At 37.4% G+C, this 60,948-nt stretch overlaps 2 protein-coding genes and 1 pseudogene across 2 annotated transcripts; 2 read left to right on the forward strand and 1 right to left on the reverse strand.

The window, feature by feature from the left end:
- The first annotated feature begins 15,090 nt into the window (after positions 1-15,090).
- Positions 15,091-15,189, forward strand: LOC145593306 (small nucleolar RNA R71; annotated as a pseudogene).
- Positions 15,190-36,752: 21,563 nt separating this feature from the next.
- On the forward strand, positions 36,753-43,266 carry LOC145592348 (ALA-interacting subunit 3-like). The gene is made up of 8 exons (XM_081648794.1): positions 36,753-37,233; positions 39,739-39,797; positions 39,895-39,969; positions 41,142-41,252; positions 41,418-41,488; positions 42,103-42,400; positions 42,531-42,820; positions 43,018-43,266. The coding sequence occupies exons 1-8, from the start codon at positions 37,152-37,154 to the stop codon at positions 43,070-43,072; spliced, it is 1,041 nt and encodes a 346-aa protein (XP_081504920.1). The 5' UTR covers positions 36,753-37,151; the 3' UTR covers positions 43,073-43,266.
- On the reverse strand, positions 43,171-54,502 carry LOC145592347 (uncharacterized). Its single transcript, XM_081648793.1, has 8 exons — positions 54,317-54,502; positions 50,392-50,617; positions 50,173-50,307; positions 49,774-49,993; positions 49,423-49,609; positions 48,490-48,674; positions 44,819-44,956; positions 43,171-43,422 (listed from the first exon to the last, which is right to left on the reverse strand). The coding sequence occupies exons 1-8, from the start codon at positions 54,429-54,431 to the stop codon at positions 43,294-43,296; spliced, it is 1,335 nt and encodes a 444-aa protein (XP_081504919.1). The 5' UTR covers positions 54,432-54,502; the 3' UTR covers positions 43,171-43,293.
- Between the last annotated feature and the right edge of the window lie 6,446 nt (positions 54,503-60,948).

Below are 60,948 nucleotides of genomic sequence, written 5' to 3' on the forward strand. Positions count from 1 at the left end.
TATTTGCATTATTTTGGTCATGTCTTGAAGATGTAGGTTTTGGAAGACGAAGCCATGAAGTTGCAAAAGAAGACCCTTGAAGACTCAAGGGGTCATGCTAGTTTCCAAATGCATCATTTATTTATGTTTTCGATATATATTTATGATTATATATATGAATAATATGTTAGATGCATGTTTAGGATTTCGAATGTTCATTCCTGGTCTCCTATGCTTCTGATATTGATCTCTGTGTTGTTCGGTTTATGATGATGCTGCTGTATTTCTGCTGATTTCTCTGCCCGGTTATTGGTTTGTTGTTTGTTTCGCTAATCGTTGTCCGCTGAGTTTCTCTGTGTCTTTATTATGATGATTCCTGATGATGACTATCTGATTTCTTCTCTCCTGTTACTATTTTAGTCTGATGATTCTGACCCTTGCTGCTACTATTACTTACTTTTTCTTTATTTTCCTACATTTAGTTTTCTATTTTCTTCTTTTCTTTTGTATTGAAGTTACTAACAATTTTATTTGTATATAGTTTTTTTGTTATTTCTCACCTTGCTCTATTGCTTATGCTTTGGATTTCGACGATTCATTAAGGTGCCCTTTCGCCTTGGTTAATGTGCAATAGCTTTGGCGCCCGGTGAGATCTTTCTACTTCTTTTCTTTTTCTTTTCTTGGTTGCTTAGTCTAGGATTAGTTCTAGGAGAAGTTGAATGATTCGAGGTTGTTTGCTTTTTAACACCCTAGTGTGTTTGGGAACATTGGCGTTGTGGCCAAATGTTCACTTGTTTGTTGATTGGGACTTATGTGTTTTAGCATTACTTCCTTATTGCTTTCTACTTCTCCTATACTTTTCTATTTTTCATTTCATCTTCCTTTTCTTCTTTTTCTTTTTCTTTTTCTTTTTCTTTTGTTTTCATCTTCCTTCATGTTTTCCTTTTCTCTTTTTCTTATTCTTTTCTTTTCTTTTTATCTCTTTCCTTTTTCAAAAAAAAAAAAAAAAAAAAAACAACCATAACTTGTTTTTGTGGATATGAATAAAATGTTTTTGAGGCATTGCTTTTCTTTCTTGAGGAGGGTGCTTTGGGTTATACCATTGATGATCTCAAAGGTTTAAGCCCTACTTTATGTACACATCACATAACTCTTGAGGAGGGTGCTTTAACTTCTATTGAGAGGCAACGAAAGCTACACCCCCAAATGGGAGAGGTAGTGAAAAAGGAGATCACCAAACTTTTGGATACGGGAATCATATTCCCCATTTCTAGTTCTAGGTGGGTTTCTCCCGTTCACGTTGTCCCAAAGAAGGGAGGTATGACCGTCGTTGAGAATGAGAAAGGTGAGCTCATTCCGACAAGGACGGTCACAGGATGGAGGATGTGTATAGACTATAGACGTCTAAACACATCAACAAAGAAAGATCATTTCCCCCTTCCTTTTATTGATCAAATGCTTGAAAGACTAATAAGGTACAAGTTCTATTGTTTTCTTGATGGTTATTCGGGATTTTTCCAAATCCCTATCCACCCGGATGACCAAGAGAAAACAACCTTCACTTGTCCATATGGTACATTTGCTTATAGGAGAATGCCATTCGGCCTTTGCAATGCTACCGCGACATTTCAAAGATGCATGATGAGTATATTTAGAGATATGTTGGAAGAGGAGATAGAGGTTTTTATGGACGACTTCTCCGTAGGAGGTGTTTCATTTGAGGCATGCCTTGAAAACCTTGAAAAATTTCTTGCAAGGTGTGAGAAGGTGAACTTGGTCTTGAATTGGGTAAAATGTCACTTCATGGTGGAGGAAGGCATAGTCCTTGGCCATAAGATCTCTCATAAGGGGATAGAGGTGGATAAAGCTAAAATTGAAGTCATTGAAAAGCTTCCACCTCCGGTGAACGTAAAGGGAGTGAGATCTTTCTTAGGGCATGCCGGGTTTTATAGAAGATTCATCAAGGATTTCTCGCTCATTGCAAAGCCTCTTAATGATCTTCTTCAAAAAGATGCCGACTTTGTGTTTGATGATAAGTGTTTGGAGGCATTCAATAAGTTGAATAAAGCTCTAATCTCTACTCCTATTCTTCAAGCTCCAAGATGGGATTTACCATTTGAGTTGATGTGTGATGCAAGTGATTCGGCAATAGGAGGTGTCTTGGGTCAAAGAGTGGACAAGAAACTTCATGTGATCTATTATATGTCCAAGACTCTAAATGGAGCTCAACGGAATTACACTACAACGGAGAAGGAATTTTTGGCTATAGTTCATGCTTTTGAGAAGTTCCGTTGTTATCTATTGGGTTCCAAAACCATTGTCTTCACGGATCATGTGGCTCTCAAGTATCTTTTTGCCAAGAAAGAGTCCAAGCCAAGGTTGATTTGGTGGGTTCTTGAGCTCCAAACCTTTGACATTGAGATTAGGAATAAAAGAGGAGCGGAAAATGTTGTGGCGGATCATCTTTCTCGTTTAGAAGATTTTCAAACTCGAGATGATGGTACTCCAATTGAGGATAGAATGCTTGATGATTTCTTGTATGCTATTGAAGCAAAGGAACTCCCATGGTTTGCCGATTTAGTGAACTTTATCGCATGTGGGGATTTTCCTCCTTCCTTTTCTAAGAATCAAAGAAAAAAGCTCAAGAGAGAGGCAAGGCATTATGTGTGGGATGATCCCATCTTATACAAGCGTAGGGTTGATGGTTTACTTAGACATTGTGTGCCAAACGAAGAATTGCCTAGTGTCTTGAAAATGTGCCATTCGGATCCAAGCGGGGGCCATATGGGTGTCTCTAAGACCGCCACTAAGGTCCTTCAATGCGGATTATGGTGGCCACATCTCTTTAAGGATTCATGGGGCTTTGTGACAAGAGGAAAATGCATGTCGTTTCCTACCCTTTCCCCTAGCCAAACTAAATTTGTAAACACCTAACCAACCTTATGTGAATATAGGGTAAGTTAAGGGTCGGTCCCAAGGGAATGCAATGATGAAAACTAAAGTCTAAGTCAAGCTACCTCGAAGTCGAAAATGAGATATTGGTTGGTACTAAAATGAACTAGATCAAATTCAACAAATAATCAAAGGTCTAAACACTAGGGATATGGGTTCCACATGCAAAATCAATGATAATGCTAGATTAAAGCTCAATCAATTAATTCAAGTATTGCAATGGACAAACAATAGTAGCAATTAAGAGAGTTCAAATACTATCTCCTATAGGCCAATCTAGTGGTCACTATGAAAGGCAAACCAAGAAGAATCATAAGCAAACTCAATCAATTAGAGCAACCTTTAAATCAATTGGTCATGTCATTAAGAGTTGCAATGCAATCTAGATTAATCTTATAGGGTGATCAATCCTAATCTAATCAATCTCATGCAAAACTATGTCAACCAATTTAATTGCAACAAATCAACCAATCAAAGAGCATCAACTAGCATTTCCATTAATCAAACATGCTTCCCCCTTTCCCTAGCAACTAATCTACTCACTAATCATGGTGAAATTGAAGAACAAATAACTAGAAATTGCATTGATCATCATTCTATATCAAAATCTAATAGAAATCAAAGTATCCAATATTATCAAACTCAAATCCAAGAAAAACAAACATCAAGCAAAAGAATCAAATAACAAGTAAGTAAAAGATGAAAGAAAGAAGAGAATCTCACTAAAAATTGATGATTGAAAATGAAGAAATCCAAACTTGATTGATCAAATGTTGAGTTACAAATCCAAAACCAAGAACTTCTCTCTAACTTCTCTCTAACTTCTCTCTCTAAAACTAAGCTAATGAAAATCATCAAAAAGTTGGATTCAAAAAGGAAAAACAATTCTATTTATAAGCTAAGAAGAAAACGGCAGCTCCCGCGGTCTCTCCCGATAGACCCGCGCCCGCGGAAAAATGGGTACGGAACCCTCCGCGGGCTGTCTGGGCAGCACCCGCGCCCGCGGCTTCAGGGGCCCGCGCCCGCGGGGAGATGACCCGCGCCCGCGGCAAGATCCCCTGCTCCCAAAGGCTGATCAGGGGGCCGCGGTCTCTCTGAGTGGAGAGACCTCTCCATTTTGCCCGCGCCCGCGGGAAGCCCTCGGGGCAACCGCGGGGAGTTCCTGCCAACTTTTGGCAGTTTTGAGCATCATAGGCCCGCGCCCGCGGCTTGATGACCCGCGCCCGCGGCCTGGAGGAATGCCTTAGAGACCTCTCCGAGGGCTCTCCAAGGCCTCTCTAAGCCCTCTCTAGCCCAATGCTTCTTCCTTGCTTGATCATTGAGGTCCCGAATTGTATCCTTTGCCAAGGTGAATCTCGCAATACCTACACAAGTAAACAAAGGAAGGAAATAAAAGGGAAAAAGAGCAAAATAAAGGAAAACACGATAAAAACACGAGAAACATAAAGAAAAGAGGAAAAAGGAGAAACTAAAGGAAAAAGGACCAAAACTAAGAGAAGAAAGCAACAAAAAGGGAAAGAAATAACCTAAAAGACTACCCTATGAGTGCCATAAATGACACTCATCAAATTCCCCCAAGCTAGACTTTTGCTCGTCCCGAGCAAAACAAAGGCCAAGAAGGAATAAGAAGGGACAAATAAAAAGAAAAAGAGGGGTAAGAATTTACACTAGGACTCACTGTCGTAGGAATCACGGTTGTTTTTAGCTACAACAAGCCATTTTGAACCCCTAGATCGCTCAAGAGGACGAGTGATGCTCTCGTAAGGGTTTCCTAAGAGTTTACCCATAACTCTCCACCAAACCCCCAAGAGGCAAACCAAGGAAAAAGCAGAAAGAGGAAAAAGGAAACAAAATCTTTACGAAACGGACTTTACAAAGAGACTATAGTACAAATGAATAACACCCTTTCTAAAGTGAATTATGGTATGCACGTTAAAAGATACCTAAGGTTGATTGAAACATAAATATGCTAAGCATAGGAACTAGTTATCACACTCCACCTTCATCCCAAACAATCTTACCGCGTTCCCCCTACTAATCTCATATCTCCCCTTAGTGAGCATCTCATAGATTCCGCGAAGGAACCGGAAAAAGATCAAAGTTTTGGGCTACTCGACATCTTGATTTCGCATCCCCTTTCCTTAGTCCACAACCTATGATTCCCTCCACCGATGAAAGACTCAACTCCTAGGTCCAAAGGTCTTTCCCCAAGGTTGTAACGTAGGGCAAGAAGGGTTAAGGTAGGCTAAAAATTTAAAAATTTGGTGGTTATCCTAAAATGTGAAGCAAAGACCGGCCAAATCTCAACACCAAACTTAAATAATCACCAAACAAAAATGAATTAACACCCCCAAGCTTATTCAACGCTGTACTCTACAAAAATAAGACCAAAAAGCATGAAGGAATAACGCTTTCCCCCCCCAAGCTAAAGGAAGCATTGTCCTCAATGCTTAGAAGGAGGAAAGAATTCAACAAAATATTTTTTTTTGAAATTTTACTTTTTTCAATTTTTTTTTCTTTTTTTTTACTTAAACTTGCAATGTCCTTGCCTTTTGCTAAATTCGGACGGCTTTTTCTATAATGCAATTTATTAGTCCATGCCTTTTATGAATTAGGACGGCTTTTACACGAACACTTGCCATTATTCACAAAGATACAATCTTGCACTTGTGGAAACCCAACATCCAACTTTGCCACCACAAACTCCAACAAATATGATCAATTTGCTTCACAAAAACAAGGAAAGAACAAAAATGAAACAAAAGGCCAAAGATCTAAAGATGTGGCTTGAAAAGAAGGGATAAGGCTCAAATGGTTGCAAGAAGGCAAATGTAAACCCAAAAACAAATATGAAGCAAACTAACCTAAAAATGAAAAATACCACCCCGAAAAAGGTGCCTTTGTCCTTCCTAGGTAGTTCGGTCGCGGTCTTAGGAATCATATGCTAAGATTCTAGATTAGGTTTGCGAAAATCAAGGATCCATGCCGCTCATGCAAGAATGTGATGAAAGCTTGAACAAATAAACACCTCACATGGTTGTAGCAAAAACTCACTAAGGTTGTCAAATCGAAGATAGGGAGCAACTACCAAACATGCCACAAACAAGTAGAATCCGGCTTCATGATCCCTCTAGTTCTAGACATCTACCTTAGCATGCTTTATCCTAGAATCAACCAGACGTAATCTCAAACCGTGCTTACCATAATTACCTAGGAAGACTATTATTCAAGGGCAAAAATCCATTGCATACAAGTTCGACTTTCAAAAAGAGAAATAGTAAAAAGGAAAGCCTCAAAAAGATATGCACACCAACAAGAACAAGAGATAAGAAAAGAAAGGAAAAGATGGAAAACTAAGACAAAGATAAGAAAAGGGAAAGAGGAAAAGGCAAAGATGCAATCATAACACATTTATCCCAATCGACATACAAGTGGTCTAATGGCCACATCGCCAAAGACCCCAAACACACTAGGTGTTAAATTCATACATCCTCGAACCGTTCAACTTCCCCTAAGTCTAATCTTAATCTAAGCAACCAAGAAAATAAAAAAAAGGTGAAGATAAAAAGAAGTAAAAAAAGAAAGGCCTCACCAAGCATCCGTGCTAGACTAAAGTACCCAAAGAGTTCGCAGAAGCTTCTCCAAAGGGCTCCGCAATCCAAAGCATGAGCTACAAACAAGGTGAGTAAAAGAAAAGAAAGCTATATATATACAAAGTGAAATTGTGAGTAACTTCCAAACAAAAGCAAACAATAAAGAAAACGAAAACACTAACTATATACAAAAACCTAGAAGAACCCATCATCATCAAAAAAATTTATAGAAGATCCCAAAAACATCATCCAAAGAAATAATCAACAACAAGCAACACAACAACGAGACCAATAGCCAAAATCCACCAAAAACCTTATCAAAAACTTCCCACCGAGCCAAAGGTGCCGTCCCCATGCTAACACATCCTTTTGACCCTCCCCCCTCACAAAATGAAAGCATCGACCCCGATGCCGACAACCATGCAAAAATAGGGAAAAGAGGAGAACAAAAGGGAGACAAATATGCAAATAAAAAGACTAAAGGCCACTTGGGCCGGCACCATCATCACCCCCAAAACCATCACCCCCATCCCAACCTCCGGTGAAACCGGGAGGAAAACCGTAATAACCCTTAAATAGGTCTTGTTGGGATGGGGTCAATTGGTCAAAGGGCGGTTGTTGAACGAGGGGCTCGGGGTGACGGGGGTCAACATAATAATAAGCGGGGTCACCCCTATAATCACTCCCCCCCGGGGCCCTATAGTCATAAGGCGGGAAGTTGCGCCTTGGCACATCGGGGGTCTCAACCCCTTGCCAATAAGGGTACGTAGGGAGGCCATCACCACCCCGAGAAGGTACCGGCCCTTGTTGGGGCGGCACATAGGGGTAGTTGACCGGGGGTGCGACCTCCCCCCTACGTACACTAGCATCATATAAGGCACTAGTTTGATAAGAAAGAGTTTGGTGGTCGGAATACATACCATGCATGGAAAGTCTCATGCGGTCCATTTGCGCCCACATAGCCGCCATATCTTGCTCAATGTCATATGGCGGGTGTTGTTGTTGTTCTTGTTGTTGTTGTTGTTGTTGTTGTCTTCTTCTTCTTCCTTGGTGTTGTTGTTGTTGAAATGGTTGTTGTTGTTGTTCCTCTCGTTCTTCTCCTCGTCCTTCCTCCTCCTCCTCATTCACATCCTCTAACCCGACTCCCTCAACAAAATTAACATCTTCCTCCATCCCATCCTCATCAACCCTACCATTGTCCCTAGGGACCATCCATACATTCCTAGCCTCGCGAAAAATGGAGGTAGCGATCGGGTTAGGTAGAAGGCAGTGGTGGGTATTCCTTACTAGCCAAGAGTAGGTACCGGCTCTCTTAGTACTAGTAATGAAGCGGAGGGTGTTAACTTGCCTCAAATTGATCCAAATGTCCTCACTCCCTCCAACCGGAGTGCAAGACTCCAAGAACCGCTCTTGGTTGAAATATCTCACCAACCGGGTCACCATGCCCCCACAATGAACCTCCCCCGTCTTCACCCCATGCATTATCTCCTTGCACCCTTCCATGAAAATGTACCCAAAGTTAATCCTAGAACCCAATTCCGGCTTAGTAGCCATCCACAAAACCATTATCTCCTCCCGAGATAACTTACCCAAATCTTGCTTACTATAAACCGAGTACCCAAGAATTCTATGGAGGATCCTAAGGGCCGGATGAATGATCTCACTAGCAAGGGAAGTTTTAGAGTCGAAATGTTTTTTGTGGGCTATGGTTCTCCACCAAGCAACCTCATTGTACTCACTTTGGGCATGGGAAATAAGGGGTTCGAAAATATCACCATCTGGGTTGAAACCTAGGGCCACATTAAACTCGGCTAGGTTCATGGTGTGTTTAATGTTGAAGAGTTGGAAGGAGATGATGTAGTCGGTGTCCCCAACCCTATTGAACTCAAAGGTGGAGAAAAACTCGATCGAGGGTTCCAAGTAAGTACGGGGGTTAAACTTCAAGAATTCACCGAAGCTTAGGTTATTGAGAAGCACCTCAAGATCATTATATATCCCTAGCTTGGCCATATCGTCACGAAAATAGTGGCGGGTGGGTCTAAACCTACGGTCCTTCATTTTGTTATAAATGGGCAATTGCTTAGACCGGTTCCACAATTTTAGAGGATGTAGAGGAGGAGGGGCGTCATCTTGGTTAGTAGAGTGTGTTTGGGGGTTAGGGTTAGAGGATTGGCCTTGAGAAGATTGGCCGGGAGATTGGGTTGAGCGGTTCTTGCTACTCTTTGATCGCCTCAACAAATTCATTTTGTTTTTTTAGCACACAAGTTCACAAACACCTCCCTCAATCAAACAACAAACACCTCAAACACTCACAATCCTCCTTCAAATCCAACCAAACCCCCAAAAACTACAAGGTACCTGTTTCAATCAACACAACAACCAAAATTCCAACAACAAATACCAATATTAACAATCATCCATCAAATATATGCAAGATTTTTCTAGAGAAATCAATCATCACTCAAAAATACCAAATTTCACAAAAATACTCATGAAACACAAAAATCATGCTCGAAATCAAGATAAACCAACCAATGTAAAGAAATCAATTGAAATTGATAAGAATAATACAAAGGTTAGAAGTATACCAAGATTGGAGACTCAAAACAAGCCAAAAGCACCACACACTACCGAAATTTGCCGAAAAACCACGAGAAACTTGAGTAGAAGTGATGAAAATGGAGAAATAAGGGAGATTTTGTGAAAATTTGATGGAAAAATTGAAGAAAGGAGTAAGGATTTGATGATTTGGGGTTAGGGTTTGAGTGTATGTAGAGAGAGAAAGGAGGAAATTAGAGAGGAGATGAGAAAATAAGAGAGGAGAGAGAGGGAGAGGGGATTCCGGGTAATGTAAACCCAGTTATCCGCGCCCGCTCCCGATAAAGCCGCGGTCTCGGGAACTCTCCCGCACCCGCGGAGAGACCGCGGGACAACCGCAGGGAGTTCCTGCCCGATTTTGTGAATTTCTTACCTGATGGGTGCCGCGCCCTCTCCAAAACAGCCGCGCCCTCTCCAAAACTTCCCGCGCCCGCGGAGAGACCGCGGGGCAACCGCGGGAAGTTCCTGATCCAATTTCTTCATTTTGGCTGATTTAAAGGTCGCGCCCTCTCCAATTCTTCCGAGACCTCTCCAAACTCCCCCGCGCCCGCGGAGAGACCGCGGGTCAACCGCGGGGAGTTCCTGATTGCAATTTCTTGTTAAAGCTGGAGAGGCCCCCGAGGTCTCTCCAAGCCCTCGGAGAGCCCTCTCCCCTGCACTCCAAACTCTTCATAGAACCCCTTCTTTCCAATAAGGGATAACAATGGGCAACCTACAAAACAAACACAAAATCAACACTAAATAAAATCAAAACTAAACAAGGAAAATGAAAAGGAGGGAAAAGAAGATGAAAATCCGGGTTGCCTCCCGTAAGCGCTTTTGGTTAACGTCGTTAGCTCGACGTGCATCACCCCACTTAAGGTGGTTGGAAAAGAATCATATGGTGGACAAGACCAACAAACACTTTGTCAAAGTACTTCTTGAGCCGATGACCATTAACTTTAAATGTCGATGAGGAATCCAAAGGAGAAATTTCCACGGCACCATTACCAAAAACATCCTTTACCAAGAACGGACCACTCCATCTTGACATGAGTTTTCCGGGGAACAACTTCATTCTAGAATTATAGAGGAGGACTTTGTCACCTACACCAAACTCCTTTTTCTCAATCAACTTGTCATGAACCTCCTTGGATCGAGTTTTGTAAGTGCTAGCACAATCGTAAGCATCAAGTCGAAGTTCCTCTAATTCATGAAGGTCTAACCACCTCTTCTCTCCCGCACTTGCTAAGTCAAAATTTATCTTCTTGATGGCCCACATGGCACGATGTTCAAGCTCAACCGGAAGATGGCATGATTTGCCATAGACAAGGCGATATGGAGTGGTACCGATGGGTGTCTTGAAAGCCGTCCTATAAGCCCATAGAGCATCATCCAATTTGTCCGCCCAATCCTTTCTATTACGAGCAACCGTCTTTTCAAGAATAAGCTTGAGTTGACGATTTGAAACCTCAACTTGGCCACTCGTTTGAGGATGATAGGGAAGCCCAAATCGTTGATGCACACCATGTTTCCTCAACATCTTTTGAAAGGCATTATGGACAAAATGGGATCCATTATCACTTATCACCGCCTTTGGGACACCAAACCTTGGAAAGATGATCTTCTTGAATAACTTCAATACAACCTTGTGATCATTTGTTGGAGAGGCGATGGCCTCAACCCACTTAGAAACATAGTCCACTGCTACAAGAATATATTGATTCCCATATGAGGAGGGAAATGGTCCCATGAAGTCAATTCCCCACACATCGAACACCTCCAATTCAAGGATAGGTTGTTGAGGCATCTCATTCCGCTTGGAAATGTTCCCAACTCGTTGACATTGGTCACATGACTTAACAAAGCCCCATGAATCCTTGAAGAGATGTGGCCACCAAAAACCACTTTGAAGGACTTTAGTAGCGGTCTTGGAAACACCCATGTGTCCACCACTAGGGTCCGAGTGGCACATTTTTAAAACACTAGGCACCTCTTCATTTGGAACACAACGCCTAAGTAAACCATCAACCCCACGTTTGTATAAGATAGGTTCATCCCACAAATAGTGCCTTGCCTCTCTTTTGATCTTCTTCTTTTGGTTCTTGGAGAAAGAGGGTGGAAACTCCCCACATGCTAGAAAATTGACCAAATCGGCATACCATGGGAGTTCCTTCACCTCTATGGCATATAAGAAATCATCAAGCATTTTATCTTCTATTGGTAAACCATCATCATGAATTTGATCCCCTTCAAGGCGAGAAAGATGGTCCGCCACTACATTCTCCGCACCCTTCTTGTCCCTAATCTCAATCTCAAAAGCTTGCAATTCAAGTACCCATCGAATCAACCTTGGCTTGGACTCTTTTTTAGCAAAGAGATACTTGAGGGCCGCATGATCCGTGAAGACTATGGTCTTGGAACCCAACAAGTAACACCGGAATTTTTCAAAAGAGTTCACAATTGCCAAAAATTCCTTTTCCGTTGTTGTGTAGTTCTTTTGAGCCCCATTGAGAGTCTTGGACATATAGTAAATGACATGAAGTTTCTTGTCTACCCGTTGTCCCAAAACACCTCCAATTGCCCAATCACTCGCATCACACATCAACTCAAAAGGAATATCCCACCTTGGGCCTTGAACAATAGGGGTAGAGATTAGGGCCTTCTTCAATGTATCAAATGCCTTCAAGCATTTGTCATCAAAATTGAACTCAACATCTTTTTGAAGAAGAGCATTTAGGGGCTTAGCAATGAGTGAGAAATCCTTAATGAATCTCCTATAAAAACCCACATGACCAAGGAACGATCTCACTCCCTTGACATTTATCGGAGGTGGAAGTTTTTCTATCACATCAATCTTTGCCTTATCCACCTCAATGCCCTTATTTGAAATCTTGTGCCCAAGCACTATCCCTTCCTCCACCATGAAGTGGCACTTCTCCCAATTAAGCACCAAGTTAACCTTTTCACATCTCTCTAGGCATCTCTCAAGATTTTTGAGGCAATCCTCAAATGAAACACCTCCCACAGAAAAATCATCCATGAAAACTTCCATTTCCTCTTCAAGCATGTCCCCAAAAATGCTCATCATACACCTTTGAAAGGTCGCCGGAGCATTACACAATCCAAAGGGCATTCTTCTATATGCAAAAGTACCATAGGGGCATGTGAAGGTTGTCTTTTCTTGATCTTCGGGATGAATGGGAATTTGAAAGAATCCCGAATATCCATCAAGGAAGCAATAGAATTTGTGCCTAGTCAACCTTTCAAGCATTTGGTCAATAAAAGGGAGAGGGAAGTGATCCTTTTTGGTTGATGTGTTTAGACGTCTATAGTCTATACACATCCTCCAACCGGTGACCGTTCTAGTTGGAATGAGCTCACCTTTCTCATTCTCAACTACGGTCATACCCCCCTTTTTAGGAACGACATGCACGGGGGAAACCCACCTTGAGCTTGAGATGGGGAATATGATTCCCGCATTCAAAAGCTTGGTGATGTCTTTCTTAACTACTTCTCCCATTTGGGGATGTAGTTTCCGTTGTCGTTCAATAGAAGGAAGGGCGCCTTCCTCAAGCGTTATGTGGTGTTGGCACAAAGCGGGGCTTATACCTTTAAGGTCATCAATTGTGTACCCCAAAGCACTTTGGTGTTTTCTCAAAACACCACATAACGCTTGAGCTTGGCTCTTGCTCAAGGATGCACTAACTATCACGGGGTAAGTAGAATGAGGGCCCAAGAATTCATACCTAAGGTGTGATGGTAGAGGTTTGAGCTCTACCATAGGCACACCATTACCTTCTTGTGATGTGGTTGCTTGCAAAGCTTCATTGCTTGAGATTCTAAAGCATGTTTGCTCATCCATATCCTCCACACTTCCATCAAGTAATTCCTCAAAGAAATTCATCTCCTTGCATGAAGCACCTACCTTGTCTTTGTTCAACAATACATTCTCAAGAGCATCGTTAGAAGTGAGCAAGTGCTCATGCATGGAAGACACAACAATATCAAGTGAATCAATCATCATACAATTTTCCAAAGAAGAACATGGATATTTCATGCTTTCATTCAAATCAAATTCAATAACCTCTTCTCCCACCTTAAGGGAGATCTTAGCATTTCTCACATCAATCATGGCTCCCGAGGTAGCAAGGAAGGGTCTACCTAAAATGATCGGAATGGTGGAATCCCCATCCATTTCAAGAACAACAAAATCCACCGGAAACACAAACTTCCCCACCCTCAAAGGGACATCTTCTACTTTACCTTTTGGAAATTTGATAGACCTATCCGCTAATTGCAAGGTAATGTTAGAAGGTAGAAGTTCCCCTAACTCAAGTCTTTGATAAACCGAATATGGCATTAGGCTCACACTAGCTCCCAAGTCACATAAGGCATTATCAATTTGCATTGTGTTGATTGCACAAGGGATGGAGAAGTTTCCGGGGTCCTTCAACTTGGGTGGCATTTTGTTCATGATGATAGCACTACAATTTTCGGTCAAATTGATGGTCTCCACAACCTCACAAGTTCTTCTCCCACTCAAAATGTCCTTGAGGAATTTGGCATAGTTTGGCATTTGGTTGATCACATCGGTAAAAGGTAGAGAAAGGTGGAGTTGTTTTAGCATTTCAATAAATCTCCCAAATTGTTCATCCAATTTGTGTCTCATGAATTTTTGTGGGTAGGGGAGTTTGGGTCTCACAATCTCTTCACCTCTCTAGGTGTCTCAACAACTACCTCATCCAATGATGCCTTTTTTTCCTCATCCTCAACCAAAATCTCCCTAGGAATCTCCTTATCTACACCATTCCTAGGCAATGCCTCCTCAAGAACCTTTCCACTCCTAGTAACAATAGCATTCACGGGTTTCTTGGGGTCAAGGCCTTGGGAAGGTAAAGAAGAAGGGCTTGCATGATCTTTCAAGGCATTAGCAAGTTGAGAGATTTGGTTTTCAAGCATTTTATTGTGGGTCATCATTTCATTGAATTTTTTATCGCTCACGGCCATGTATGTGTTCAACAACTTGGTTTGATTCTCAATTATCTCCTCCAAATTAGTCCTAGGTGAAGAAGGTTGAGAATAGGAACTTTCACCTTGAGTTTTTGGAACAAACCCGGGTGGGGGACCTCTTTGAGAATTATTTTGAAAATTACCCCGTCCTTGATTGTTCCAACTACTCCTATTTTGATTTTGGCCATAATTTTGATTATGGTTTCCACCACCTTGATTATGGTTACCACTACCTTGGTTATGATTTCCATAACATTGGTTTTGGGTACCATAATTTTGGCCCTGATTACCATAATATTGGCCTTGATTTTGGCCACTATAACCTTGACCATTATAGCTACCACGAGAACCTTGGTTCCCTTGGTTTCTATAACCACCGCCTTGGTTATAGTTGTCAAAATTGCCTTGGCCTTGGAAGTTCCTATTCCATTGACCCCTTTGATTATCAAACCGTTGACCATTATTATTTGACACATAATTCACATGTTCACTCTCATGGTTATCAAACTCATCAACACATTCATTAGAACAAACACTAGAGTCATGATCATACGATCCACATGCATCACAAAACAAGCAACCCAAAGGCATATTATGCGAAGAGGGAGGGGGTTGAGAGTTAGAAGGAGTACCTCTCCCCTTAAATTGGGAGGGAAGATTAGAAGCTTGAGAAGAGGAAGAAGTGCTCTCCAACTTAGCCTTGATTGCGGTGACCTCCTTCCCTAAATTTGTCATTTGAGAGGAAAGGTTGTTGATTGCATTGAGATGGTCCACCGAATACAATGAAGATTGTTTGCTTGAAGAGTCCCTCTCTCCATCTTGCCAATCCCTATAATAAGTCACCACATCCTCAATGATGTCCACAACTTCTTCTTCGGTTTTGTTCATGATAGGGCCCCCGGCCCCTCCATCAAGGCATGACTTGCCTTGGGGACTTAAACCGCCATAGAAGATTTGGATCACTTGGTATGTGGGGATTCCGTGATGAGGGCACTCCCTTTGATACTCTTTGAATCTCTCCCATGCTTTGTAAAGGCTTTCACTCGGCCTTTGCTTGAACCCTTGAATCAAGGCTCTTGCCTCCGCCGTCTTCTTTTGGGGGTAGAAGCGGGACAAGAAAGCCTTTGTGACATCGTCCCAAGTTCTCAAGGAGTTGGGCTTCACTTCCTTGTCTAGCCACTCCAAGGATCTTCCGATTAGAGAGAAAGGGAACAACTTGAGGCGGATGAATTCTTGAGAAACCCCATTGACTTTAATGGTATTGCAATATTTTTCAAATTCTTTCAAATGGTTCAATGGGCTCTCATTCTTAGCCCCACTATATTGCCTTCTCTCGATCAAGGTGATCATTGCCGGACGGATTTCGAAGTCATTTGCCGGGGTAGTGGGAGGAGCTATTCCACTTTCAAATCTATATGCCCCGGGCACTCCAAGCTCCTTCAGGGCTAATCTAGGATGTTCACCCATTCCTTGTTCTTCTTGAATTTCTTCCTCACTTGAAGAGCTATAAGCCAAAGATCTAATATCCACTCTTCTTCTTGAAATAGTCCTTTCTATTTCCGGATCAAGGGGAACAAGGGGACGATCACGGGTTCTGTGCATGCAAAAACTCAAACAAAAATATTAGTAGCACGGCTACAAGTGTAGCCTAAAGAAACAAAATCTTTTTGTTTTTTTTTATAAAATGAAGTAGACTCAACAACAAAAGCTAAGCACCAATAGCACTCCCCGGCAACGGCGCCATTTTGACAAGAGGAAAATGCATGTCGTTTCCTACCCTTTCCCCTAGCCAAACTAAATTTGTAAACACCTAACCAACCTTATGTGAATATAGGGTAAGTTAAGGGTCGGTCCCAAGGGAATGCAATGATGAAAACTAAAGTCTAAGTCAAGCTACCTCGGAGTCGAAAATGAGATATTGGTTGGTACTAAAATGAACTAGATCAAATTCAACAAATAATCAAAGGTCTAAACACTAGGGATATGGGTTCCACATGCAAAATCAATGATAATGCTAGATTAAAGCTCAATCAATTAATTCAAGTATTGCAATGGACAAACAATAGTAGCAATTAAGAGAGTTCAAATACTATCTCCTATAGGCCAATCTAGTGGTCACTATGAAAGGCAAACCAAGAAGAATCATAAGCAAACTCAATCAATTAGAGCAACCTTTAAATCAATTGGTCATGTCATTAAGAGTTGCAATGCAATCTAGATTAATCTTATAGGGTGATCAATCCTAATCTAATCAATCTCATGCAAAACTATGTCAACCAATTTAATTGCAACAAATCAACCAATCAAAGAGCATCAACTAGCATTTCCATTAATCAAACATGCTTCCCCCTTTCCCTAGCAACTAATCTACTCACTAATAATGGTGAAATTGAAGAACAAATAACTAGAAATTGCATTGATCATCATTCTATATCAAAATTTAATAGAAATCAAAGTATCCAATATTATCAAACTCAAATCCAAGAAAAACAAACATCAAGCAAAAGAATCAAATAACAAGTAAGTAAAAGATGAAAGAAAGAAGAGAATCTCACTAAAAATTGATGATTGAAAATGAAGAAATCCAAACTTGATTGATCAAATGTTGAGTTACAAATCCAAAACCAAGAACTTCTCTCTAACTTCTCTCTAACTTCTCTCTCTAAAACTAAGCTAATGAAAATCATCAAAAAGTTGGATTCAAAAAGGAAAAACAATTCTATTTATAAGCTAAGAAGAAAACGGCAGCTCCCGCGGTCTCTCCCGATAGACCCGCGCCCGCGGAAAAATGGGTACGGAACCCTCCGCGGGCTGTCTGGGCAGCACCCGCGCCCGCGGCTTCAGGGGCCCGCGCCCGCGGGGAGATGACCCGCGCCCGTGGCAAGATCCCCTGCTCCCAAAGGCTGATCAGGGGGCCGCGGTCTCTCTGAGTGGAGAGACCTCTCCATTTTGCCCGCGCCCGCGGGAAGCCCTCGGGGCAACCGCGGGGAATTCCTGCCAACTTTTGGCAGTTTTGAGCATCATAGGCCCGCGCCCGCGGCTTGATGACCCGCGCCCGCGGCCTGGAAGAATGCCTTAGAGACCTCTTTGAGGGCTCTCCAAGGCCTCTCTAAGCCCTCTCTAGCCCAATGCTTCTTCCTTGCTTGATCATTGAGGTCCCGAATTGTATCCTTTGCCAAGGTGAATCTCGCAATACCTACACAAGTAAACAAAGGAAGGAAATAAAAGGGAAAAAGAGCAAAATAAAGGAAAACACGATAAAAACACGAGAAACATAAAGAAAAGAGGAAAAAGGAGAAACTAAAGGAAAAAGGACCAAAACTAAGAGAAGAAAGCAACAAAAAGGGAAAGAAATAACCTAAAAGACTACCCTATGAGTGCCATAAATGACACTCATCACTTTGTCAAGACATGTGACCGATGTCAAAGAGGTGGGAACATCTCCAAGAGAAATGAAATGCCTCAACAACCCATACTTGAGTTGGAAGTGTTTGATGTGTGGGGTATTGATTTTATGGGACCATTCCCCTCATCTTTCGGAAATCAATATATTCTTGTGGCGGTCGATTACATGTCTAAGTGGGTTGAGGCCATTGCCTCCCCAACTAATGACCACAAGATGATTATGAAGTTGTTTAAGAAGATAATCTTTCCAAGATTTGAGGTTCCCAAGGCGGTGATAAGCAACAACGGTTCTCATTTTATTCACCATGCCTTTCAAAAGATGTTGAGAAAGCATGGGGTCCATCAAAGATTCGGCCTCCCATATCATCCTCAATCGAGCGGTCAAGTGGAAGTCTCTAATCGTCAAATCAAACTTATTCTTGAAAAGACGGTTGCGAGAAATCGAAAGGATTGGTCAGATAAGTTGGATGATGCTCTTTGGGCCTATCGAACAGCTTTTAAGACCCCCATAGGTACCACTCCATACCGCCTAGTCTACGGCAAGTCATGCCATCTCCCGGTTGAAATTGAACACCGTGCTTTGTGGGCAATCAAGAAGATAAACTTTGACTTGGCAAGTGCGGGGGAGAAAAGGTGGTTAGATCTTCATGAGTTAGAGGAGCTTCGGTTTGATGCTTATGATTGTGCTAGTGTGTATAAAGCTCGTTCCAAGGAAACACATGACAAGCTTATTGAGAAGAAAGATTTTTGTGTTGGCGATAAAGTTCTTCTCTACAATTCAAAAATGAAGTTGTTTCCCGGAAAGCTCATGTCAAGATGGAGCGGTCCCTATTTGGTAAGAATGTTTTTCCAAGTGGTGTTGTAGAGGTCTCAATGATGGATTCTTCTTCTCCATTTAAGGTCAATGGCCATAGTCTCAAGAATTATTTCGACGGTGCTTTTGTTGGCCTTGTTCACTCATTGCTTTTCCGACAACCACCTTAATTGTTCGAGGACGTCGAGCTATGACGTTAAACAAGCGCTACCCGAGAGGCAACCCGGTTTTCTAACCTTTTTCTTTTGATTTACGATTTTCTATATTTCTTTTATCATTAAGATTTTTCTTATTTCTCTTTATTTTTGTTTGTTGTCTTGATTTTAGGTACCATGAGATTAGTTCGAAGAAAATTTCCAACAATTTTGGTGTTATTTCAAGCCTTCCCGAGGTTTGGTTAAGTTTAGGTGGAATATTGTTGGGGTTTTATGCTCTCATGTTTGCATTTTTATTAATATTCTACTCTTTTTCGAATGCGCTTTCAAATATCTCCTTATGCAAACACGAGAGTATATTCATGGCTGAAATATTCTTGTTTGGTGCACGCGCACCAAAGGCTGCGCGCGCGCACCAAAGGGGTCAGAAATTTTTCGCTAACTTTGGCAAAAATTGACGGTTTTTGAACCATCCCAGTACCCCCTTGGTGCGCACGCACCCCATCCCTGCGCGCGCACACCACAGGGGTCAGAGTTTGGCCTGACTTTTTGAACAAAATCGGCCCTACCTGGTGCGCACGCACCAGGTAGGCAGGGATTTTCACCCAATTGCACGCAAGAACAGCCCCCCTTCTGTCGCTGGTGTGCATGCACCAAACTCCTGCGCGCACGCACCAGCCGCAGCAGCCAGGCGCGCGCCAGCCCCCTTATAACCCTAAGCGCGTCACCTTATTTCCCCTTTCTCTCTCCCCGATTTTTCCCCAGCTTTCCCTACTCCATTCTCTCATCAAACCCTATTATTTTTCTTGCAAAAGAATATCAATTTCACCTCTTTTATTTTCATTCTAACATCAAATTACATTAAACTCATCTCATATTCGAATTTTACAAATAAAATTCCAGATTTTCGAACCCAAATTCGAAAATTTTGGGGTTTTTTTCGAAATTTTGAGGATTTGTGTTGAGGTTTGGAACTTATATTTGGGTGTTCTATTTGTTCTTAAATCTTCATTTTGGGCAATTTGCAAGTAATTCAAGGCTACATTGAGGTATAATTTCTTATTTTCTAGTCATCTTCTTCCTCATTGTTCAAGCTTGAAACCTTGTTTTTGCTTTCATGGTAGAACTCCATTGTTGGTTCTTTTAACTTGTAATTTGTGTTGAATGATATCATTGAGTGTTAAATTGAAGCTTTTTCATGATGAATTTGTATAATTTGCTTGATTCCTTGATTCACCATTGTTGGTCATTTTCTCTCTCACGGGTATTCTTTATAATGGTTTTATTGCTTTGATAATTCAATGTTTGAGGTTATTTGCTCAATTTGACTCATGATTTGGTCTCTTATGTTCATTTTTGCCTTTAATCCATGCTTACTTGCTTCAAATTTATGATTCTACATTAATGGCATTTTGTTCATATGTAGCCATCTCATGATTTGGTCTCTTACTTGTTTCTATTTTGAGATAATTGCTTTTGTGCTTGATTCTTGAGCAATTTCTTATGCTTATTATTGAAATATGACAAATGTAAGATTTGCTCATAGGTTGTTTTTCTTCTTGTAGATGGCTCCTATCCGTCACAAGAAGCGGGCAAGATCAAGTTCTAGCAAACCAAGGCATGTTGTTCCACCTCCACCCGAGGTAGAAGAGACATACGGCATTGAATTTACTAAAGAATCACATTGGGATCGTTTCAAGCGTCTATCCAAGAGAAAGCTTAGACCAACAAGATTTTACGATCAAGCAACAACCAAGTTTCTCGGCATAGATGAGGACGTTCGGCTTCTTGCAAAGGGCCTTGATCTTTTAGAGTTCTTGGATTTGAGTGCCCCTACTTATACTAGGGTGACCTATGAATTTCTTTCTTCTCTTGAAGTAGTCTGAGAATCGAGTGACGGTTCCTCAAGGATTTTGACTTTCCAACTTTTCAATCATGATCATTCATTGACGGATTCTCAACTATGTTCTTACTTCAAGTTTCCTTGGGCCGCGGACGCGGACCAATGTATCTACCCGGCACATGGTAGAATGGCAGAGGATCATGGATATAATGAGCAACGTTGGTGGAGAAGTATCTTGGAGGAAGGGAAGTATGAGCCTCAAAATTCCAAGACCGCCTCCATGATTCATCCAGCTATGCGGTATTTCAACCGTCTCCTCACTTACGCTCTTTGCTCCAAAGACTCTATGGGAGCTATCTCTCAAGAGGATCTTTGTTGGTTGTGGATAGCCGACCAAAATGACTTTGAGATTGAGTTAGTGGATTTCACAGAGCACTTCATCAATCCACTCTTGGATATTCGTGATGGAGTTAGCCTATCGGGGAGCATCCAATTGGGAGGGTTGATTTTTATCCTAGCTCTTTGCATCAATGACGACTATAAGACTTTGTTAAATGAGCTTCCCCCAATTATTAATCCTCGAGAAAAATCTTCTTCTCATTTCCTCAACATCTCCGCCCTTGTGAACCAAAAGTTCCTCGATCGTACGAAGAAGGATGATGTCTTCATTTGGAAAGTTTCTCGGGTTAAAGAATGGTTCTTAATCCCATGCAAAGAGGCAACTACCCGACCAAGAGAGAAAGACTCCTTATCTTGGAGGCCTCCGATGCGAGATATTGACCCTTCTATTCGACGTAGGACGAATCATACAAGAGGCCGTTCGACCAATGCTCTCTCATCGAATGTTCAAACTATTCCCACAGTTGAACCGGAAGGTACACCTATTCCTTCCCCCTCTTCTACTCCTTCTACTTTTGATTTGTCAACCATTCATGCTAGGCTTGATTCTATTGCTAATGTGTTATATTCTATGCCATCTATGCAACCCTCTAATCTTGATTATGACAATCATACAAATCAATTGTATAATTTGCATGTTCGGAGGGGGGAAATCGAGTCCTATGTGAATTACCCGTATCTCCCGGTCCAACAAGGACCTATTCCTTAGTGGGAACCTTTTGACCCTACCATTGGTCCTCGGCCTTGCTACCCTTATTGGGAGGGCCCTCATGTTCACCCTAGTTCTATCATAGGCACCACCCCGGCCACTTACGACTATCGGCGGCCTGGTGGTTGTGATTATGCATATGATCCGGCTAATCCTTCGCTCTTTCCGGACCCTGAGACTTTTGGGTGGTGGGGTAGGTCGGGTGAGCCGGTCTTAGATGATTGGTCTCATTATTTTGAGGATGATAGAGCTAGGAGGAATGGTAGGTTAAGGGGTAAGGCTCCCATGGACGTGAGTGAGATGGCTAGCTCTAGTCATGTGATGGAGACCGGTGAGGGGAGTTCTCATTATACCCCTTACCATAGTGCGGAGTGATACTACCATGGCTACCCCCTTCTTATGTGCTTTATATGATGTTTCTCGATTGCCTATATGTCTTTAGGTTTAGAGTTAGGGGGGTAGTCCAGTCTAAGCTTGGGGGTGCTTTCTGCATTTGTTTCTGTGCTTCACCATATTCCCCCCTACTTTTGTAGTTCATTCCTGGTCTCCTATGCTTCTGATATTGATCTCTATGTTGTTCGGTTTATGATGATGCTGTTGTATTTCTGCTGATTTCTCTGCCCGGTTATTGGTTTGTTGTTTGTTTCGCTGATCGATGTCCGCTGAGTTTCTCTGTGTCTTTATTATGATGATTCCTGATGATGACTGTCTGATTTCTTCTCTCCTGTTACTATTTTAGTCTGATGATTCTAACCCTTGCTGCTACTATTACTTACTTTTTCTTTATTTTCCTACATTTAGTTTTCTATTTTCTTCTTTTCTTTGTATTGAAGTTACTAACAATTTTCTTTGTATATAGTTTTTTTGTTATTTCTCACCTTGCTCTATTGCTTATGCTTTGGATTTCGACGATTCATTAAGGTGCCCTTTCGCCTTGTTTAATGTGCAATAGCTTTGGCGCCCGGTGAGATCTTTCTACTTCTTTTCTTTTTCTTTTCTTGGTTGCTTAGTCTAGGATTAGTTCTAGGAGAAGTTGAATGATTTGAGGTTGTTTGCTTTTTAACACCCTAGTGTGTTTGGGAACATTGGCGTTGTGGCCGAATGTTCACTTGTTTGTTGATTGGGACTTATGTGTTTTAGCATTACTTCCTTATTACTTTCTACTTCTCCTATACCTTTCTATTTTTCATTTCATCTTCCTTTTCTTCTTTTTCTTTTTCTTTTTCTTTTGTTTTCATCTTCCTTCATGTTTTCCTTTTCTCTTTTTCTTATTCTTTTCTTTTCTTTTTATCTCTTTCCTTTTTCAAAAAAAAAAAAAGAACAACCATAACTTGTTTTTGTGGATATGAATAAAATGTTTTTGAGGCATTGCTTTTCTTTCTTCATCTTTTTGCTTTTACTTTGGACTTAATACCACTTGAACTTGCACATTGGCTATTTTTCTTCCTAAATACAATGGTTTGCACGGTTTGAGAGTATCTTTAGTTGATTCTAGGATAGGGTATGCTAAGGTAGCGGTTTAGACCTTTTGGGGCCTTGAAGCCGGATTCTTTTGGTTTGTGGTAAGACGGAGTTGCTTCCTTTGGTGGATTTGACACCTTTAGTAAGTTTTTGCTACAACTGTGTGAGGATTTCTCTTTTTCAAGCCTTCATCACTTTTGATTGTGCGGCGTGGATCCTCCACCTTCGCATCCCTAATCTTGAAACTTGACTCATAATTCTCAAACACGGGACCGAACCAACTAGGAAGGACAAAGGCCATTTTTCGGGGTGGTAATTTTTCATATAATTCTAGGATTTTCTTTTTTCTTTTTAGTTCATTGGGTTTACATTTGCCATCTTGCTAACCATTTGAGCCATTCCCCTTCTTCTCAAGCCACATCTTTAGAACTTTGAACCTTTTGTTTCTTTTCGTTCCATTATTGGTTTTTGTGAAGCAAATGGTCATGCTTTTGGAGTTTGTGATCTATAAAGTTGGAAATTGGTTTTATTTGTAAGCAAACTCGTCTTTTGTATATATTGTGAATAATGGCAAATGAATATAATCGAAAAAGCCATCCAAAGTTAAAAAAAGGCAAGGACATAATAAATGCAATATCGAAAAAGCCGTCCAAAGTTAAAAGAGGCGAGGACAATTGCTTTGATATAATGAAAATTACATAAAAAAAGAGAAAATGAAAATTTCAAAAAATAGTTTGTTGTGATTCTTTTCCCTTTTCTCGCATTGAGGACAATGCTTCCTTTTAGCTTGGGGGAGAAGCGTTTACGCTTTTTGTATATATGCTTGTGGATATAGCTTTGAATAAGCTTGGGGGTATTAGTTTGTTTTTGTCTGCTGACTTCTTGGTTTTGGTGTTGAGGAGTGGCCAACCTTTGCTTCATAATCTAGGTGTACCACCAAATTCTAAATTTTAAGCCTACCCCTAACCTTTTGCCCTTACGTTACAACCTTTGGGAAAGTCCTTTCGACCTAGTGGTTGAGTCATACACCGAGGGAGGGCATTATGAGTTAAAGCCTAAAGAAAAAGGATGCAAGGTCGAGATGTCGAGAACCCTCAAATTCTATTCTTTTTCGGTTCCTTCGTGGAACCATAGAGACGCTTACTAAGGGAAGATTTGAAGCCATTAGGGAGAACGCGGTTAGATTGGTTGGGCTGAAAGTGGATTGCGCCTCATTAGTTCTCTACGCTTAGCATACCCTATGTTTCAATCAACCCTCGATATCTTAGAACGTGCTTACCATTGTTGTTTTAGAAAGCTTGATATCCTTTGTGCCTTGGTCATGTGCAAAAGGCCTTTGTATAAGCATTTCTTTTCTTTTTAAGGTTTTAAACTTTTTCTTTTCTTTTCTTTTTACTTTGCCTCCTTTTTAATAAAAAGAGTTATAGGTTAACCTCTTTGGAAACCTTTACGAGAGCATCACTCGTCCTCTAGAGTGATCTAGGGGTTTAAATGGCTTGTCTTTAGTTGCTAAAATTGACCGTGATTCCTACGAAAGTGAGTTAGTGTATATTCTCATCTTCTCTAATTTTCTTGTTTCTTTCTTTGCTTGAGTAGTGTCATCATTTTCCCTTGGGTTTGATTTTGTTTTGCTCGAGGACGAGCAAAAGTTTAGCTTGGGGGAATTTGATGAGCGTCGTTTATGGCGCTCAAAAGAATAAGATTTAGGTTCATTTTCTTTATTTTTCTTTCATCATTTTCATATAATTCTCTTAGTTTTATTTGATTTTCCATTTTTATAATTCACTTTAGTTCTCGATTGGTTTTTACGAGTTTTTCATATTTTTAGTTGATAATCCATAATTTTAGTTTTAGTTTTACCTTGCTACGCTTTGTCTCTTTGTTTTATTAGTGTTTTGTAGGTGAATAATCAAGTCAATTTGCTCATTTTAGGACTGACATGTTCGCGGGCATCATCTCGAGTGCACTGATGATGGGGATGCTCGGGAGCGCGGAGTTTGATCAAGCAAGCGAAGGAGCCAAAGCCTAGTGCATCGCACAGGGGTGCGCGTGCGGGACAGGGGTGCGTGCGCGCAGACCCAGCTGTGCGCGCGCGCGGCTGGGCTGTGCGTGCGCACGGCCTGTGCGGCCCTCTTCGCTCGATTTTTCTTATTTATAGCTTTTGACTTTCTTTTTGGAGGACGACTTAACTTTGTACTAGAGAGAGAATTTTTCCAGAAATAGTAGAGAGAGAAGCTTAAAATTTACTTGTTTGTACTTGAATTTGATCTTAGATTCCAATTTGATCTTGAAATTCCTTCTTCAATTCAATGAATGTTTGTAAGATTTCTTTCCCTTGATTTGCTTTTAATGCAATTCCTTCTGGCTTCTTAGATTTTGATTGAGATTACATTCCTAGCTTTAGAATTTGTTGATTGATTGATTTTCTTTTGATTAAGCTTTAAATGAATATGAATTTGATTGAATTTGGTTTGTTTCTTAATTTCACCATGTTTAGTGAGTAGATTAGTTGCTAGGGAGAAGGGGAAGCATGCTTGATTGATGATTTTTTCTAGTTGATGATGCTAAATTGATTTGAATGGTGCAATTAAATTGGTTGACATAGTTGTGCATGTGATTAATTAGACTAAGAGTGATCAACCTATAAGATTAATCTATATTGCATTTCAAATTTCAATGACATGAACCCCTAATTTGAGAATTGCTTTAATTGATTGAATTTGATTGTGATTTCCCTATTTAGCCATTCATAGTGAACCCTAGCTTGGCTTATAGGAGATAGCCCTTGAATTCCTTTGATTGCAACTATTGTTTGTCCTTTGCAATGTTTGAATTGTTTGAGTGATTCTTCAATTAGCATAATCATTGAGCTTGCATGTGGAACCTATATCCCTAGTGTTTAGTATATTGAATTTCTCGACTTATCTAGCTTTCTCGATACCTTAGTTACCAACCGCATCTTCCCACATTTTTCTAAGTAGCTTGACCTAGGCTATAGCTTACACCTACTCATTCCCTTGGGTTCGACCCTTGACTTACCATATACTCATATTAGGTTGGTCGAGTGTTTATAAATTTTCTTTGGCTCTAGGAAACGGTAGAGAACGACCTATATTTCCCTCGTGTCAGTTGCTTACCTTAGAATATTGAGTGTTAAGACAAGACAAAGCATGCTTAACTACTCATTGATTCTTTAGATCTTGGAATTGACTTAATCTCACCAAATGGGGACAATTTATTGTGTGAATAAGACGTTTAAATAAGTTTGATAAATATGCATGGTTTCAATCTTATTTAAGTATTATGAATGGTTTTTCATTTTAAATTCTTTCAATTGTAGAATCATGTCTTCAACTAACAACGACAACAACCTAATGTGTCCGGAACTCCCTGAAAAGTTACCATTTTCCTTGAACTTGATGAACTTTAAGGAGTGGGAAGAAGAACTCCGAATGACCCTCCAAAATTGCCACCTAGAGCATATTCTCGACATACCTCTCCCGAGTTTCTACTCAAAAGGGTTATGAGCGATAAGGCTCACGAGGAATGAAGTTGGGATTGCAAAAGAGTCTCACGACTTATGGTAAACTCCATCCCGGAATAATGGAAGGGGAAGTTCTCCAACTATTTTCCGGACATGCTCCTCAAAGCTCTAGAGGATATAGTCAATTTGAGGGTCACCAAGAGCATCAAAGGCAACTATGATGGTCTCGAGGAGGAAGTGACTAGGTCACTCTCCAACATGAAGATCAAGCCACTGCAAGAGGGGTTCCTTGCCAAGGAGAGGCAAGAAGTATGGGCACAAGTCTACAATGCTAGACTAAGACCTGAAATGCCACTTCGAGCCCATGTGCTTCGAATGACAAGGATATTCACTCACTTGGCGCTCATTGGCAAGCCGGTGGAGGATGAGCAAGCAGCTCACATGCTATTGAGTTCTCTCCACTCGGGCTATATCGCATTGAAGATGCGGCTAACTGCCAGTCGGGACAAACTTTCTTTAATGGAGGTTATCCATGAGCTTCAATCAGCCAATCCTTGTGGAAGTGATAAACTCAAGCTTGCTCTAAAGGCAAAGAAGAAGGAATTCAAGAACAAGGCAAGAATGTGATGCTTCTACTGTAGTCGACAGGGCCACTACAAGAGAGAATGCAGCATGTACCTGGAAGATGAGGCAAAAGGAAGAGAAATCTCTACCTCAGGTATCTTCTTTATAAACTATACTTGAATACAAGAAATTCATAAGGTATTAGATACCATTAATGACTCACTATACGCTCCTATTTCAGGAACCAAGTGAGAAGGGCTTACCAAGTGGATGTGGATATACAAGCGGAAGAAGAAGATAATCTTTCTGGAAGGCTTATAATCACATAGTTTGTCTTGACATAGAACTTGTTTAACTTTTTGTTATCAACCATACATTGATCTTTTGACGTTGGACATCATTCTGTTTTGATCACAAGACTATTGTTTCAAAAGTCTTGCTAATATGTTTGTGGCTTAACACATTTATCTAAAATGTGTATTTTCATTAGATAAACAAGTTTATAATGTTAATAATACCACCAAGAAAGCTAAGACCATTGAGTCAAATCAGGCGTGCTTATGGCATTGTCGTCTTGGCCACGAATTTCGGTCAAAATTTTTTTGCACATTATATTCAAAAAATATGCATGTTTAGTGGAAAAATTATGCAAAATTAAAATCCTTCTCATCTTTCTCATTTTAAAAAACTTCTCATTTGACCCTAAATATCTCTACTTATATATATATATATATATACATATATATATATATATATATATATATATATATATATAGATTATTATTTTAAACCGATAATTAAGTGTGCAATTTATGCTCATTATTATATAACTAGTGTACTATTCATTCATTCATAAAAAATAATTTTTCTTGGTTTTCTTTTTCTTTGTAAAAAAAAAAATTATACCATAGTATATAATTATTATTATTATTATTAACTTTTTTATTATTACTTTTTTTTGGACAAATTTTTATTATAACTTGTTATTGGCATTTTTAACTGAAATGGTTTATAAGTATATTAAACGGATTCTAATTCGTGATATGGAAGGAAGCTGGAGCCATAAGGAAAAGGCTTGTGTCGATTGTGTGCACTGCTACTCAGGTTAACACAGTGGCGGTTTTTGGGCCAAAAAGTTTGGGGGGGCAGGGTTTGATCCACTAACCTTTTGCTCAAAAATAACAATACTTAATTACTATGCAATAACTTTTTAATTGTAACTATTAGACAATATATTACTTTTAACCAATAATTTAGAAAAATTAAGGGGGGCCAGGCCCCGACCCGCCGCAACAAAGGTCCACCCCTAGGTTAACAGCTTACAAAGCCAGCTTTGTTGGAGATCAGGTTTAGTTATGGACTGCAGAAATATTCTTATCTTGTGTGATGGGGCTTGGAAGAAGGGAAAGGGCAGCAACTCAAACTCATGGGATGCTGCATTAGGCTAGGTTTCGGAGAAGCAATGCACCTGTTCGCTAGCTCCCCCATTCAAGTTGAAGCCCTTGTTGTTTTATATGCCCTTAACAACAACATTTTGGACAACAAAGAAGTTTGGATTGATTCTTCGGAGCTTGTCAAGTGCTTTTGTAACAAACATTGTTGCTAGTGAGGTCAAATCAATTATCAGGGACATCAAACTTAATATTTCCTTCTTTTTTTCTCTTTCTCCATTAAGTAATGTTATAGAGGCTCATAATCTGACTGCCACAGTTAGAAAAAAGCCTTAATTTTTTCTTCTTATTTTCTAGGTTGTAAAAAAGAGGTAGAAAGAAACTACGTCGAAGTAGTTTTTTGAGGTAAGATGCATTTCTTTTCTTTTTAGAATAATCAAAATATCAATTTTGCAATCCAGGGTTACCTATCATTAATTTAATCATTAGTATACTGAATTCAGGGTTCTTCTAAGATGGATTATTGAATAATTGATATTAATGACGCTTGGTTTTATTGACAGGATTTTGTTATGGGCAATTTACACTAATTATTTAAGCAAGAGAACTATTTGTGGTTTTGGAGCCTGATTTGATGATGGTGTCAAATTTAGTTGCCAATGTGTGCAGGCTGCTGTTTATAATCATTAATCGTAGAACGAAACTATGATAAATGGTTTTTTTTTCCTGAGGTAGGATGGAAGTCTCTACTGCCTTAGCTATCTGGGGCAGACCTGCCTAGGATATGCTACTGTGCAAAAATTAGTTAATTTATTAGCAACTCACATAACTGTAATTTTAGATGAATTATGTATTTGGTTTGTTGATTTTATGCAATTGGTTTTAATACTCGTGATTATGTTTTACAGAAACAAGTTGATGGAAAAGAACTATGGCTTTTGTGGCAGCTTTCCCTTTTGAGAATAGATAGCTTTGTCAATGATGGAGTGATGTGAGACCACGATTAAACTCTACAAGCTAGCAGGCATTTGGGAGGTTGTAATGATGTTTTATTCGGCAAATCTGCTATATGTGCAACTTGTGGGTCTTTAAAAGAACAAAATTGGAGCTTCCTCTGGAATGTAGCAGACCCTTGCGCCTTTGAATGATTTTGTAAGCACTATCTCCCATGAAACAGCTTTAGGGCTCGGAAAGGAAAGAGGGGGGGTGGGGTGGGGGCTAAGCGGTGGCAGCCAACTACTGTCAACAATTTATAAGCTAAATGCTGATGCCACCTTGCACAGTGAGGCAAATGCAAGGCTGGGAATGGTGGTCAAATATCATGTCGGCCAGGAGACGTCCTTATGACAGTAGCTCATCTTAATGCAGACACCTGTTTTGTTGGAAGCGGAAGCAAGAGCTATGTATTATAGCTTATTTTTATACTTTAGATGCAGGACTTAGAAGAATTGAAGTTTAGTCGGATTGCTCCCTTTAATTGAGCCGGTTAGAGTCTTTACAACATTACACTTGATTGTACATGTCTAAGATATTCTTAGCTTAGGTAGCACTTCTGATTTTTTTTGTTTTTGGTTTTAATTGCAGATTATGCAATGATGTAGCTCAGCCCATATGAATTTTTTCTTAGTTTTATGGACAATACTAAGGTAATTAGATACAATGTACCTTGAATTCTCTCTCTAAATAAAATGTCTAGATTGATTTTTGATTTGTTTACACTTTATTAATATAGAATATTAATATTATACTAAAAGAAAATAAATAATTGTATAAAAGATTATACTCAATTTAGCAACAATAGTAACTATAATTACATCTAACAAATAATATATGGCAATGTTACAACTTTTGGCGTTAATTTGGTTATTATTTATTATTATCTTTTTGAGCAACATTTAAATGAATAAGTTGTACGAAGTATTATATATATATATTTTTGGTGTTTAGAGAGTCACAAGAGCGGGGGTGAGAATTGATCACAGGATCTCCTAAATATTATATAAGGCAATGGACGGAAACACATGAAATAATCGTTTTCTTATATACCATGAAACAACGTTTCCAAAATTGTTGCATAGGAAACACATTTATTGTTGTTATCTTTTCGGACAACATTTCAAATAAATGTTGCCTTATGTATTAAAAAGGGCCACATTTTACACATTATTGTCTTAAATACTCTAAAGCAACACTTTTTAAACTGTTGCATTGTAGTGTAGTATACGTTATTCAAGATCAAGGTAACAAACAAGTCTTTTTGCCTTTGACTATAAAAGACAACACTTGTCAAATTGTTGCAATTATATGTGTTGCCTATTCTCACTTTTTTTTGTAGTGGTAAGTTTGGTTTTATCAAGAATCCAGATGAGTCTTGTGTTTACAAGAAGGTCAGTGGGAGTGACATCGCTTTCCTAGTGTTATATGTCGATGACATAATGCTCATTGGAAATATCATTTCGATGCTAGAGTCTGTAAAGGCTTGGCTTGGAAAATGTTTTCCAATGAAAGACTTGGGAGAGGCACAGTACATATTGGGCATCAAGATCTACAGGGATAGATCTAAAAAGATGATTGGATTGAGCCAAAGTACTTACATTGATAAGGTAATAGCACGATTCAACATGGAGGAGGCCAAGAGATGTCACCTACCCATGTCACATGGCATAACCCTAAGCAAGAAGCAATGTCCAAAGACACCTAATGAGCGAGAAAGGATGAATCAGATTCCATATGCTTCTCTTATTGGATCGACCATGTATGCCATGATATGTACTAGGCCAGATGTATCGTATGCATTGAGTGCTACGAGGCGATACCAATCAGACCCAGGAGAAGCGCATTGGACTGCGGCCAAGAATATCCTAAAGTACCTGAAAAGGAACAAGGATAAATTCTTGGTATATGGTGGCTCAGATGAATTAGTTGTTGAGGGTTACACCGACGCAAGCTTCGAAACAGACAGAGATGATTTCAAATTGCAGTGAGGATACGTATTTTGTCTAAATAGAGGAGCGTTTAGTTGGAAGAATGCTAAACAAAGCATAACTGCAGATTCTACAACTGAAGTTGAATACTTAGCAGCTGCTGAAGCGGCTAAGGAGGCAGTTTGAATTCGTAAGTTCGTTGGTGAACTTGATGTTGTACCCTCCATCAAGGGTCCAATAGCCCTCTATTGTGACAATAATGGAGCTATTGCTCAGGATAGGGAGCTAAGGGAACATCAGAAAGTCAAACATGTCAGGCAGCGATTTCACATGATAAGGGAATGGAAGTTAGAGGGTGAAATCAGAATGTGTAAAGTTGGAACGGATGACAATGTAGCCGATCCACTTACTAAACCTTTCCCCCAAGTGAAACACAACACGCACGTTGAGGCAATGGGAATAAAGCACCTTGGTGATTAGCTTTGATTTCCTTGTTAAGTGTTTTTAATTAATTTTGAACATTTTAATTTAAAACACTTTAATGAACCATTCAAATCTTTGGAGTAATTTAATTTCATGCAATTTTATCACTCCATTTCAATTTAATTGTGGTTTAGGATTAAATATTGAGTCCATTCAATTATGAGAATATTCAAAATAGGGTATCAAGACCAGTCTTGGATAAAGAAACACCTATTAAGTGAACATTGAATATTATAATCGAAAATTATCCCTAATCGGGGTCATTTAAATGATGGACGATTAATGACCACTTGAGATTAGTGTGTAGTTTGATTTACAGCACCGTTTTTTTGTGCTACAAGGACATGATTGTCATAAATCATTTGCATGGGTATTGGTTTAGAACCATACTGGATCGATCTATGAGAATACTTTAAGAGAATAAAAAAATCGTCATAAGTACAAATCTCATTATGGCTATCGAAACCTCTTTCCTCAACCATGAGTATTGTGAGTTCTCTTGTTTGAGTACTAGTCTGTTTTGATGTTCGTCAAACATCTGCTGTACTTGGGGATTATAATGGCAACACTCGAGCTGCTAGGTCCTCTTAGTAAAAGAAGCTAACAGTACAAGACTGGGAATGTCCTCCTATTAACCATAGGGAACATGTCTTTGTTGTTTACAATGTCTCTCAAAGAGCGAGACTGTGAAAATGCATGGCTGTACTTAGATGGATTTTAAGAAATCATCTGCTTATTGACAGTCGAACTCGGATTTCGAGAAACACTTCTAGACGTAATAAGGATGACGAATAATCTTAGCTTATAGTTCATGAAGAGACATTAAGTGACATAGGAAACAGGCTATACACAAAAGGCGCACTTGTCCGGAATGATAAGTGGGAAATTGATAGGAATGGTGTCCTTCGAACAAGTGTATTATTCCGATAGAGGATTCGAAATTATTAGAAAGCTAGTTATTCAGTGAGGTCAAGTGATCGGAATGCCTAGTTGGAGGCCGCTTCCGATTAGTAATATTAATGAATAATTAATATTACAGCTTAATCTTGACTGAACATTATGAACATTGACGTCGGATATTGAGCTAGGAGTGTCGAGACCGAGCGTCGCAAGTCGAGTCGAATTAATAAAAGACGAGACGGTAAAAATCAATTAATCAACAAAGTTCCAAAATACCCCTAGCATCGGAATGCCTCGAGCAAACCGAGTGCTAGGGGCAATGGTGCTAGCACAGAAGCTAGCATGCGCACCGCACCAAGCCAAGGGGCTGACAGCACTAGGCTGGTGCGGGGTGAACAACGTGCTAGCATGCGCGCTAGCATTGCTTGTTAGCTACTGCTAGCACGAGGTGCAGCACCATATCGCACCACGCCCATCAGCAAGCAACAAGCATTGCTTGCTGGGCTGGCGCGCGAAGGTGCTAGCAGCAGCGCCCAACAGCCCGCAGCAATGCGAGGCTTGCTGGCACTCGCTGCTGGCCTGTGCGACCAGTTGGCAGGCCCATCTACCCCAGCCCCACCACCACCCTCCCCCAACCCACCCCCTGCCGACGTCCGGCGTCCCAGAGAATCGCCCGGTGCCTACGACCCCACCCCCACCCCCTTTTCCCTCACCTACGCACCCCACCCCTTCCCTTTCCTCAATTTCGTTTCCCAACCCCCACCCCGAAACCACCCCCTAAATGTAATACCCAATAAGTATTTTGTGGAGTATTTAAATAATTTGAAATGTTTTATTTATGGTATTTTAATTATTTATTTTAAATAAGTTTGGAAATATTTTATAAAAGGAAAGTTTATTTAAATAATTATTTTATTCAAGTTGGGGTTTAATTTAGGAAAGTTTTATTTTAGTAAATTTTTATTAGGAAAGGGATTAGGAAAGATATAAAAGGGAAGTTTAGGTAAGAAGGGTTTCTAGAAAAGGGGGTATAAATATTCAACACTTGGGCAAATTAAACTTTGCCTAGAGTGGAGAAAACCCAAGGTAAACTTTCTCTCTCTTCTCCTTTATTTTTCTCCTTTTTCTTTCTTTCTTTTTCCCCTTCCCCTTGTTTTCGGTTCACCACCGCCGGCCACCACCACCACCGGTGGGCCGCCGGCCACCAGCAGCACCAGCCGGCAACAGCGCGACTAGCGGTGGTGTCGGCCTGCTGTCCGGCTGCTCCTTCTCCCCTTCTGAAAAAAAAAATTCAATTTTTGTTTTTAATTTTTGTTTTAACCTTAGATCTAATTATAAATTAAGGGTTTTGTGTTAATATTATGATGATTGATATTATGTATGGTGTAATGAAATTTTCAGATTTTAATTCTAATTAAAAAGCCCCAATTTTGAAACCCTAGATTCATAAATTATTAATTATTGAAGGATTATGTTTTAGGGTGATTTAAACCTTTGATTTAAGTGTTTTAAAGCCTAATTACAGCAATTATATATATATATATATATATATATATATATATATATATATATATATATATATTGCTGGATTTTTGGTAGTATATTAAAAATCAAGTTTCTTTAAGGAATTTTAATTACCCATTAATTGGGATTAAAGTATGAGGTTTTAAATAAAATTTCAACTTATTTTAATTAAATTATGAGTGGTTTAATAAGAGTATATATTGCTGGAAATTTGTGTAGAGTGGATTTTAATGCTCTATTATTATTTTAAATTGTAAGAGACTTCAAAGTGAGTGATTTCTATTAGTCGTGGCGACATTAAGATCGTATTCAAGGTACGTTCGCGTACTTAGTATATTTTCGATGATGTAGTAGCATGCTAGATGTGATTAATTGATTACAAGTAGTATCATGCTAGATTATGAATGGAAATTGTGATTTGGTTGATATTGGTGATTGAATTATGAAGCATGATTTATTTGTGATGGATTAATGATTGGAAAATAATAGTTTGACATGTTGAGTATGAACCACACTTTTATTTATGGCATGATAGAAAGCTTGTTTAATTAAACTAAATGTTTAATTTAGATTGGATTATTAAAAGGGAATTTTATTATGGTTCATATAATTTTTATTGATGCTATAAGCATGGGAAAGGAGCTATGTAAGTGTCTATATACACGAGGAATAAAATTATATGTCGGGGCCTTAGTGCACTTAAGGTGTTTTTAACACCGAGGGATGGGATTTTTGGCGCATTAAGCGTTTAAGGTGTCTTTCACACCAAGGTAGATTTTAAAAAGGGTTCAACATTAAATATTATGTGGTCACTAATTATTCAAGAATTAAATTGGAGTGTTTAATTGTTTGAATAATTATAATGTTTGATGTTATTATGATTTGTGAGTCATCACCAAGTTTAATAATATGTGAAGAACGTAAAGGGAAAGAGATTACGCACCAAAACTCTTGGAACGTATATACCTTGAGTATGAACATATGGGGGGAGTTATGCGACTTTATATTTGACCATAACTTCTACTGGGAGTACAGGACGCTGTATTTTCCTTTTTATTATGCGCATGAATTCTTCCACTTACGAGTGGTTCTTTTATACTGGCACGGTTAGCTCCCGTGTTAGTACCCTTTATTGGGCCAGGTTAGGGAAAAACCCGTTCGATGCGTAATCAAAACTAAATAATTTATTTAGTTACTTAGTTGAGAAGTTTTGTTGTATGTTGTGTGCTTGAAAACAGGGGCAACAAGGTAAATTGTGTATTGATAGGTAAAAGCATGTTAGTGTGTTTAATTACGCTTATGTACTCAGCTTTGCTGATTGTGTGTTTGTGTGTTTGTTGGTCTTGTCTTTACCTTGGCCCTATGATGACCCATTTTTAATGGAGAGTAGTGGAAACAAGTAGAGAGAAGCTTTTCAGGTGATGAAGCATATTCATAATGGGCATGAGCGAAGAGCAAATCATGCTAGTTTCCATAAGTTTATGATGTGTTATTGCTTTAATTATATTATGATATTTCTGTTGCGCGACTAACATAAAGGTATTTAAATTGAATTGTTTTGTTAAGGGCCTATAATGGTTCCAAGTTGTAGGTTTGACTTTACTTTCTTGAGTTGACTTTTTAAGTTGAGTCGTTTTAAATATTTTAAAGGAGAGTCTTCCGCTGTGTGTCTTTGATAGTTGCCTTAGCCGTTTCCACGGTGGCGGTAATATCTTAGATTTTCCTATTTAAAGTTTTAAACAGGGAAAAACAGATATTTTAATAAAAAAGAATTTCTAGAGTGTTACACTAAACGCCCCCTCCCCCGGAAACGCCCCTCCTCCCTTCCTCCTCCCCCGGAAACTCCCTCCGTCCCCTTTCCTCCACCCGTAATCGATTCTCAACCTTAAATCACACCCCAAACGAAACCCTAAAACCCATTTAAGTTGGTTTTGGGGTGGTGGTTTAGGGTTAGGGGGTCAATTAAGGGAAGGGGAAAGGGGGAGAAGTATGTTTCCGAGGGTGGGGGAAGGGGTGTTTCTAGGGGAGGGGGGCGTTTAGGGGGGTGGTTTCGGGGTGGAGGTCGGGAAACGAAAGTGATGGAAGGGAAGGGGTGGGTGCGTAGGTGGGGAAAGGGGGGTGGGGGTGGGGTCGTCGGCGCCGGGCGATTCTCTAGGATGCCGGACGCCGGCATGGGGTGGGTTGGGGGAGGGCGGTGGTGGGGATGGGGTGGCTGGGGTAGTTTCAGGTTATTTATTTTTTTTTTTAAAATTTTCTTTTTTTTTAATTTTTTTTCTTTTTTTGCCCAATAAATAAAGCGCCACGTGTCTTTATGGCCCCACTTAACGAATTCTTAAACGGAAACAATTAAGTGGTGGTAAAATCCATTTTTTGGAATTTTATCTGGTGTTAAAATAATTTTTTTTCTTTTATTTTTTATTTTTTTTATAGAGTGTTAAAAACCAATTTCGAATTTTTATGTGGTGTTAAAACTAAAATTTTTTAAACAAAAATTCCATATATTAATAACATAAATTTTATAAACACGGAGTAGAATAGAATTTGCGACCTAAGCTACCTCGATTTACAAGAGTTATCGATCATTATTATTTTTTATTCAACCTCAAACTCAAACGTAGAAGCTTTTGAGTTTTGACCCTTCCATCATTTTGCTGTCTCTTCTTCATCTGTAGTTTCTACCTCGCTTCTAGACTGCCTGAGTCTGGAAAGAGGTGGCTGCCTACCCATTCAACCTAAAGACTTTTCAATTCTTTTCAAAGTCAAAATTTCTCAGAGATTATTTGTAATATAATTTAGATTTCCCAGACTCAAGAATTTCTCCCTTCTTAACCTAAACCCTCAATCCATCTTTTCCCATCTCTTTGATTTTCTTCTAATTTTTCTGGGGTTCTTTTGATTTTGACCAAAACTATTGATATTTCTGGTTGAAGGGTTTGAATTTAATTTTTGTGAGGGGTATTTAATAATTGAAGTCGTCTGCTATGAGTTCGAACCCTACATCGAGTTCTGGTGCTGGATCAACAGATCCTTCAGCAGCTAGAAGAAATTCCAAGCGACCCAAGTGTAATTTCATGTTCCTTAAGCTTCAATTAATTTATATTTCTTGGGTTTCTTTGTAGATTATGATTTTGATGTCCATTTCGAGTCCTGGGTACATTGATTATTTCTAAATGTCATTGTGTTGATTTAATTTGATTTATATTTTAGTTTTTTGTAAATTAGCGGGTGATAGGATCTGTTCTGGGTTGTTTTGATTGTTGATACATGTTAAGATTCTTGCTTGTTGGGGTGGTTTTGTTAAAATTATCATTGATTAGTTGATTCTTGTTCATAGCATATTAGCAATTATCGTGATTAGTGATTGCAAATAGTTAATTTGGTGCATGATTATTGGTATCTTGGACTTGTGTAGTCTGTGGTGTTGGTGCCATCTAGTTTATGTTATGTTTTCGGTGTCTTTTGTGTTTTATTATAATTGTAAGTTTATATAAATTTGAAGATTTAGGCTGTTTTTAGTGCGGACAAGGATCTTATTCTCCTTGTTTATCTTCTTTGCTTAATTGGTAGTAACCAGCAAAAAAGTTCGGAATTTGCTTTATTTATTTATTTTTTTTTTATTGTGAAGTATAATTTTCCATATGAGAGCAGCAATTTGTGCATACCCACAATTGCAAATGAATGTAGTGGGAACTCTATTGTGCATACGTTTTGGCTAGCCACAATACCTGATCTGTGCCAGTTGTGCCCAAATACCCACTGTTCTGGCGCTGATCAATCCTTCAAATTATATAGCTTTAAAATTAGATAAGGTGAATGGAAATTTAGGCTTCGTTCTAGGTCAAAAAAAATGGGTGACTCTTAATTAGTTCAAATTCCATGGTTATCCTAATAGCCAAATTTATATTTTGATTTCAACTGTACACTATGTGGAGAATCATCCCTTAGCGTGGCTGACGAGCCTAGTGTTATAGGATTGTAGTGTCGGAGTACTGTGCTATACCCACCTATGGCTGACCCTCTATCCTTCACTTCCTATTGTATGTCCTACTTTATTAGCTATAAATTTCTAAAATCGCCCACCCTTTGTTTAAGTTGGTATTATGGGTTTAAAACTGAATACAATTCTCTTTTTTATTTGTCTACACATGACCAGTGTAGACTAAGTACATGCAAAGGCTGTAGGTAAGCTAGATTTCTTTTTCGTCACAAATTCTATGGGGTCAATGATTTTGCAAACTAATGTTGGCACATGTACAGCTGCATAATTAGAACACCAATAAACCATTTGTTTCTAAATTTCTATCAGTATAAACCCACACCTTAGCTTGTGGATTGCAAATTTTCATCCTTGTCTTAAATATCTGTTGGTGCCTGCAAGCTGTAAAAAATCTGCTTCTCTGTTCATAATCCTATCTTAGTCACCTGGATCTTGACATGCATGATTCTAAAATGTATTTTCAAACACATCTTTTAAATTCTCACCCCCAACTGGTGTTCATATATGGCATATATAGCTTCTCTCTTGCTACATCCATTGTGTACTCTGTTACATTCAGTAAACTGGCTACTCAGATAAAATAAAGAGTTGGGGTAAAGCCAATGAATTAAGATTGCTTATGGCTTATTTATGAGTAGAATTTTATATGGTTAATTTTTTTATTTATCGCCTGATAACTACTCGAGATTATTGTCATACATGGAATGAACACATGATGGGCTAAATTAAAGCTAGGGCCTATTAAATATATAGTTGACTTGATCTTTGAATACTGAGGCCAGGATCACCCTAATGTTGACATTCCATAAATTCATGCATTTTGATATACTCAAATTCATTGAAGCAGATGTTGAATGAAAATGCAGATTTAAGAATTGACTAGAAATGAGATTTGAGATAGCAGTGTTGGGAGCAACGTTAGATTCATTCAGATAATTTCACAGATTTGATAGTTATGCTAAAATGGATGTTGAAGTTCAAGAGGACAAGTCCAACTAGCAAATAAAGCTTATATTGGCTCCGTACTTTTGAAGTGTGTAACAAAGACTTTTTTTTTGGTGATAGACTATGTGCAAGCATTTGTATAGAGAAAGAGATAAAATAAAAGTGAGTGGGTTATAAAGGTGTAAATTTGTGGCGTAAATGGAGTTAGATGGTATGATGTGTTTGCTTTAAATCGAATAAAGTAGAAGGGTACATTTAAAACACCTCAAAATGATAAGTGGGTACACCGAACAAAATTATAGGGAGTATCTCTAATTAGAGATGTGTGTCATAAGCTCCTGTACATATTCGTGACCATGTTTGTCATATCTTTCCATGTGCATGATAGATGGTTATGCTTGTTTTGATCACATGATGCAGCATTAGACATGTCGTGTGAAAATCTATTAGTCTGAAATAAGAATGAGAGAGCAGGCATACTTCTATGAGAGCTATTTATAAGAGACATTTATGTTGTTGGTCTTCTTTTATTGATTTCGTTAGCTATTCGTAACAAGGCCTTTTCAGTATTTGGAAATAACTGTTCCAAGGATAATATCTCATGTTTAATTTTTGTTTTTTTAAAGATTCAAGGTTCACCCAACAGGAGCTTCCAGCTTGCAAACCAATCTTAACTCCTCGTTGGGTATGAAAGAACTAATGCTGCTCCCTTGTACTTTGTATTATCAGTGATGGTTTTCAATTATTTTAAGTTATCTCATTCTTTTTAAAATTCTGTGCAGGTGATTTCCGCTTTCATGGTTGTCAGCATTGTGTTTATTCCAATTGGAGTTGCTTCACTATTTGCTTCTCGTGATGTATGTTTTAACTTCAACTCTATCCTCCCCTCCCCCCTCTATGTACATACTCCTCATACTATGCGCAATCACATATATATAATGTAAAACAACTCTAAAGAATTCAGTTTGAAAATGGTTGCAAATGTCCAATCCTCAATGAAGCTTTAAATCATAAAGAACAACGAAAATATATATTCCCTCAACGTGGTCAGCCATGTGTTCACATTGAATTTAGCCCAAAACCAATTCAATGAATACTAGCAATGATTCTGTCATTAGCCAATTTGGTCTTCCTAACCTCCTTGCCTTTTCCCTTCAAATAACCCACCTTGATCTTCTACCAATATTAGGGCTTCCAAATGCTTAATGTCCAACCATTGACTCCTCCTATATAATCCTCTATTCCTCATTTCCTCTCCTTATCCTTTGGCCTCATAATGTGTATAACATCATTCCAATAAAACTAAAAATTTCTCCCTGCATGTTTCTGTTCTAGTTAAACATCCATAATTAATTGACAACGAAGGAGGGGGGGACTGGTTCTTTTTGGGAATTGGGGTTGGGGGGGGGGGGGGGGGGGGGACTGGTTCTTTTTGGGGTTGTGGTGGATTGTCCGCCAGCAAGAATGGGGATAAAACGAAGGAAAGAAAAGAGAACCCACTATGTTGGTGTTTTTGTTTATGTATTTTGTTTTGTACAAAAGAACCTCTCTCTCTTTCTCTGGAGCAAGGGGGTGACTGAGGTTACACTTCACTTCTTCATTAAAGCCTCATAGAGATGTTTTCTTCTTTTTATTTTTATTTTTATTTATTATTGGTGGGGGAGGGGATGTTTGATAACTTCTGTCCATTAACAGAGTAGAAGTGTACTGCAGCAGTACAGAGCTCTGGTTGATTATGTATGTTATTTCGTTCTACTCTTTAAAGAGACTGTAAATTTGAATTGAGATTGTTAATGAGATAGATATTTAGATTTTGGTGATCTAAATTGATAATTTGATAGCTCTCTCTAATAGTTTTAGTTGAACAATGAGATGGACCTCAACTTTATGGCTTTATGTGCACATGATTATGACATTTCTATGTATATGCATATAGGTCATATACCTACAATTTATTTCTGTAAGTAATATCATTTTTCTGCCTAATTATTACGTGTTCATTAATTATTGATATTCTTTTGGCTACAAGGTTGTTGAAATTGTAGACCGTTATGATGATGACTGTATACCTGGGTCTAAAAGTGCAAAGATCAGCTACATCAAAGGACCAAGTGATAAAACCTGCATTAGGACGCTAAATGTAAGTGTTTCTTACACCTGTCTTATGTGCTTTGATTAATGCATATAGCTATTTCAGGCTTTCAGCACAAATACCTTGTCAATATATGCCAGCTGCTTTTGCTGCTATTGTTTTTTTTCATCTAATTTGGTGTTATCTGTCTCCCATTTATTTTTATCCATGTAGGTTTCCAAGCATATGAAAGCACCTATTTATATTTACTACCAGCTTGATAACTTTTATCAGAACCATCGCAGGTACACTCCTTTTTTCTTTTTTACAAAATCAACATTGGTGTCTGGAGTTAATTCTACACTTAGTGCTATATCGTTTCAATTAAATGACCTGGTGATTTCTCTACGAGTGTATGAATCAATCTGGATGTGTAGGGACTCCGTAACAAATTTTTGTTGGGTTTTAGCTCTGCCATAATGCATTCATTTGTTTTTTTTTCCTCAAAAGCAGCTATCATTTGTTGAAATGAAAATGCTTCTAAATTCTCTGAATGATTGTCACATAATATAGTACTTGTGCTTTTTTTATATAGACAGGGGATGGTGGGATGGGTTACTTCCAGTATAGGAGGGGGAAGAATTTCTGAGATATGCTGTTTTTTGAGATTATGCTATGGTTTCCATGAACAGATTAGGCTAGTAGGAATTATAATTACATAGAACAGGATATAAGTGCTCTTGGTAAAATGGGCACTGGAATCTACTGTTATGTTCTGATGTTTCGAGTTTGTTGTCTTGAACTTTCTTTTTGTATACAAGAAACCATGCACTCCCATGTTTATTACGTTCTTCATACTCAATAACTCAAAGATAAATGTTATAACAAAATTATTATTTAACAATGTGGTGTAATGCAGGTATGTGAAAAGTCGAAGTGATCAGCAATTGAGGCATAACAGCAGTGCTAATGTAGTAAGCGCTTGCAAACCAGAGGATACTGCAAACGGGAAGCCAATTGTGCCTTGTGGTTTAATAGCTTGGAGTTTGTTCAATGATACTTATAGTTTTTCTATAAGAAACAAGAACCTAACTGTCAACAAGAATGGAATTGCATGGAAGAGTGATAGAGATCACAAATTTGGGAAGGATGTCTTCCCAAGTAATTTTCAGAAGGGAGGACTTATTGGGGGTGCTAGTTTAAATGAATCTGTTCCAGTAAGTAGCTTCTTCTGAACAAATGTCTTACCTTTTCATCATAGAGAACAAGTTTTTATAATTCTATTGTTTGCTGTACAGTTCTCACTTTTCACTGGCAAGAATTATGACTCGTATTTTTCTATTACAGCTTAGTGATCAAGAGGATCTCATAGTATGGATGCGAACTGCGGCTCTTCCTACTTTCCGGAAATTATATGGCAAAATACATCAGGACCTGCAAGCTGGAGACGTCATAAATGTCATTCTCAAGAACAACTACAATACCTATAGCTTCAATGGGAAGAAGATGCTGGTACTTTCCACAACTAGTTGGCTCGGTGGGAAAAATGACTTCCTTGGCATTGCCTATCTTACTGTCGGTGGCTTGTGTTTCTTTTTGGCAATGTTATTCACTCTCATTTATCTTGTGAAGCCAAGGTAAACTTCTGCAATTGCTGATTTGTATATTTCATTTTGCTTTGCATTAATTTAATTGGTAATAAGGTTTGAGGTTCCAACCATTAAGGCATCAATCTTGTCAATATTTGTTTTTCCTTTCAAATTCTCTCATACTTCTTTTGCCATGTCAACAAATTTTAGATATCATTGTTCTCATCCTGATATTATCTTTACAGGCGACTCGGGGATCCTTCTTACTTGTCATGGAACAGAAATCCAGGAGGAAGATAATCAGTTGTTGTGCTTGTGTTTGTATCTGGAAGAGATTTTGTAAATTGAAAAAAATACTTGATTAGTAGTGTAATTGAATGTTAATGGAAAATGTACACTTCAGAAAAAAATGTTTGGTTCTTGGGATTTGAATGCTATGAGGGAAATGTGTTAATGTATAATTATATGAATACGAGTTTTTACATCATTTCTTGCCGAATTTATTGCCTACAATACACTTCTTATAGAACTCTGAGCATGATGTTGGAAAGATATGCTCCTTCTGGGTAGGATGGGTCAATAGGGTGATCACATGCTGCTCCGGCTTGTCGGAGTACGGTCACCTTTTTGCCTGCCATTGCTGCTGCACCCTGTAGAATAACATGCAACTTAGAAAGAAACAATCAAAATCACTTTGCATATTGAAATGAATAATGCTACGTTTTTTGTATTGATAGTTCAGTTTGTGAGAATGGATTTTTTTTTTTCTTTTTTTTTGAAAAAGAAGAAGAAAGAGAAAATGTGTTTTACATACTATCTCTGTTTTTTTAGTTGACACCTTTCTATTATCATGCTTGCTAACATACTATTTTAACGATTAATATCTTTAATTATTCATAGGGAAAATTTTTAAAAATTAGATTTTAATAAAATATACAATGAGACGATTCAATGAAGATCTCTTAGGACTATTTAATCGTATCTATAGATCAAAAAAGGTAGTCAAAGTGTATTTTGTGAATAATGTAAAAATCAAATGGTATTAACTAAAAAAATGAAGTATAATACTTCCTTCGTTTCTTTATAGTTGCAACACTTTCCTAAAATGGAAATGTCACAATACTTGCAACACACTATAAAAAGAAGGTTTTTATGGTGAAAATTGTACTATTACCTTTATATAAAGCACATGGCCCACTTGATTTTACTCTTAACATGCTTTTAACCTCACTTTAAGTGTGTTATATCATGTGAGGTCCACTTTTCTTAAATATCGTAATAAAGTGTGTGTTACAAATATAAAAAAACGGAGTAAGTATTAAACAAATGCAAACCCACTTGAAAAATATACAAGTAAAAGTTATATGACTCACTATGAATCAAAAAACAACCCAACTTTCATTGTCACTTATTTTATTTTAATTATTTATTTATACATTTGGTATAGTGCAAATAGTTTATTAACTTTCTTTAATATGCAACCCACTTTGTTGATTCACCACAACAAACTTCTGACCCAAAGAAGTTATCCTTTTCTTTTCATACAAGTAGACCAAAAAGAAAAACACAAGATAGCTAGTAAAACAAATAAATTCCTACCGGTGCATTCAGTAACCTAATACTAATACTACATACATAGATATATAAACTAAACTTCAGTAGACACATGACATATCATAAATTACCTAGTGAAAATTAATATTTAAATAGAATTGAGACGTCTCATATAAGAATTTGTGAGAAGTACCACTGTATCAGTTCATATAGAAAATAAATAATCAAAATTACAGAGGTTGCATCTGTGCAAGGATTGGAACTGTAATATTTCCTGTTCTGTCCATCTTTTGAAACAGCCTCTTTAATCTCTACCATCACAACTCGTCATCTTTTAAAATGGTATTAAGTTTGTTTTCCAACATTGTAAAAGAAGCAACTTTTAAAAGTATAAACTCCTCCAAATACTTATTCTACTCTGTATCCCTATTGTGACAGTAGAACTGAGAAAATGTGCTGAAGTGCTTTTAGAGGAAAGAGGTTAGTACTTACCTGAATAACACGCATGAACAACCCACTCTGTGTCATAGCACCAGAACACGAGCAAGTCATTAAGATACCACCCTTTCTTGTCAATCTCATAGCTAAAGCATTTAGATTCCTGTACATTCCAGATGCATTGTGTAGAACCTGTAATATACAACAAACAATATAACCAAAGAGGATGCAGTAATTGACACAGTTTAAGATAAGATACATTCGTTTCAAAGAAAGACCTACTTAAAGGGCAGAAATTCTAATAAGCACCATGACATCTGACAAATTTTGAAATGGGCTAAAGATAATACCATTCCTCACAATATACAGCGCATATGTCAATTGTTTTAGGTCCTCAACCTGACTTTCAACATAAGTCATAATGGAAAAGGAAAACTAATTTCAGATACTCAAAGCTCAGCAAATTAGTATCAATCAAATATCTTCTTGATTAAAAGTGTTATTCTATAAAATAAATGGAGGTTTCACCATGCAAGCAGTCTTCAATATCATTGACGCAAATATGACAAAGGAGTTAAAACTGGATCCCAAGAATGTCCTGGGAAGGGGACCATTTTTGTCAGTTCTTCCTTAGCTTTATTAATTCTCTGCTCCACAATGCTCTTGTTTAAATTTCTGTTACGAAATCTTAAAACTCTAGGAATTTCCAATTCCTAAGTGTTAAGTAGGCTTTTATGTGACTCAATTTACCCCTTAATTTTGTCATCTTCTCGCATTTTTATCCCCTTTTCTTGTAGTTTTTGTCTATTTTCCTAATCTCCTTCCTTATCTTGTTCTTTGGCAATAATCACATGATTTTGGGCATTTTATGCTAGTTCTTCCTCTATCCTAGTCCCTTCCCTTATATGCTTACAATTGCATATGAGTTCTTGTCCTAGGATGCTCGAGGATGTCACTTTCATGGCCCCAAAGCTTTTTGCTTGGAGCCCGGAATGCGTTAGAGTAGAGGAAGGATTCCAGTTGGAGCAAAACACCACTCCATCAGAGGGAGCGCCCGCGTCATTCATGTACTTTTCAAGCAACAAGGATCAGGAGAGAGGAGTGGCCACTCCACCTAGCGACTCCTCAAGAGCGCTCGTTCCACCTTAGAGGAGTGGCCGCTCTCCACTATCGTAGGATTTTGGTAAATCCTTGGGAGCGTCTCTGTGCATTTTAATTGCCTTTTTAGGCGTAAGTTGGGAGATTAGAGAAGGGGTATATCTATATACCTAATAGTCATGTAATTAGCCTTTTAACTAGATTTTAGACCAAAAATAGAGAGCTAGCTTAGATTTCTACGGAGAGAAAGTGTAGCAAGATTAAAAACTTCATTGTTCAAGCACTTTGTTTAGTAATCTCTTCTTCTCTATTTTCTTTTATTTGTTTTGTTCATCTTATTGTCATACGTTTTGCTTGATTTTCTTGTTTTAATTGCTTTGTTAATACTTGTTTGTGTTTCTCCCCTTTGTTAATCATGTCTAGCTTTGTGTTGATTGTGATTAGTTCTTTCATGTCTTCCATGTATTCTCTCTCCTTTCTAGGCTAAATTTTTAGCTAAGGGAGGGGGAGAAGAGCTCGGTGATGATTGATTTCAAATGAGAATGATTGATTATTCATTATCTACACCTTGTGATGCTTGGAAATGTTTTTTTATGTCCTTGGGGTTAATTTAGCGCTACTTAATCTCATGAATAGTATTGTTCTAATTTAGTTGCACAAAAGTGACTAAAATAGAACGTGATTGCCCAACGTCTTTTCCTAATTAGTTGCTAGGGAGTGAGCTAGTTAGCTAGGAATTGCAAGTTTCATGTTTCCCTTGGTGTGATGATCATAATTATCATTGTTGTTTGAAGGATTGGTTTACTATGCTAGAATCCCCCATTTCCCCTAGCACTTTTATTTGTCTTGAATCCGTCTTAATTTTTTTTTAGTTTGTTTGTTTTAATTTGTGCTAGTTCGCTTTCAATCTCAATCCCAAAATTACAAAAAACATTCACCCTTGTGACTCTTTTATCTTGCGACTTGATTGTTTTTCTTCCTATTTCCCTGCCGAGATTCAACCCTACTTACCATTTACTCATTTAATTGGTAGTTAGATAAATTGATTTGGTGAATTATCAATTACATATTCCTGCCCTAATCAACTTAGTTTAACCTTATTACCTAATCTTATATTTTTATCCCTTAATCTTTATATAGGATCCCACAAAAAGCTTTTCTCCTCGTAGCAAGCACTATCGGTTTGACAAAATGACATATGACGTCTTAAGTTTGAGGCCTACCTTCAGATATAATTAATATCTATAACAAGTTTGCTAATCCAAAAGACAAATAAATAGGTTTTCCTAATGGCTACCTATGGCTGGTAGGCCCATGCAGGTTGAACATGCTGGTGACACAAAGTACTTGTATACATCCTATTTTATTGGTGCAAGGAGAGGCCTAGGCAAGGAAATTATGTTCGTTTGGAGTAAGATAAGGAGGAAAATATTCTTTGGCGTAGTGCCTTTATGCTAAAACTTTGACGCATTGTTTGAAAGGATTGATAGCAGATATCAAGTGACTGAAATTTGGAATCATGCAGCCAGGAAATCCCAAAAATCCCACTCTCAGACTTGTAGCATAATTAACATTGTGCTTTTATACACAATTCTTTAAAGATTAGAATTTGAATTTTGTTGCCCTTAGGTTGCGTTTATACTTAGTATAAATTATACTAATTAATCGGACAAACAAAAACTGCGTTCTTTATCTAAATCAAATGTGCAAGTAACAAATAAAGGGGTTGCTAACTTATTGGTCAAGCGGATCAAAAACTGCCACTCGAAACGAAAGAAACTAAACTTATATCAAATCAGGTTCTCACACAAGTGTCTTAAGTAAAACTTATACTCGGTGCCATAGATTATGTGTATATACTATATAACACACAGCTAAATTATTTTATATAGCAGTTAACATGCGAAAAGTTTTACAAAACATCAACTAAAAGTAAACTCCTAAACTCTTTAGGACTCCTATCCTAATAGTTGGCTGACCATTAAAACAAGCACCAAGCTAAGAACAGCACAAGCAGCAAACCTGAGGTAGCAAAAGCTGTAGGGGCTTAATGCTTGATTTACCAAGAAACAGATCAAGGATCAGGACCTTATACATTTCAATTTTATCCTGCGACGGAAGCACATCAACACTTTATTAAGTGTTGATTCTACGGAGCTTATTTACTAACTTCCCGTGTCTTTATTTAGCTGACACACTTTGACTTTTATCACAATTTGACCATCAATATCTTTGATTATTTATCTATTAAACTTATAACAAGTTAAAATTCCAATAATATACATTAGGATAAATCTAATATTTTACTTATTAACACCTGCTTATGAATAATAGCCAAAAAAGATGGTCAAAGCTATGCTAAAATCAATATATGTCAACTAAATAGAGACAGAGTGAGCAGTACTTAACTAAAAGTGTGCTGGAAATCAAAATCGGGAAGGAGAGAAAATTTTTTATGATTTAACATAGAATTGCAAGAACCCAAATGACTTATTGCTAACAAGCTAACTTTGAATCCACATTTCAGATGAGAAGGTCAACATATTAAAAATTACGTCATCACCAAAATGCAGTCAAGTTTTAGCCTTTTCTATTAACCAATAAAGTTCATGCAAACTTTAACTGACCTCTTTCCGTGGAGCCAATTTAGGAGGGTCTAAAATGACAATATCCCATGTCTCGTTTCTAGCAGCAGCTTTCTTCATAAAGTCAGATGCATCTTGCTTCAAAAATGTTACCCTCTCAGATTCTAGGCCATTGAGTACAACATTTTTTTCTGCAAGCTCCAGAGCAGGCATCGATGAATCAATACCTTGCAACAGATAACAATTGTTAGTAGTCATCCTCATGACAGATGCACACAATATAACTTAGAAACATGGTTTATCATGGTTTGAAACTACAAGTTGCCTTACATCCAGTGATAATTAATAATTTAATGATTTGACAACTAAATAGAACCATAGGAATACATTAATAGCTTTTGTGGTACATAAGAACATAACCTAGTCATTAAGGCTAGGAAAAGTAACTGGGAACTGTTTCTTTTTCCCATTTTCAAATCTCCATTGTTGTTAGAGGATGTTTGTTTGTATTTCCATCTTTCTTCCTCCTCTAGATTGAACAACAAATGACAGCTCAGCTTTATGAACGTAAAAATCACATAGTCTTATGAGCCTCCCTATATTCTTATCCTTTGTCTTAATAGGTCCAGAAAATATTACAGCTTGTGCACAAGAAGTACCAATTTTAAATTCAGACTTTCCTAATTTTAAAAAAAATTCTAAAATTGAGTGACCTTATAGTTATATCCAAAAACAATTGCAAGCCTACAACTCTACCAAAAAAAAAAAAAAAAAAAAACATACTATGAAGCATAATGTTCATAATTTATGATGTGAAAAGCATAATTTCACATGTTGATTATGCCTTATAATATAAGAATTAAGGCATTGGATAGCTGCCATAATATGCCTACAGCATTCTCCACACAAAAGTGTGTGTGTGTGTGTGTGTGTGTTGGGGGAGGGGGGTAAAAATTTCAAAAATATAATAGATACCGGTTAATGACACAGCACCACCACGTGCTGCATTAAGAGAAAATCCGCCACTATAGCAGCATATATCAAGGACCCTCTTGCCTTCTGCAATTGTTGCTATGAACTGACGGTTTTCACGTTGATCAGCATAAAATCCTGTTTTCTGTCCCTCAAGGGAAATAGCATATATAATTCCATTTTCCTTCACCTGTAAAAGTTTCAGCAATTAGATTGCAAATACTGATTAGGGAATAATGAGTGAATAGGATCATAAAGCCATACTCACATAACTTTTCTCCACGTTAAACACAATATATTTAGGAAAAGCAAGTTATTTCTCTCTGTTTATGCCTTCTTTCAGGTGGTAAATACCTCTACTTGTGGAAGAGGAGCAACAGGTGTATGCTTCAACTGCAAAAGGTCTAAACCCTCTTCTTTTAACATGTCAACTGAAGGTCTCCAGTTTATATGACGTATTCCATCAACTTTATTGATACAAGCCTCTATTTCTAGTTTGTGCTTCTCAACCCATGCAGCAGAAGATGCAACAACAGCTACATCACCAAACACATCAACAATAAGTCCAGACAACCTGAGTCCAGCATATGATATATAATGAGATGAAGAAAACACCAAAGACAATGTTACAAAAATGCATCATAGTCCGTGTAATAAACAATGGACAGAATTTTCTACTAATCATTAACTTTTAGTATGATATTCTTTTAAAAGCTGTGTAAATATACATTCTCCCAAGTTTGATGTATGCACCTGTCTCCTTCACTGTTGATAAGACGGTAGGCATTTGTATTTATAGAAGGGAGCCCTAATTGTCTTCGTAAATCTGTGGCCGCATTTATTCTATGCTCCAGTAGTCTCTCCATGTTCAATGCACATGTAGGCTCTCTACATATGTAGAAGAAAAGATATTGAATTCATCCCCTGTGGAAGTAATAAGGAAAAATACATTAAGCTCTTAAGACTAAATACCTCGAAGCTTCCTCCTCTAACTGCATTAGACGAACACAAAACATAGAAACAGAGTTGTATAAGCCCCATCCTATTGGAATTTCTGCTCCATCGGCTACTAAAACAACTTCACCAGTCTTGGGCGGTGGCCTACCAATTATTCTATCAACTGCCCCACTATAGACCATAGGACTTCCATACTTAAAGAGTTGAGTCTTTCCTTTCTTCAGAACAACCTTTGCAACTCCTGCAAAGTATAGATATAATACCAGTGACAATTAGCATACAGTGCAAAAACAATAATGTCAGACTACAAGGAAATCTATGATATTGATAAAAAAAAAAAAAAAAAAAAAGCCCTTTCTCCAACCCCTCTTTGTTCATTTAATTTTATTCCAAATCAGCAACTACTTATCAGCATCACTTCAAAGTGGTGCCACAAAAAGTCGCACTATTTTCAAAGTGGTGCTGCCCTCTGCAGACTTGCAGAAAATATCAGTTTCCCCAACCTTATTTCCCTGTAGACAGGCCATTTGACCAAACCTTTGGTGAGGACTTTTGACATTCTTTTTCGCTATATTCACTTCAGAATTTTCTCCTCTTTAGAACCACCATGTAAAATCTTAGACACAAACACACATACAAAAACCCTAGATCCACGTCCTCAAAAACATCTATTACTCCTATCCTTAGCTTAAAAATCAAATACAACACGTCTAATGAAAAAGATAAAAACTCCTCTCCTACAATAGTACGAAGAAGGTGATAAAAAACAAGTCCTCCAAGAAGAACAGTAAAATGTATGACTCCTCATTATGCTTTCTAATTCAATCCTGCACTCTCCTTACTGTTCAAGGACTAATTTCAATCATATGAATTGGTAGTATAAGAATAATTTAAGTATAATAAATACTACATTTAGAACCTTAAATGACAAGCTAAAAAAGTTGTTATATGTGATCATATAAAATTTATCATTAATAGTAACATTTCAGAGTGAAATTTGATATTGTATGGCTATTACAATTAGTTATTTCATAGTTTATATAAACTACCATAGGCTTTCAGAAAAACCATGGTAGACTTCTCATAATTGTACTAATTGCACCTTTGCTCTCAATGCCTCAAACCTATTTTTTATGGTGTTATCCACTTATTCCCTTGGTACTCTTGAGGAAAAAGCTGAAATTATGTGTTTGTTCCAACTTTCCTTTTTTATTACAGTCCTATGCAATTTCCTAAAACTCATTTGCAGTTTCCTCTAACATTTGATCCTTAGAAACCAATTTTCCAAATCATTTTTATCATACTCCCTCTAATTTTTTCAGTGACACAATAGCACTTTTCACGTATGATGAGGCATATGTTTAACAATTAATATCACCAATTGTGTATTGGTAAAAGATTTAAAAAATTGATATTTTGAAAATATCATTGTGACTAATCAAATAATATATTATTATACAGCAACATTAAGTTATTATATATAGTTTTTTAAAAAAATAATCAAAGTCAATACGTTAATAGTGCAAAATGTCAGTGTTCACTTGAAAACATGAAAGGAGTTTCTGTCATATTCCAGAATACCAGCAAGAGTAGGCAGGGATAACTCCCCGCTCATAGTGGGGTGGTGGGGGAGGGGGTGGGGGGGGGGGGGGGGGGTGTGTTAACTCGTGACCTTTACATACACCCAAGTACCCTTAACCTTCTTTAAGTGACAACTCTCTGAGGTACAAGGGTATTATAGATGTTGTTGTTGCCTTTCAGCGAACACATCAGTTTAATATATAACTTAATGGACATGGAATTCTTGAAAAGCCAATCGGGGAACATATCTACTTAAGATGACTAAAGTTAAAATCTGCATCCATCCTAAATAGTTTCAAAAATTCTTTGTGATGAGTTGTTGAGTTGAATCAATTATTATCTAACAGAAACTCCGATAGTGGGGTTTCTCCCAAGCCCGGATAGAGGAGGGGGGTTATGGTAGGTAAAACTTTGTCACATCGCTTGACATGAACTACAATGATTGAGAGTAGTACTAGGATGGGTGACCTCTTGGAAAGTCCTCATGTTGGTTCATGTAGCCAACCTCACTTATGGGATTAAGGTGTTCAAGCAGAAGAAGAATGCGGATATGCTAGAAGATGACAAAAGTATTATTTCCTATGTTCCCCATATATTGCAACATGCAGGTGGGACACGGATTTTAAGAAGAGAAGAGAGATAGAGAGGAATAAAGATTAGGACATATATGATGAGGAGAGAGGAAGAGTGACGTGCAAATAGGGAAATGTTGCAATATTTGTGAAACTTTCTAAAATTGTAATTGTTGCAATATCTGTAGAATGGAGGAAGCATTTCATTGAGAATGTAGATATGATAGAAGATATTGAAGTGATTTTTTATTTATTTTTTTAATTGTGAGTGATAGTGATAGCAAGGTTCTTCATTTTTGATGGTAGAAAGAGAGATGCATCACAATAAAAGTGGGGTTTTTCTCAATTATAAAGTTTTCAAACTAATCGGAAAAATGTTTGAACTATTTAGGATGGATGAAGAAGCAAAGTTTAAGGCCTTTAAGCTCAATTTCATCCAACCCTCAAATATTTTTAACATCATTCAAGTATATACTTTTCTCTCTGAACTAGATAATGAGTAATATAAATTCCCTCCAATAGAATCAACATATGAGTATATTAGCCTCACTTCCTTAAGTGAATGTCCCCTAGCATAGACTGCATTAACACCTTTAAGGTTCCGATATTGTTTGTGTCACTCGATTACTAACATAATAGAAGAAACGTGATTCCAATACGTCCTGCAAATTAAAAAGGTAAAATTTTTACCAGTTCCAAGGGATTGAATACATTTCAGCAACAAGAATTAAGATTTTGAACACTCTCTACCATTTAAATTAACACATGTAAATGAGCTTCTCATCCTCAAAGCAACATAAATGTTATTATAGCTCATTACGGTTCGAAAGATAGGGCACGGATACAAAGTCTATAGCATTAAAGTCACAAACCACCTACAAAATTGCTAAACCAATATAGATGATATTCTTATATAAATCTCCATTTTTTAAAAAAGAATTTTTTACAGATAAATATATGAATCTCCAATAATTAATTGAAATAAAGAAGGCATTATGTGCAATTTCGGCTACCAATTAGCAGATAATCTAACTGTCAATACATCATTCTGGTATACACCAAGCCACCAAGGTACCAAAATCATTCATATAAATGGAATTCAAAATTGCAAAAACTGATGGGAAGCTTTTGGAGTTCAAAAAAATGATTTAGTATTCATAACTGGCCCACTAACCAATCAAAAATTATGCAGAAAGTAATATAGGACAATAGGAGAGCCATCCCCAAAAGCTAGCTAAGGGGAGGAGAGCCCATTGTCCTATATAAACCCCACATCAACCCTCATATGACCAATGTGGAACTCAAGTCTCATACCTTAAAATAGACAGTCCTATCTGTCCCTCCTTAAAGGACCAACGTCCTCGTTTGTTCACGGCTGGCTTCCTCCAGGCCACCAACTCCATAGGCCACCAACTCCGTGGGCCACTGCTCTGAGGTCGGCTCTAATACCATTGATATAGGACAATAGGAGAGTCATCCCCAAAAGTTAGCTCAAGGGGAGAAGAGTCCATTGTCCTATACAAACCCCACATCAGCCCCCCATATGACCAATGTGTAACTCGTCCCATACCTTGCAATGGACAGTCTTATAACAGAAAGCCTAACAAAAAATAAACTCCAAAAGGACCGAAACTACATCGTTTGGCGAATTAAATCAGGCAAATTAATATCGATAACTATATTGTAAATTTGAAATCATATATTTTGACAATTAGTCATGTACACTGAGTTCAGAACATCAAAGAAGTCATTGATAAAGATGAAAATGAGGAGAGAGAAAGAGAGACCTCGAGGAGAAGAAGAAGCGATTTCCTGGAGGGTGGTGGTAGGAGCAGCAGATGAGGAGAGAGATAAGCATTTGATAAAGCGGGAAGGAAGAATTGACATAGCCGCCATTGTCATTTGAGCTTCGAACTGCTATGGCAGGGAAGTTCAGGTTATGGGCCGCTTTCAGCTTTGGAAATACCACTGTAGGAGTGAACATCCGTATATATGGATAATAAATTAATAACTAATCCAGCGTTTTTTTTGGAGTTCGGCCTGTTTTTTTTCTCAACTGCTATTTGTCGCTCCCATTTTACCAGGTAACGCTCCCTTTTTGACTTGAATGGACCACTATGCCCTTTATGCAATTTGGGTTATAAAAAGGACCTTGTTCCCCATTTGGACACAATACATGAAACGGTCCCCTTACTTCACGACATTGTTGTCCCGAGCTTCCCAAAATCGGTCCCCACGACCTTGCAACCAAATCGGTCCCCACGACCACCTAAATTTTCTATTTTCAAAAATCGTTAAATTTGCCGACGGGTTTTGGGTCATGGACGGCGAGTGGAACATACGTACGCCGGAGAATGCGTCGGATCATTCTGTAAGTTTTTTTTTTTTATTTTCGGTAATTAGGACATCCGCCTAAAATTTCCGGATGTCCTAGGTATATCCGCCTAAAATTTCCGGATGTACCAAGGAACATCCGGAAATTTCAAGCGGATGTACCTAGGGACATCCGGAAATTTTAGGCGGATGTCCCTATAATTTTTTTTTTTTTATTTTTTATTTTTTTTTTTAAGTACGTTTATTAAGTTTTTTTTTTATGTATTTTTTTTTCGTGGTCTTGTGATTATTGTTGTGATTTAGTATTTGATAATTAATGTAATTTTGTTGTATTAATATGATTATTAGTAATATGTTTATTTTTTGTTTCATTATTATTATTATTATTATTATTATTAGTAATATGTTGATATTATTGTTGTTGTTGTAGTTGATATTATTATTGTTGTTGTTGCTGTTATTTTTATTGTTGTTGTTGTTGTTGATATTGTTATTATTAATTAGTAGAAATATAATTTTAATATTAATATTAATATTATTAATATTGTTATTATTAATTAGTAGAAATATAATTTTAATATTAATATTAATATTATTAATATTATTATTATTGTTGTTATTGTTATTATTATTATTATTTGTTTATTAATTAACGTTATGGTCTTATAAATTGTTTTGTAGTTGTTGTTATAATTTTTTATTATCATTAATATTGTTATTGTTTTGTATTTGTTGTTATTATTATTAGTATTGTTATTAGTATTGTTATTATTATTATTATTATTATTATTATTATTATTATTATTATTATTATTAGTATTGTTTTTATTATTTTATTATTTTAATTATAATTATTATTATTATTATTATTGTTTTTATTATTATTATTTTGACATAAAGCATGTTTTGTTTAATTTGTATAGGATATGGAATCTGAGGAAGGCGGTGACAGTGTGAATTACAGTGGGAATTTTGTCACCGATACGTTTTTTCCTACATTTGACGATGCTGTTACATGGGCTGAAGGTGTTTCCATAAAATTGGGATTTATATTGGTGAAATCGTCTTATAACAAAACCAGATATGGTCGGCCGTATCGGTATTTGCGATGTGATCGGTCACGAAGGAGCAAGCCGAGAGATTTGGAGAACACGGTACGGAAGGACACCAAAACCAAAGCTAATGGTTGTCCATTCTACATCAAGATATATTATGATGTCAGCACCGAAAGTTGGAAGATCATTGCGAAAAATGATCACACCAGGACACATAACCACCCAATGATTGTGTACCCAGAGGGTCACCGTAAAGTGAGCGGATTGAGTCCGGGTGCAAAACAGGTTGTGCGGGACATGACAAAGTCCAAGGTTGCTCCCCGTAACATCATGTCCACTATTGCCGAACAATTTCCTGATGATCATCCAAACATCCGACACATTTACAATTGCCGAAATGACTTCAGGATGGAGATGTCCGAAGGAAGAGGAGTTGTTCAGCAATTTCTTCATCTGGCGAGAGAGAGAGTAAATACATTTACTGGTTCACGAATGATGATCACAACGTTTTGCAACATGCATTTATGGTGCACCCGATCATGGTCAACATACTCCGCACATACCCACATGTCATAGGTATGGATTCTACTTACAAGACCAATCAATATAACATGCCTTTCTTTGAGATAGTAGGCGTGACACCGACAAACCAGAATTTTCTAGTTGGATATGTTTTCATGCGCGACGAGTGCACGGCTAGCTATCGGTGGGTGTTGCAGAGATTAAGGGAGTTGATTGGGTTTAATAAAGAGCCATCTGTATTTATTTCAGACCGTGATCTTGGGCTATGTGCGGCTTTGAGAGAAGTCTTTCTAGGGACGTCACATTTACTCTGTTTATGGCACATCAACAGAGATGTGGAGGCTAAGGTGACGAAGATGTTTGGAAACAAGACGGTTGGTGTCAGTTTTAGAGCTGGGAGATGGTTCAAAATCGTGAATGCAACAACACAGGCGGAGTATGATCGTGCTCTAACTGCCATGCAAGTGAGGTGGGGAAAATATCCGGAAGTGATTCAGTATGTTCAGAGAACTTGGCTTTGTCATAAGGAGAAATTTGTGAAATTTTGGACGAACCAGGTTCTTCATTTTGGTAACACCACCAACTGCAAAGTTGAGAGCCAACATTCAGCAGTGAAAACTTGGTTAGAATCATCCACAGGTTAGTTGTATTATTTTATTAGTTGTTCTCGTTGTTACGTAATTGTAATTGTATTAATTGTAATTGTATTTGAATTTACTAATTAGAATCATTGGCAGGTGCTTTGGATACCGTATGGGCCCGAGTCCATTGTCACATCGGTAATCGCATCATACAAATTCGTAATGACTTGGAGGCATCAAGGTCTAAAATTGGTCAGATGTACAAACAGTTGCCACTGTCACGTATAAATGGCAAAGTGTCTCAACATTGCTTGAAAGTTCTGGATAACGAGACGAAAAGGATGCGGGATTTGAGTTACCAGGTCCATGAACGGTGTGGATGTGTTATGCGTCTGACCCATGGTCTTCCATGTGCTTGCCAGATACATGAATCGATAGTTGCACAGACGGGATCATCTGGAGTCATATCCATGGTGACCGAGCACCCGTCCCGTAACACGTCCGTGCTAGGAGTAGTGGACACCATATTGCCTGCAACCCGTAACCCAAGTATGTTGTACACGTCGTGCAGCAAGATCGTAATCTCCCCAAATGGCATGTGAAAGGTGTTCGTATCTGGCTGCCACCTCTCAACAAAAGCAGAAATCAACGGCCAATCAAGTCTCTTAAACATCAGGCCGGGCAAGTGAGACAACCAACTAGCATCAATCTCCGCAATGTCCTCCACAGATTGACGGCCTCGCCAAGTACACAAGTCAGAACATAACTTTGTCCTACTCAAACAGCGCAAAACACTACGCTCCTGCTCCATCCAGATATACCGTGCCACATGACCGCCAAAACTAGGGATAACTGACCCATCCTCAGGCCCACCCGGCATCGGTTCCTGCACTAACCATGCCTCTGCAGAGCTGGAAGTAGGCTGACTCGACCCACTACCAACAAATCTCCCAAACTGACCCCTATATACCATATGGAAATCCTGAGGGTCCTGTTCTTCATCCCGGTCACCAGCATGACTACCCGAACATTCGTCTTCCTCGTCAGATATGGGTGCTCCACTTGCAGAGTACAAGGGCCGACTACTACCAGACTGTTGGTCTCTCGACCAACCACTAGTAGACCCGTATTGCTGCTGCTCGGGCTGAACCGGTGAAGATCGAGATGTCTGTCTCCTAACAGACGCATTCAGACGTCGTGATATTGCATGTCGAGCACCAGAACCCTCGATCTACATAAAATTAAAAAATAATCCGATTTTAGTAATAACAATAACCATAATAACCATAATAACAATAACAACAATAATAATAACAACAACAAAAACAACAACAAATACAAATTAACAACAACAAATATAACCTTAACAACAACAATAACTAACAACAACAACAACAACAACAACAACAAATACAAATTAACAACAACAATAACCATAATAACAATAATAATAACACTAATATCAACAACTATAATACTAATCATAATTAAAAATATTAATAATAGTACTACTAATAACACTAATAATAATATTATTATAACAACAACAACAACAAAAAAAAAAAAAATATTAAACAACAACAATAACCATGAAAACCCTAATATCAAATTAGTTTAATAATAATACAAATCATATTTTTAAAAATAATAACACTAATAATAATTATAATAATAATAATAATAATGATAATAATAATAATAACAATAATAACAATAATAATAATAATAATATCAACAATAATAATAACAACAATAATAATAATACTAACCATAACACTTCAAAATAACAACAAAAATAACAAAATCCAAAAAAAAAAAAAAACAAATTAACAACAACAACAATAACCTTAACATTAATAATAAAAACCTAATATCAACAAAATAATAAAAATTATCATATTTTTTAAAATATAATAAGCACAATAATAACAACAACAATAATAATAATATCAACAATAATCACCATAACACTTCAAAATAACAAAAAAAAAACCAAAATCCGAAAAAAAAAAATAACAATTTTATTAACGGGCCAAAAAAAAAAAAAAAAAAAAAAAAAAAAAAAAAAAATAAAATTGGAACTTCCGCCCAACATTTCCGGAAGTTCCATGGAGGATCCGCCTGGAATTTCCGGATCCTCCATGGAACATCCGGAAATTCTGGGCGGATGTCACACTTCCGCCCAGAATTTCCGGATGTTCCATGGAGGATCCGGAAATTCCAGGCGGATCCTCCATGGAACTTCCGGAAATTTTGGGCGGAAGTTCCTGGATCCGAAAATAAAAAAAAAAAATACCTCGTCTCCACCATCGCCGCCGCCGCCTACGCCCCTGCCACCAGCGCCGCCGAAGGTCCTCCCTCCGAATCTCAGCCTAATCCGCCTCGAATCACCCATTTTCTTTTGTGTTTATGATGATTGTTGTTTTTTTAAAAAATGAAGAACAATTTTGGAATTTTTTTTTTTTTTAAAAAAATTGTTTTAGAGAGTAAGAGAGTTTGAGAGTAAGAGAGTTAGAGAGAGAAGTAAAGAAGTGAGAAATGTTGGTCGGGAAGGAAAAACCGTATTTATATATTAGGGGTAAAATTGGAATTTCAAGAAAAAAGGGGAGCGTTACCCGGTAAAATGGGAGCGACAAATAACAACCCCCTTTTTTTTGAGCTTAAGGGCTAGGCTGGGCAGAGTAGAGCAGAGCAAGAGTCAGCAGAGCTGAGTCGAGTTGAGCAGAGCAGAGCGGATTTTATTATTATTATTATTATTATTATTATTATTATTATTATTACTACTACTATTACTATTACTATTATTAATACTATAATAATAATAGTAATAATAATAATAATAATTTATTATTATTATTATTATTATTATTACTATTATTATTACTACTATTAATATTATCATATTATTATTATAATTATTAAATATTATTATCAAATATTAATTATTATAATAATAATTATAATAATTATTACTATTATTAAATATTATTTAATTATTATTTTTATTATTATTATTATTAAAAATTAATAATTAGTATTATCTTTAAGTATTAGTTATTATCTTTAAATATTAATTTTTATTAAAAAATCAATTATTATTATTATTAATATTAATATTATTAGTAATAAGTATTATTATTACTATTATTATCGTTATTATTATTACTATTAATATTACTATATTATTATTATTATTATTATTATTATTATTACTATTATTATTGAATATTATTTATTAGTTATTATTATTAATATTATAATTATTAAATATTAATTATTATTATTAATATTAATATTATAATTATTAAATATTAATTATTTATTATTATTATATATTATTATTATTATTATTCAATGTTAATTATTATTATAATTATTAAATATTATTTTTTATTATTATTATTATTAATATTATTATAATTATTAAATATTAATATTTAATAATAATAATAATAATATTATTATTATTAAATATTATTATTATTATTATTATTAAATATTAATTTTTAATAATATTCTTATTACTAAATATTATTTATTTATTATTATTATTATCAAATATTAATTTTAATATTATTATTATTATATATTAATTTTAATATTATTATTATAATAATTCAATATTAATTGTTATTATTATTATTAAATATTAAATATTTATTATATATTATTATTATTATTATTAATTATTAATTATTATAATAATTCAATATTAAGTATTATTTTTAAACAGAGCAGAGCAGCTCTAAAGAGCGGGGCCTTAAGCAATTTTTTAAAACATGGGGTTGTTTGACAAAATTAGCGGTAATAGGTAACTTTTAGCAATTGAGTAACGAGTCATCCTTGAGTAGTGAGTAGCCGTCTATTAGATTATTAGATTTTGAAGTGGTGATTGATAATATAAGTGTTTGGTAAAACTACTAGTTG

Source organism: Chenopodium album, chromosome 18 (assembly GCF_948465745.1).
Source record: "Chenopodium album chromosome 18, dcCheAlbu1.1, whole genome shotgun sequence".
NCBI classification, from domain to species: Eukaryota; Viridiplantae; Streptophyta; class Magnoliopsida; order Caryophyllales; family Amaranthaceae; genus Chenopodium; species Chenopodium album.

Excerpts from the sequence above, each read along its gene's own strand:
- LOC145592348 (XM_081648794.1), top strand. The coding sequence starts at position 37,152 with ATGAGTTCGAACCCTACATCGAGTTCTGGTGCTGGATCAACAGATCCT. Across the intron at positions 39,798-39,894 it reads CAATCTTAACTCCTCGTTGG|GTGATTTCCGCTTTCATGGT; the intron begins GTATGAAAGAAC and ends AATTCTGTGCAG. Across the intron at positions 39,970-41,141 it reads CACTATTTGCTTCTCGTGAT|GTTGTTGAAATTGTAGACCG; the intron begins GTATGTTTTAAC and ends TTTGGCTACAAG.
- LOC145592347 (XM_081648793.1), bottom strand. The coding sequence starts at position 54,431 with ATGACAATGGCGGCTATGTCAATTCTTCCTTCCCGCTTTATCAAATGC. Across the intron at positions 49,610-49,773 it reads CTCCTCTTCCACAAGTAGAG|GTGAAGGAAAATGGAATTAT; the intron begins GTATTTACCACC and ends AAACTTTTACAG. Across the intron at positions 48,675-49,422 it reads TGGTGCTGTGTCATTAACCG|GTATTGATTCATCGATGCCT; the intron begins GTATCTATTATA and ends ATCTGTTGCAAG.